Here is a 63,885-nt window from a genome sequence, read left to right on the forward strand (position 1 = left end):
AACCGCGAGTGCATTGTTTTGACTTCATGATGCACAATATTCCAGTAAAAAAAAAAAAAAAAAAAACGCTGAAGGAGCGCTAACAGAGGATGTTGTGCCAGGATTAGGGCTGAACATCGATCTACACACTACATTGATAGCAGCATCAAGGAGACATGGAGCACAGTTTATAAGTGCAGAAAACAGAAGACAACTAATAGAGCAGGAGTAAATTCTCAAACAGAGCCCTTTTTCATTAGAATTGCTTGGACCTTTAAAATAATGGTGTTGTTAGCTGCAAATGAAACCCCATTTTCCCCGGGCAGGTGGATGTGGATAAAAGTGCTTCCTTTTTTTTTCATTATGCGGAGGATGTGTAACAGATTTTTTGAGAAAATATCAGGTATGGACACGTGTGCAGAAACACAACCTTCATATTAATAGGCCATCTGCACACGTTTCACATAACCCAAACTTCTTATGAAAATACTAAACCTCTTTTCTTATTGTTTTTTTTTTTCAGGTTAATTGGGAACTAATCCCTCTGCATATAATATAGTTACTACTAGCACATATATAGAAGCTGGAAAAATGTAAAAACACACTGATGTTAGCGGCATAGAATTTTTTTGCCGTCGGCTAACCAAAAAGCCATTCAAGGGATTCTTTTATTTATTTATTTTTTAAACAAACATGAATTTAATGCTTTTGAAGCTTTCTTGGGGATTGTACTTTAAATTACAAATTTTTATTTGCAGTTTATTCATTTGCAACAATTAGTTGATTACCTTTTTTACCATAGAACAGATAAATTGATGGTAAGACATAAAACAGCCTGTATATTTCTAGAACCTACAAATTACTTTCCTGGAACACATTTCCTGTTTATTTTCTGGGATTTTTAAGGGTTCTTGCAGAACTTATTTTTTACTTTCCTGAAACTTACAGGCTATTTTCAGTAGGCTTTTCCTGGGAAGGCTGGTTGCATTCATGTATCTTAAAGGGTACTGCCAGGATTTGTAGGTTATTTTCTATTAACTGTGGGCATTTTCCAGTGACCTTAAAGTTACTTTAGGTTTCTTAGTTCCTTTCCTGAAACATACAAGTTACTTTAAAGCAGAACTTTATGGCCAAATTGCCATTTTTGCCCTCAGTTCAAAATTTTTTATGTTGTCATTTTTTAAAGAACCACCATTTCATTTTCTAAGTTCAGGTTTTGAAATAACGAAAAACCTAAGGCTTTAGCTAAATGAGGGCTGATACATGTTCTCCCACTGGACGTTGTTATGTGTGGAAAATTATTTAAAAATAAGCACAAATGAGTTTCCAAATGAATGACAAGAAAAATAGGTCTAGAAAATATTGCTGGTATTTTTCCTTTTTTTCAGTTGTGAAATTATTATTTTTTTAAACCTTTTAAAACCAGAATTTGACACTCCATCTATATTTAAAAGCATTTGTTGATTCAGTTTTTAGCCAAAGTTATACTCATTAGGTCTTATAGGCCTGTTTCATGGATGTTTTTAAATTTTATTAGCAGATAATTTTTCTGGACTAGTTGGCAATTTTGCTGGAACTTAAAAAAACGCTTCATGAACCTAGAGGTTTACCAAAACTTACAGACTGATTTCCTGGAAACCTACCAAGGACTTTCCCAAGAGTTACAGTTTATTTTTTTCACAAAAAAAAAACAGGTTATTTTGTTTTTTGTTTTTTTGTCTTTGGTTCTGCATAGGGCAACATTTGTAGGTTTTCGGAGAGTAACCTCGGGGTTCTAATAACGAAATTAAATTGTACGTTACAGCAAAATACAGTCTATGTTAAAGGAAAGTCATACGAGAGTAACATGTAAGTTAGCTAAATTTAACCATAAAGTTTTGCAAAAAAAAACGTGTCATTTCCAAGAAAGGATCCTTTAAGTATTAAGAAAGTACCCACTAAATTTCCAGGAAGTAACATTTAGGTTCCCAGAAAATACTGGTGGCAACCCGTTGAACCAAATGTTTTAAGCAGTGTTTTCTGTTATATTCTTCCATCTGTTAGTAAGTAAGTTGTAAACCTAAAAAGGTATTTAAACTGCAGTGTAAACTCACCTTGAACATTTTGTCACTTACTTTAGACTCTGTTTGAGAACTCAGAGTGTCCTCCATCCTTTTTCTGGAGAACGTACTCATTGCTTTTTCTGACTTCTTGTTTCCTGATTGATATGTAGGTACAAAAGAACAGCGAGAAGAGCAGGCCACACAAAGGTAGAGAATACTAAATACTTCGGATTTAGCGCCTGAACTTACAGAAGACATCACCTAAAAAGTTCCCCCAGCTGAGACGAGCTGATGTGTCCGCCCCAGACAGTGACCCTGAATGCATTGTCTGTTATCTGAGATAGGCTATGGCTTTGGAAGGGGGTGTATCAGAGGAAAACCAAAATCCAAACGTCCGTCCTCCTTTAAAATGTTTTCAAAGGGTCAATTTTCTTTTATTTTTTTCCCCTTCATCTGTCTCACTTCATTTTAGAAAAATAGAAATCAGGAAAAACATTATTATAAAAATAAACCAAAATGTTCGTCCAGATTCTACATCCACATGACAACTTCACAGAAATATGGATTTATATTGCACAGCGAGGGATTTCCTCCAATAGGAAGTAAATCACTGACACGATCTGTAGAAAAAAAAGAAACACATTAAATCGATCCAAAGATGAAAATCCTGGATGTGTTTTATTGTTTTTTTTTTTCTTTCTTTATTTCCACAGAGAGACAGTAGCTCGATTCCCAGTCCCTCCTTCATCCATCAGGAAGGGAAAAAAAAATCCTCCAAAGCTGCTGCAAGGGAAGAGTAAAAATCCCAAAACAGGATGAGTTTTGGTTGAAGGCACAGAGTTCCAAGAACAGGAATGTTGATTCTGACTGGAAGCGCAGCAGATGGTTCCGGTCCCGCAGTCCGATAGATGGTCGGAGGGGCAGGGCTTCGACTCTCTGTGGAGACAAGAAGACACACGGCGATTTAGTTTCTCTTCAAGTTATTCACCATTCCTGCCTCTAAATTCATCCTGAGGTAGTGTTTTAGGTGCAATAATCACTGAACATCACCCTAAACTAACCACACCCACAGCAAAACATGGTGGTGGCAGCATCATGCTGTGGGAATGCTACTCAGTGTCAACAGGAAACAGGCCAGCAATGATAGATGGAGCTCATCACAGGGCAATACTGGAGGAAAATGTTGTTGTAAAAGGTGGAGGTTCACCTTTCAGCAGGATAACCGTCCTAAACGCGCAACCAGAGATACAATGGACTGGCTTAGGCTACGTTCACACTGCAGCCTGAAGTGACCCAATTCCGATTTCTTTGCCCATATGAGACCTGGATCTGATCTTTTCATGACAGTCTGAACGACACAGATCGGATTTTTAATGCGACCCAGGTCGCTTGGATATGTGGTCCTGAATCCGATACGTATCTGATCTTTTCAAATGCGACCTGTGTCTGTACGGCCAGGTCGCATTTATCCGACCTGTACGTCACTGATGCTTGACAAACATCACGGTGGACCTGTGTATGCCAAAGAGGTTGGCTAAAAAAAAAAAAGAGGTTGGCTATTGTGCGGTAACAAACACCTGTTGTAAATACAGCCCCACAGCAACGCATTTACTCGCTGCTATGGCCGCCGAAGATGTGTTTTTACGTGAGAGCGCTAAAGAGATCCGTTCAGACGCACATAAAGGTTGCCTTTGTCATTCGAAAATCATGAATGAAGTCCGTATCAGTAAAGCAGCTTACGCCGCTAAAATTTGGCTCTCTTCCTTTTCGATCTTCTTAAAAAGATTGCGTTGGTAATGTGCTGCTCCGGTTGGAGAATAACGTAAAGAACGCAACATACGCTGCAGCATTACGATTCCTGTTTACTTCCACAAACAATGAGCACGCTTTGCTACGTATGACATCATCGCGTCCTCTACTGCGCATGCGGGACACTGAGGCGTATGAATGCAGTTCACACAAGAGATCACATACAAGTCGCATATATTTGGAAATGTGAACGGACACGCAAAAAAATCCGATTTCACAAAAAAATCGGAATTGAGCATCAAGGCCTGCAGTGTGAACGTAGACTGAGATCAAAGCGAATGGCCTAGTCAAAGTAAGATCTAAATCCAGGTCAGAATCTGTCTCAGTTTTACAGAAAAAAACATTTTGGACGCTCACGATGCAAAGCCGGTAGAAACTTACAAGGTATTTACACAAGACGGCTGAATGTAAAAGCACACCACACTTTTCAGATGTGTACAACACTTTTAAAACCTGAGTCGCGCACTACTTTGTCCCTATTACATGTATTCCAGGTAATACAGATTTCTGTGACATGAAAAAATAGAACATTTCAAGGTGTACGTATACTTTATCAAGCCATTGTGAGCAGAAAACTGACTGCTGACATCTAATCTGCATCTTATGACATGAATAAACAGGCCGGTCTCTTTACTCATGAAATGTGTGAGGTTTCAGCAGATCCCAGCCATCCTGAGGGTGCGAGGTCTCCCCAGGCTGCTCCACCACTTAGGGTCTTTGTGTTCCTCCGCCCCCACCTTAACGCCATCTTCCTCGAAGTTAATCCCCCCCATCAGCGGCAGATGGTCCAGGGAGCATCCATGGCTGTGCCCTCAACAGCTCCTGTAGTTATGAATGATTGCGCGGCCGTGGGCATTAAGTTGGATCAGTGTAATCCATCGTAGCATATGCAGCAGCTAAATCCAGTGGAGAGGAGGACTTTCCTTCTTTGATTTCCCTCCATAAAGAATGTCCAAGAAGGCCAGGAGGTGTTAGCTTGGCTCGCCGCGCCTCTCTGATGCTCATTTATCTTGATACAGATTGCCATCAAGGTGTCCTCCGTCCAAGGCGCCGTCTTATTATCCCACTTAAGACTTTGGTTTTCTTCTATTTAGGTGTTAAAGATGGCGATAGTTTGAGGTTTCCTCCAGCTAAACCCATACAGTTCACTCAGTAATTTATTCCTTTTTTCTGCCCTGATGCTTTGATGCTCTCCTTGGTCTACGCTGATGTTTCCCTTTGACAATGAGAAGATTTCGCTTTGGATCCTGATCTCGAGGTTCCTTCACTAAAGGGTTTTAGACTCTATTCGGTTGCCGTGCCTTCCAACCTCTAAAAGCTCACGAAGCTCTGCAAGAACTCTACAAGAAGCCCCAAGGGATGAAACACAATGAATAACTCAGACAACACAAGGGGAACGAGAAGAATCAGGGGGAACCATCATAGGAGGAAAAACCCTCCATGGAAAGTACCACCGGGAGAAAGCGGAAGTTCCTGATAAGACCAAATCCAAGAGGCCCCAGAAACAATGCAAGAAATCATTGCAGGTTGTACGTAGAACAGTGTGTTATGGCTGTAGGTTTTGGGTCATTTTGCATCTGCATTATTAAACCCAGTCCCATTAATTTGACTGCATTTAGCTGGATTTGAGTAAACAGTACGTCTCTGAACACCTCAGGATTCCTTCGTCTGCTTCTATCCTGTCCAACGTAATCAATAAACCCAGCGCCTCTGGCAGCAATGCTCCGTCAAGCCGTCACACTGCCTCCACCGCATGGCAGATATTAAAGAGCTGAACTCCTAAACCCTTCATCCGCTTTGAATGTGGATACCATCAAAAGGAGTCTGCAAAATATGTTCATGTCAATTAAGTGACTGCAATTGGGATATGTCTCAGTAAAAAGGTGTCAGTAAAAAGTGTCCAAATATGTATGGCCCTAACTATACATAATAATAATAATAAAAATAATAATAATACAAAAATAATATTATAATAATATTATAATAGCGTTATTATTATTACTATTATTTCTTTTTTTAGTATTAGCAGTAGTAGTAGTAGCAACATTATTATTATTATTATTATTATTATTAGTAGTAGTAGTAGTAGTAGTAGTAGTAGTAGTAGAAGTAGTAGTGGTATTATTTTTTTCTAGTGTTAGTTGTAGCAGTAGTAGCAGTATTATTATTACTATTATTATTAGTAGTAGTAGCAGTAGTAGTAGTGGTATTATTATTATTATTATCATTATTATTATTATGCATCTGTGACAGTCAGTTTTATTTTTCATTCTAACTTCAATGAAATGTGTCCTATGCATTCATCCGATCTCTTAGAAAGCAGTGGGGCTGCCACTGTGGGGGCTGAGGGTCTTGCCATTCCCAGGATGCAAACAGACATGCAGACCTACACAATTTAAGGTTAAAGTAATTTATTATAGAGGGTAACAATGTTCTGTCTACATTAAATTACTTTTATTTATTATAAATGGTTGCAATCTTTAGTTCAGATGTCTAACTTTGGTTTAAACTTACATATAGCAGATCATAAATCAGCTGCAGAGGAAAACTCAATCTCTTTGTCCTGAAGCTCGTGTTTGTTTAACTCTCTGGTTGTCCACTAGGGGGAGCTGTAGGATCTCTACACAGTTCTGAGGCCGTGTGGTTTTGTTGACTTCAGTTGCTCTGCTGCCAGGTGGCTCCGTGGTTTCTGATAAACAGATCTTTGAGAGTCAGTGAAGCTCTCTGATCAGGACCGACTCGTTTCTTTGAATGTTTGTGTTGAAACTGTGAGGCCGATGCCGCCTCTACCACACACACTCTCTCTGACCTTTCCAGATGTAATTTTGCATAAAGATGAAGATGGAGTCATTTGGGTGCGCACGCCCCAGTTGTCACATTAAACCCTGGGTGACGTTAAGCTGAACCGTGTTGTGTTTTCTGCAGCTATCTGCAGATTATGTGCATGTTCTTTCTGTGTTGCTGCCTGATTAAAAGCACAGAACGCAGCAGTTGGACGAGATGATTCACTGCTGAGGCCGTGAAACATCGCACTAACCTGCAGGGCTCTTCTTATTTTGTTTTTGTCTCCCTGCTGTTGCTGTCAGCTCACAGAGGACAGGTCTTCTGTTTCTGCTGCCACCTCTGGTTTACTGTCGTCCCTTGGTTCCACGGGGACGGCTTCCCGACACCCGAAACAGCTGAGTTAGCACGGGGCCCTTCCCGACCTTGACCCCCAGTCCTCTGACTCGCACTGTCACGACAATAAGCGTTTCGCTCGGGGGTCGTTTGCAGCCGTCACTTCGGCTCTGCGCGCGGCGTCGTGAAGTCGGGCAGCGAGGCTAATGAGCTGAAAATAAATCATGACAGCAACGACGCACCGAGTCCCAACAGTCACTGTATACATTCAGCTCACTTACAAGAGGATACATGTAAAGCCCATCATGGTAAAGACCAACAGAGCCTCCTAATACAAAATCATCCTCAGGACAACGTCACATGGTGCGCCGTGTTAGCCCAGCACCTTCCTAGATCCACTTTCAGCTGTGGAGGAATTTCAGCCTCCTTTTATTGCAAACGTTGCTCCAGTTAGTTCATTTGCACAACTTTCTTATGGCTCTACCATAGAAATTCGATTAAATTGATGACTAGACTTTGACCAGGCCACTGAGACATCCTGATTCTCCCGTCTCCAGGGTTCTGGATCAATGTCCTAATGATTCGGTTTATGTCAGGCTTTAGCTTTTGGACAAGCGGCCTCACATTTGTAACCTGACTCTCGCCAGATTGATATCGCTCCGCCTAGCTTCACTCACATCCATCTGGGACATCGCCCATAGAGTGACTTCTCTTTTATTGTCCAGCCAATCAGGACGCAGGGCTGGAGTTTCATAGATGTGACGTAGTGGAGAAGTGACCGTGAGACTGTTTTGATTCAGACAATGGCGGCTCGCATCGAGGGATCAAGCGTTAACATTGATGCTGCTATTTCTTCAGTGTTGTCCAATCTACCTAATATTGTTTCATTAAAAGAACATCAGAGAACGGCTCTGAAGGCTTTTGTTGGTGGAAACAATGTTTTCGCCCTTCTCCCGACCGGATTTGGCAAGTTTTGTTTTCCGGGGCGCGTCCGCCGCGGTTAGCGGTTAGCGTGAACCATGTTAGGAGGCCTTTAGTCCTCGACGCGGTCGGCCCGGGATCGACTCCGACCTGCAGCGCTTTGCCGCCTGTCTTCCCCCTCTTCCTGTCAGCTCACTGTCAATAAAACGCGTGCCACTAGAGCTGCAAACACATTAAAAAACAAAAAAAAAGTTTAGTTTTTTCCTGCGTCGCTCTCACAGTGTCACGGGTTAGCTTCAGTTTGAGTGGTTGAAATAGCACGTCGATAAAGATGACAGACAAGTGGCTTATCCAATCATATGCAAGGATTTTTGATAAGGCCCAGCCTTCAAAAAAGGCAATTCCTATGGAGAGGTCCCAGATGGATGTGAGTGAAGCTTGGCGGAGCGACATCCATATGGCTAGAGTCAGGTTATCACATTTGAGCGTGGAAGACAAGCCCAAGTTACCAGCCGCACAGCACCGTGCGTGGCCGTTAGTATGAGGTGCTTTGTGCAGATGTGGTCGGTTTTCTCCAAACATGAAGTTCTATATTATACGGTCAAATCATGACTTTGGTCTGAACACTGTTGTTCTTGAAGCCTTGTGGTTCTTTTTGATGCAGCTGAATGAATAAGTCCTGGTGCCTCTTTTTTAGAGATCCTTCCTTACAAGTTATACTTGTTCGGTCTTGTGCTGATTGACCTGTCAGGACTTTTAACATTTAACCCATTTGGTTTTTATTTGGGTATTCTGAGTTGTCAGTTTTGTCCATAATGTTTTTCCGTACTCAGCTTTCAATTGTTGGTGTTGAGTTTCTTTAGTTCTTTCTGTTGTTCTGCTTTTTGCACAAAAAAATGACAATAAAAAAACACTTTAGTGTTTTTTTAGTGTCATTTTTTTTTTTTTTTTGCTATTAAGATCCTTTAGTCAGTAGGTTTTCCCTTTTTGTTAGTTTCTGTTCCTCAGTTTCACAGTAACTTGGTTCTTATCCACCTTCCAAGTAGCTTACAAGACCGTTTCTTTCATTCCCTGCTGGATCCTCTGCTTTTCCCTTTTCCCCCTTTTCCTCACAGACACAGAAAACTCTGAATTTTTGTTTTTACTTCATTAAAATATTTTGTCTCTCTCCACGTTTCTCCCACCCTCTGCCTTTTGGGTCCTTAACTACACCAAAATGGGGCTGTAACTTGCCAACTGAAGCAACTATGCAAACCGTTGTTGGATTAACGATGTGGATGAGAAAACAGGTTTGACTGATTATGTACATTGCAAAAGTATGTTAACCTTTCAACACTGTCTTTCATTATAGCTGCTAACCTCAAGGTGTTCTTACTCCGAACCACACAATAATGCAACATTGCAAAGAGCAATTATTTTTTTTTTAAAACCAAAGACAATCTGAATCAAAGGCCAAAATATCAGTTTTGGTTTCTTGTGACAAAAGCACTTTCTTCCGCTTGTTTGTGAAGTCCCTACATGACCAGTGGAAAACTGCAAACAGGACTTCCTGTGTTTTTTTACTTCATAATTGTGCATTACTTTATGTTGGTCAATCACATCTAATTTCAATAAAATTTGTGGTTGCAGTGTGACAGAATTTAAAAAAAAAGGCAACATTTATGAGTACTGTTGTAAGTAACGGTAAGGATCGAAGATTTAAAATGTTTTTTCCTGCAGGCCATTCGCTGTCTGAAATCTGTTCAGATCCTTTTATTTTTGTCATATCTGTGTAATGATTTCTAAAACCATTTGGATCAGGCTAAATCCTGGTCCTGCTGGGATTTGTGATGTCTGCTTTTAAGGATGTAATGCTCTGCTCGCTACATGATCCATCAGTGATGCTGAGTGAGACGAGGCTCGCAAAGTTTCCGACCTGTAAAAAAAGCCAACTCGCTTTAAGTTAAGACCCCAGCGATGAACTCTATCAAAGAAAAACATCCACTTCATCTTATCTTATTGGGATTGTCATGATTTTTTTTTACTGACTTCTAATTAATAAATACATTCTTTTTACAGCTAAAAGAAATACAATGATCATGGGAAATGTTTTGATGCCATTTTAACATTACTCCCCCTGATGTATTTGTTGCAGCGTAAATACAGAATATAAACATTAAATTCAGCTTCCAAAGGGAATGAAAATGTTCTCCTGCTCCATAGAATGATGTGATTAATATTTAATTCCTGCAGCAGCGTCAACAGCAGCACCCAAATGCCCAGTACGCCTGGAGACAACGGCGCCCTGGTGCCATCATCCTCATGCCCCTCGGTCCTGATGAAAACTCATAGCGGCATCAAATGGCATGTCTAATTATTGGAGACTAAACTAATTCAAGGTTTTCCTTACAAGCATACATTATCTACTGGGACAACTTAAGCTTTGCTGGAAGGCCTGCAAGAAGGAAACGTTTGTTCTCTAAGAAAACCATGACGCTTAAACTAAAGTTTGCAGGAGAGGACACAGACAATGATCAGTACTGGAGCAGAACAGGACCCTGCAACATGACCTTAATCCAAAATGTGCCATTACATCCACCAAGAAGTGGCTAAAAATGACAAAAAGGCCAGATCTTGATCTCACCGGGATGATTTATAACTGGCTCAACATGCAGTAAAACCCCTCAAACATTTCACAGCTGAAGCCTTCACCAGACCGATGTCAGAGACTGGTTGAGCAAAGAGAATGGACAAAGGAATGGGTGGACAGATGGATGGATGGATGGATAGAATAGGATAGATTAATGGATAAAAGGAAGAGTAGAAAACTGCTTTCATTTAAAAAAAATAATTCAGATATTTATCATACTGATGATGGGATAGATAAAAAAGTCTGTAAATATCTGTTTTCCATACTCAATTTTCTTTTTTTCTGCAGCAGACCTGGAAAATAACTCCCGACTTTTTCAGACTGTGTGGGAACCCATCAGAAGCTCCGGGAGGGCGGTTTAAGCCTGAAAGGAGCTTTTGGTTTGATATTCCTCCAGGCAGCCGTGGAAAAGAGCTTCTTAGTAGGATGCAGTTGTCTTAAGGGAGCTCTGAAAGACCCGTTTGGTTTTAGGTTTATTGCTGTCAATTCAAACCCTTCATCTTCTTACCCTGTGGCATCATTCGTAACCGTCAAAACCAAACGTGTGGCGGCATTCATAAAACCTCTCGCATCGTGTTGGTGTTTGCACAATAAACATCGCAGTCACATGTTGAGCGGATGCACATAAGAAACCAATAATATCTGCTGCTGAAGCTGTACGTGTGCACGTGCGTGACGTACAGTTGCAGGTTAAGACGAGCTCACATTTGGTTTGTAAAATGTTCCTGTTGGCTGAGCAGAAGCGTTCTCCTGTTGTGACAACTTTTCTGCTCCAGTTCATCCTGGTTATTTAACAGTCGGAGATGAATGAGAGAACATTCGGCGCTGCTCACAGCCCACGACTTCACACCCTCGTCCTCTCTGGGAGCGAAGTGTGATGGTGATGAGCTGTCGGGGAGACGGTCTGCTGCTTGCAGAGACGGGCCAATGAATTTATTCAGATTTGTAGCATCAAAACGATCAGATTACAGAGCTTTGCCTTTAAAATCGCATTAATCTGTGCCTGAACGACGCTACAAGAGCTCTGACTGAGGTGGTATATTAGTCACCAAAAAGCTTTATCCTTTTTAAAATTTCTGAAAGATTTCAGTCTGGGCAGAAACCTGCAGACGACTCATCAAACCGACGGCTCTAAGGAAGGTTTACATCATATAATGTCTTTATTTTAATTTCCTCCACAGGATCAATGGATTTACAAGAGGCAAGAATAGCATTATAAAGATTTTTCTATGCAATTATATTAGTTTTATTAGCTGAGTATGGTCACTTAAACATCATGGCAATTAGGGAGTTCTGGCGGACATAAACAGCAGAGTTGTAGTGATACAAAAAGAAAAATGTCTAAAATTACTGAATTATTAGTGGATCTGTACAACATGAGCTTCAGGCTGTGGATTAACTCATCATGTAATCTCCACAGGTTTATACTTAAACATGGTAGTGGCAGTATCGTGACGTGGGAATGTTTTTTTTTTTTTTCATTTTGTCAACTTTTTTTTAAGGAAAATATAAAAACTATGAATCAATTCCTTCCACTTGTGTTGATCTATAACATAAAATCACAGTAAAATCCACTCCACGTTGAGGTTGTACCATGACAAAAAAAAAGGTACTGAGCCCCTTCCACTCAGACAGCCCTAAATAAAATCAAAGTGCAGCTATTTACCTTCAGAGGGAAAATATTGAACAAAATATTGGTCCCTGAGCATGTGATTTAATCTCAATGTAAAAACAGAAGTGATTAATTACACCCCTGTCCTTGACACCCTGGGCGCTGATCCATATTGACAATATCGATAAAAACACAGTTTCAAACCTACCAAGACCTGGCCGCCCATCTAAAGGTTTAGGCTTAGTAAGCCGACCATTACTTAGAGTGGCAGCCAAGAGGCTCCATTGTAATTATGTAGGAGCTGCAGAGAGCTACTAACCTGGCCAGCACTCTTGGTTCTGCAAATTATTAACTGGAACTGCTCCGATGAAATCTATTTGGGTAAAGGAGGGACATTCAGCAGGACTTTCCAAGCTGATTGGGTGAAGCGACTCCTAGTTCCCGCCTACCAAAGGTTGGTTTTAGCCAATCAGTGTATCAAATGAAAATGTCATAAGCAGCAGGCACCATGAGAATGCACAAGAAATGATGCTGCTCAAGACGCACTTCTTTGGATAGTGTCACTCGTGACACACTAACTTCCAAAACAAAGGAAGTTATGTTTGCAGTTTTTTATCAAGCCATGCTGGCGACACAACAAATGTTTTGGTCGGATGGGACCAGAACAACGCCTGAACACACCACCCCCCTCCTGTGAGACACGGTGGGGGCAGCATCATGCTGCTGGGAAGCTTTTCATCAGCAGGCACAGTAAAGCTGGTTAGAGTCCATGCCAGGATGGATGAAGACCCGCCTTTCAGCAGGATGATTAGCCTAAACATACATCCAGAGCTACGGTGGAATGGTTTTAGGGCTAAGCCTATTCATGTTCTAGTCAAAGTCCTGACCTAAATGTAGTTAAGAATCTGTTGCAAAACTTGAAAACTAGTGTTCACCGATGCTCTCACCTCAGTCAAAATGAACCTGAGCTATTTTGCTGTGAAAATAATTGAAGTGTTGTAGATGTGCAGAGCTGGTAGAGACCTCTTTCTGTTCGCACATCAAATAAAATCCTCCGCAAACTAACCTGGAATCAAGCGAAGCCCTTTGATTGGCTGCCGTGAGCATGCGACCACGCCTATTGCACACGAACCACCATCAGCAGCTCCCCTCCACACACACTCCCACAGCATCTATTTATACCCGGGGTGAGACATGCTGAACGTTATTACTGAGTAATTAAATCTGTGTGTTCATGCATGACTTCCGTGGCACATGGAGTCAAACGTGCTGCTGTGTCCCATCAGCTGAGAAAAACTAAAAATAAATGTAAATAAAAGCGGAGGGTGATGTGACGCAGCCGCGCCACCTCGTCTGAGGATAATGAAGCAGGATTTTCCCTCCTTTGGCTCCTAAAATAGCTTCAAAACTCTGCGAAGGGTGACGGGAATCCATTACTGACAGCTGTCATCAGACAAGTTTCACGTGTTTTACACCAGATTTATCTGTCAGGTGAATTTACTGGATAAATGTCCCGATTTACTCTGGCTATGCAATAAGAGATTAAATATAGGACAAAAGATTCAAAAGAGAAAGCAGTAAAGATGATCCTTATCATTGTTATTTCTCAGGAGCATCATGTTTTTCCTCCAAACCATTTCTTATTGTTCTTTTCATGGACTTAATCTGGAACTTGTCTGGATTTGGAGATGCAATCTAGACAATAACTGAACTTTTCAAATGTTGATCAGATGTTTCAACTTCACAGCGGAGGTTGGTCAAGCACCACACCATCTTCAACCAGAAAGTAAATTAATTCAATTAAAGAGGGAGAAAAATCCCAGAACCGTATTGCTCCATCTTAATACAACAGAACTGTTGTAAAAAGTGGACCATCAAGAAATGGGCATTTTGCAAGCAAAAAAACATAATCTGGTTTATTTCACTTTCACACTGCACGATTGAAATTGGACCAACTTCTTAAACACATCTTTCACTTACACTGCCTGCTTTATTGGGATAAATAGATGCTGTCCAACATTAACCAGCTATCCACCATGTTGCTCTGAGACCAATAAATGAGACGAGAACAGAAAGAAACAGGAGAGAAAGATAGCCTGAAGCGTAACCCTCCAGAGGGAGATAATGATGAGATTTAAGTTTTTCAGGTCATATATTTATATTTCTAAGTCATGAGTCATTATATTACCAGAGTTTGCTTGTCAAGATCCTACACAGCTTTCGCAAGAACAGAGACATTTGTTCTCTATCCCTGAACTGCAAGAAGACAAAGGCAGCATGTCCTTGACACATTATCTGGGCAGAAGGTTTTTCTTGTGTGGTGTCTGTTAATAAATGCCTATAAACACTTCCCAGTGCTGCAAAAACTGCTTCTTTGGCCATGGCACTGGGTAAGATTAATCAATGTCCAGCCAACACCAAACTGGTGGCCTGAAGCACCAACCTTAATCCTGAAAAACAGATGTTAGTTTGAACATCTTTCAGTGGATGAAAGGAAACCTTCACTTGTTTCAGGGCATATTTTAATGTCCATATTGGGGACAGATCCAGCATCCTGAATTGTCATACGTAAACTGATGTGTCTGCTGGGTTCCTTGGTCTTCATGGTGCTGTTTGTTCATGAAGAAGAGCTGTATTTATGGCTCATCATTGTCACGCTCTCTCCCCTTTTTGTTCATATTTTTTTGGGACTGCTCGGCTGTTCTCTCTCCATTCTCTGCTCCACTCACCATAATCAGCTTCACCTGCTGCTGCCAATTCACACCACACCGTTTCACCTGGGACTACACCTACTTATACTAGGCTCTCACAACCTTTCTCTGCCAGCACATCTCACTGCCTGCATGAATCTTCCCTGTGTTTGTGCTACACCGCCTACTGGTCCTGTGCTCCTGTGCTCGCCCTGCCCGCACTAAATGGATATTCTGCTCCCTGTATGCACCGCCAGTCTTATTGCGTTTTTTTGTGTGGATCAAGTGCTTGCTCTGCCCTCTCTGGAGATTCATTGGCTGCTACTCTGGTCAAACTTACTTCAAGTCATCATTATCTGGTCAGCCTGTCTCAGTCAACTCTATCACCGGCCGGTCCTGTTATCGCCTGTTTTGGTCCGTCATCACCTGCTTGTTTTACCTGTCATCGTCTCCAAACGCTACAATAAACCCATTTTAAACACAGCACCAAGTCCGGCTTAAATATCGGCTTTTCTGGCTCAGTTGTTACACATCATCATAAAATCCATCATGAACTCTATCGTGTGTCTGAGGATGTGTGAGACAACTTAAAAATAACCACAATTAATAAAAAATACAGCTGAGGGAGAAGTGGACCAAAAATATACCAGCAAATCCACTAAAAACCTACTGACAATTAAAAAATAGAAAGCCCTTGGTCTATTCAAAGCCCAGATCCTGCTCTCCTTTAGATGCTGTGGGGTAACTTTAAATGGGGTGAACAATTCCCACATCGCACAGACAAAAGGGAGGAGTGGGCCAAATTTCCAGAGACCAGTTTTTTTGTTTTGTCTATTATCAGATTGGGTTTGGGCTTCCCCCTTTCCAAGGACATCTCAGATCTCCACTAAGTATGGAGCTCATCCACCCCATCCTGCTCCCTCTGTTGGATGGTGCCTTGACCCGCTGGTGCGTAGGTGGTCCTCTGTGTCCGGGACCGGTTGCTCGGGTGTGCGACGGCTCACTCCTGGCGGCTGCTTCGCCCCTGGGCCTCGGGTCTGGGCCCATGGCTGGATCCGCTACCACTATTGAGCATATTTCTTATGGGTAAACCTTAAATACAGAAACGCACTCGCACAAACACCTACAGGTGATCGGATTCAGGCGCTTGCAGATTCACTTCTATGCAGAAAACCCCTATTATTAGCTTTAGCTGTCACTTTATACATCTCATATTAAATAATACGGTATATTTTTCGGTGGTGTATCAAGGCGTTGTTTGATTGTACCTGTAATACTTTTTGCTTTTCTTTTATTCCTCTCTTTGCAGGTGTAGAAGCAGACTCCGAGGATGCTATCTTGTTCTCTCTTTTCCTCTCCTCTTTTTTGTCTTTCATCTTTTTCCCGTTTAGCATTTCGTCTTTTTCTCTTCTTTTTTTTCTCTTTCGCTTCCCGTTTCTGTGTCCATTGAACATGAAATAGTCCCAGAATAAAATCTAATATAGCTTTTTGCATATATAAATCAAGCGGAGCACTAGGGCAAAAGCAGTATCGTTCACTTGTGAAAGTAAAATCTTTTGGGCTCTCTCTGGCATTAAGACAACGAATTCTTAATGACACATTGCCAGACAGGACGCATTAAAAAAATAACTAAACATTTTATAGTGTGTTGCAATTTATTTAGCATTTATAGGCACATGTTTTTACTCAGGAAGATCTCGGATGTTTCCAGTCTTTTTGTTATTTTCTTCTGCCTTTCTCGTTCTGATTTATTGTGTCTGTTGATGTTTTTTTTTGCCTCTTAGTGGTGTATCCACTGGCTTCCAGTTAGTGTTACAATCCTTCCGACCTGCTCCAGTAACCCCTCGATGAACTGCACTGTCGTTCCAGCAGAGTGCTGTTAGAAATAGAGGTTTACCAGTGGCTTTGAAACTGAATAAAATGTGTTTTATAGGAACAGATGGTCCTTAAATGACGGTCCCTTGTGTTGTTCTTTTTACTTTTTTGGCTCCATTGTTGGTGATAAACAAAGATGGCCTTTTTTACTGCACTCATCGCAGACTGTGAACCAAAATGATAATTTTGTTGTTATTAAGAAACTTGTTCCATGTAGCAACACCTTCATGAATTTCTAAAGCAGCACAACCTGATCAGCAGAGAAAATATGTCTCGCAGAATGTTTAATGTATTGTTTTACAAATCTGCCTATTTTTGCTCTCTGCTCTGTAAAAACAGTAACTCCTGCTAAAGCAGAAATATTTGCAGATCTGCTGACGAAAGTAGAATACAAAGTCTTCAGCAATTTTGTTAAACATTACGGAGCAATTTTTATTAAAGCTATAATATACAAATGAAAGAGCAAGAGTTACATGAGGAGTAGAGAGTAGATTTAGATGCAGCTGAGAGGCTCTGAACATCAGATTTGTTGACAACTAGAAACATATCACATAATGCGAGTGTTAATCCTTTAATCTTTGAATTTAGGAGCCTGAAAACTAACATCAGGTCAAATTTTGAAAGTTTTATAACTCACCTTTTCACCTCCGCTATATTCATGCGACCTCCATATGGGTTATTATGCAATGTTATTATACATTCAATTTTTAGTCATTTATGTTGCTGAGGGGTACAGATTTGTAATGTCCAATGTTTTAAAGTGCTGTGGTTTTTGTACACATGTAAGTACAAAAATATAAAAATATTACCTTTAACTTTCAGTTGGTATAATAAAGAGTCCAGATCACCAGACCAGCAAAGACATGGCATGTTAAAGGGAATTCTGATGCCATTGGTGCAGGCCTTCTATTGTTAATACTAAGGGCAGAATGATTGACCTGGTTTAATCCAAAATATGGGAAACAATTAAGACAAATAATTAAGATTAAGACATTTAGTTCTGACTTTTTCCATAATGATGTATTGCTGTTTGGTTTATTCAAACATTTATTTGTTAATTTTGTGAATATTCAGGCTTTCAGTCGGGGGCGGAACATTTGTTGTGCATGTATGTTCAGGGGAGCCTCGGTTCCTCAGATTCTTACATCTCACTTCCTGTCCTGGTTCTTTTGCATTTAGCTGCTTCATAAAGGTCAGACTACATATAATTATCCCTAAAAAATTATTTAGTGTGTTAACCTAAAATAGCAGACATCTCCATGTTGAGTTCTAAATCAACGAGGAAGCGATAAACTGAGAGTATTGTGTAAGCGTGTCTTAAAATATTTATGTTAGTTATTTTTTTAATTATTCAACTCTGTAAATACAATAAGGCATTACGTAAAATAAGAAAAGGAATCCTTTACTTTTAGACAATGGGGAAATTTGGGCGTGACAGAGGCAGAGACACAGACAGAGAAACACACAGTTTATAGTAGTGAAAAAACAAGCTAATCTAATCTAAGGTTAGCTCTGAAGCAGCAGAGGATTAGCTTTATCAGAAACACTAACATAAAAATAAATGCCCGAGTAAATATTGTGAAATGTTTGATAAGATGAGATATTTTGAATTAAAAAAATATATATATTTAATTTAACAGTAGGAAAAAAGATCAGCCTATTTATAGAACAATATGAAATTATATGAAATGTGCATGATAGTACTGCAGCATTTCGAAGGCATCAAAGTGTGTGCAGGTGTACCTTAGTGTCTGAGAGACTGTAAACAATTGATGATGAAATCAGAACCCATGGTGAACAACGGAGATTATAATGTCTAACAGAGGAGGAACGACCATGCATGAGGTGGGCAATGCTGTCCATCAATTATGATATATTTCAATCCTTTTGTCTCCCACAACCTGTACTGGATCCAGTGGGCATACCAGGACAGAGCTGGCCCTCGTAATGAGCTAATCTAACCGCTTCCTCTCATCTACAGATATGTTGCTACAGACCTCCAACAGACCACAACATAGAAGATGGCTGATGTCACCACAGGGTCAAAGAAGGTCTTCAGGAGCGCCTCCTGCACTCAGCAGGTAGAATCTACTTTGACTCTTCCTGTGAAGAGCATCATGACTCCAGTCCAGTTTATTGTTCAGGTGAAGTACGTCTCAACATATGTTCCATGGAGGTTCACCAGGAAACATCTTCCCATTTAACAGTGCCTATAATGTTAAACTAAACAATATTAATACATTTCTCCAGATGCAAAGCTTTAGCAGTTAGATTTATATCAACACTGGTTTCTGGACATAACATTTGTCTAAAACGTAGTTGTCTCCTTTTGTGATGGAGTGGCACTACCGTCCCCCCACACACACACATCAACTGGAGAGCTTTGATGCAGTTTTGCTAATTAGAAAAGAACATCTTAAGACAAAAAGTAATCATTCAGGGCCGCAGGGATTTTACCACGAGACTCTTCTTCTTCTGTTGTCTTCCTGTGTTGAGTTCTTCCTTCTCTGGCGGATGTCAGAAAAACTTTAAATTGGACAACAGCACCTACTGGAACTTCCATGTTGTGTAACACTCCCCATTGACGATGCATGCACGATGCCCGAAACTGGTGGAACCCACACGTTGGCTCTCAAACGACATACGTGTGGTGGAAAAGGCCCATGTGTATGCGAAAGTCCACCACCAGCTCCTTTGTTTTCCCTGCATTTAATGTGAGGGGGTTCCGTTCGCACCAGTCTCTAAAAGTCTGGATCCACTGTCCGTATTCTGACTTCTGAAGGTGGCAACCTGATGAGCTGATGGAGAAGCCTGCAGTGTAGAGGGTAAACAGAACTAGTACCAGTGCAGTTCCCTGCGGTGCTCCTGTGCTGCAGATCAGCCTGTCAGAGACACAGCCCCGTGTCCTCATATACTGTGGTTAACCAGTGAGCTAATATCCACTGGGACAGGTGGTGGTCCACTCCTGACCGCTCCAGCTTGTACTTCAGGAGTCGTGGTTGGATCATGTTGAACGCACTGGAGAAATCAAAGAACATGATCCCCACAGTGCTCCACCAGAATGCCAGACTGGTAGGCAAACTGCAATGGATGCAGTGAAGACCTCACCAGGGGGCGAAGATGGTTGAGGTCTTGGTTGAGGTCTTTGGGGTCTGTGGTCTTAGGCACTGGCACTGGCACCACACAGGAGGTTTTCCAAAGCCGTGGTACTCTACTCGGCTTTAGGCTGATGTTGAAGATGTGCGCCATGATGCCACACAGCTCACCCACACAACACCTCAGGTCATCTAGACCTGCAGCCCTCCTCACTTGGGTCTTTCGCAGAATGTGTAAAGCACTTTCTAGTCAATTCATGTCAGTTATAATATGATTGATTTTGACTTTGTAAAGTGCCTCGAGATGACGTTTTATGAATTGGCGCTATATAAATAAAATAAAATAATTTGAATTGAATTATATTTTGCTCAACATTGGGTATGGTTGTTTAAATTTAAAGTGGACAATGCACTGTGGTAAAAATCTACCCTGCATGTAAATCAGTTTACACAAAAAATGGAAAATGTGAATTACTAGTTTAAATAGGTTGAATATAAATACTAGTAAAAATTGTGTTGATCACAGAAATTTAAGATAGTCACCAATTAGCAGATTTAGCTCACATATGTGTAATATATTATTAGTATAAATCCAGCTTTTCTGCGAAGGTCTCAGAGGTTTTTTAGATAGCATTAGTAGACAGTCAACATCACAGAGACCAAAGAACCACAGCAGGCAAGTCAGATAGAAAGATCTGGTTCAGTTTAAAGAAGGGTTAGCTTCTACAACAATACCCCAAGCTTTGAACATAACCCAGAGCTCTGGCTGTGCATCTGAAAACGGATGGACCAACTGTAGACATACCAAGACATGGACGTCCACCTAAACTGACAGGCTGGACCAGATTAATCAGGGAAGCAGCCATGAGGTCAATGGTAACAGATCATGTAGAAGAATCTGTTAAAATTTAGGGGTGTACTGATACATAGAACTCACAAGACGAGACGGAACAAGATGGGTGGAGACTTTAATAATACTTTCAACAAATCCCGGTTAAATGTATGCCGGGGGGCCGTCCATCGGCCATTATAGTGATTCTTTTGTGCCTCCTTCACTGTACGAGCAAAATGCATGGGTGATGGTGTCTTATGTTGCAACTTCGTCAGGCGAAGACATGCTGACCGCCACTGGTTAGAGCGTGAAAGATAGCTGTTACCTCAGCGGGAAATATTGGGATGATGTGCTTGAAATAAAGGGCCTGCATTCAAAACCTTATGAGTGGAAGAAAAGCAGTACTGGGTGTCACCTTGAAGACACCTCTATGGTGAAACATCGTGGAGGCGACGGCATGGTGTAACAATGCTTTGTGAGGAGCTGGTTTGGGTTTATGTAAAGGCGGGTGGAGCTAAATTCAGGACAACCCTGTAAAGCAGGGGTGTCAAACTCATTTCTATATAAGGCCACTTTGGCGTCATGAAGTCATTAAAAGGGCCGGTTGCACGTGTATAGACGATACTTTTTAATTTCTAATTTCATTCCAGTTCACATAGAGACACAGCCACAGCTACGATAGAATGGTTCAAACCAGATTCATTTGTTACGGTCTGGTCAAATCCCAAACCTTGTTCCAGCTGCAAATCAGTTGTATAACTTAAATCACATACATTGGCCATCTAATTTAACTCATCTTAAGCCAAAATTTTGGTCTCCTGGTATGAAAAGCTAGTAGAGAGGCGTCCCCAAAGACCTGCAGCTGCAACTGTAGCTAGGGAAGTCTTGGCCATCCTCTCCTAATCTGACAGTATCACATGCAGGGAATGTCGCATTGCTTTCTTTATGTGCCCCTTAAGACCTGATTTTATTCCCAGGAACTGGACCAATTATAGTTTTTTAGTGTAAAAACAGCAAAAATGTGGAGCTATCCAAACCTTAAACAGCCACAGAAGAAGCTGCAATGACCAGAATATTACAAAGATGGTCATAAATATTTGTCACACAGCTCAGAGATCAACAACTAACCACAGAGAGACACAATGTTTTATCAAATTACACAAAATGTGAAAACCCAGATTATAAAACAGTCCGAGGTCAAAGCATGTAAATAAATGATTTCACAAAGAAAAATGAGGACGTGAAAGAGCCAACAAGGACCTAAATATAGCATGTTAGAGCGAATCACTTGCTCCAGCTGCATTAAAGCCAGTAGAAACAGCAACAGTTTGGTCCTGATGTGGCTCCTGTTTGCATACGAGCACCATCACGGACGGGCTCTGTGGGCAGCGGCGGGCTGCACGCTTTGAAGCCGCTGATCCAGAAACGATGACGGCGGCCGCTCATGTGGAAACGCTGCGTTCAGTCTGTCTGCTTAGATAACGCTCCGCTCATGCCTCTTTGTTTGCTTGTTTTCTGCTTATTTGATTCCCCTCTCTCAGCGTGCAGAAGCAGCGTCGTCAAACTGCAGAAACGGATCAAGTTTAAATAAAATCGCACCCGAACCAAGACAGGTCAGAATATCCTCTTAAACCAGTAAATGCGCCCTGTTTTACGCCACAGACACGACTGGTTGTTGCTATATTGAGGATGTTTTGGTTTTACATTTTAAATATATTTGTGACTCGGTCTGATGGCCCATGGCCATTATGACCAGGATGGCTTCACCAGAAATAGTTTTGTGTCCTTGTTAGAAAATAAATATATTGATTGCATAACGGAGCTTTTTTTGGGTTTATCACAGACAATTGTTTGTTCAAAACGTTTTGATTCTCCTTTTAAAAGGAACTGTTAAATTTTTGTTTAATTATTATATTTTCTTGTTACTGTTATGCTTTCATTTATTTAATTTTACTTCTGTTGTTTAAATTTGTTATTATTTGTCTTTTAAGACCGTTGCCATTTTTATAGTTTTTCTCAATTTTCTCTTAAATTTTTGGATTTCCCCATTGCAATTGCAAATATATTTCTATATTTTCTTTTTTATTATTTAATGTTTTTACAATTTGATCACCTTTTTTATTTCTTATTTGTTTTTTTGCATTTTCTTTCTTTTCTTTGCTTTCTTTTCTTTTATTTCTTTTGATTATACATTTTGACCGTTCACTTTTTCTTTTGTCTTTGTCTATATTTCTTAATAATTTTATTTTGATTGTATTGTATATAATTTTATCTAAGTTTTAATATTGTTTTTCATATTTTTAGATAATTTTCCTTTTTTCAATTATCTACATTTTTTTTTTTTTAAATTGCTACTTTATGATTTGGTTTCAATATTACTGATTTGTTCTAGTTTTCCTCCTTTGAAACTCTACCACTTTTACAGATGTTTTTCAATAAAACCAATAAAACTTTTTTCTTACTTCTTCTCACATGCTTCAAAATGAAAGCTGTACAAGGTAGCGCCCCCTGCTGTTTATTTCAGTTCAACCGTAAACACTAACAGTGAACCAAATGATTTCTCTCAGTTTTAGTGCATGTCCAAAATCCGTCAGCATTAATCACCTTGTCAGGAGGTGGCAGCTTTAAAGCGTGTGTGTGCATGTCTGTGTGTGTGTGTGTGTGTGTGTGTGTGTGTGTGTGTGTGTGTGTGTGTGTGTGTGTGTGTGTGTGTGTGTGTGTGGGTGGGTGTTTCGATGAATGTGTCATTTTTAAGTCCATCCCTTCGGCTGCTCTGATAATCCCATTGAAGCAGAGCGAGTCAGGAACAGTGAGAGGGATTAATTAGCCCTCTCAGTGGAGTTTACACAGATTTGACTAATTCTAGCCCTCACAATGATTTCCATTTTAAAGTTAACAGCTCTTCTCCGAGGCCAAACAATCGGCCGTTACATAAGCTCATCCAAGGCCTTATGTCTCCACGTCACAGAGCCGGCAGCTGAAAACTGGGAATCATCAAACACTGATGAGAAGATCGCTTTCTGTTTTACTCTCACGGCTCCAGTTAATAAGCTGCACCACAACTCCACGGTGGGGTTTAGATAAAACTCAGTGCTCCTCTAGATGTATGGAAGGACCTGTTGACCGAAATTGTGTGAAATAAATAATTTTAGAATTACTCTGAAATTAGAGTGCCTTCTCCGGGTTGGGGAGGATGTCTAGACCCGAGTGTCTAGACCCGGATAAGTGGTAGAAAAAGAATAAGAAAAACAAACTCTGACATTAGTATTTTAATTTCTTCCTCTTGACACAAAGTTACTAAACATCACCAAATTAGTTGTTTTCTTTCTTACATTAACACCTTCTCCAAATGTCACCGCCAGTATCTATTTATTCTAAGACAAATTTTTATTTTTGTTCTATGACTGATTCAGATATTTTAAAAAGAAGCATGCAAGTGTACAACAATTTTGTATCATCATTATAACCGCAGAAAGTGATAAAAATTTGTCACAGTTTGTAAAAACAGCCTGTAGTTCTGGATGATACAGTATTACTCTGCTGTGCAAGCTGACAACAGCTAACCCTGTTCTAAATCACTTTTAATTTCTTTATCTTAAAATCACAATAAAATTTTCCCTGAAAAAGTAATATTTACTTAAACAACTATAAATTAACTAATGTTATAGCCACAAACACATTTTAGTGTATTATCATTCTTTAACGAGTAAAGGATATGTGGTTTTTAACGTTTCTTACAAATAAATCTGAAAAGTTTTACATTTTCTGGTGAAGATTCTCAGTCATCCAGATCATGGTCATTCCAAAAAAAGGTAAAAAACAAAGCAACTGGACTTGTTTTCCGTAGTTGAAGACGGTTGCTTTGTTTTTTACCTTTTTTTGGAAAAGTTTTACATGCATTTTTATTCAGGGCTTTTCAGCAGATATTTTGTCGAACCACTTTTTGCTGCGGTTACAGCTGCTTGTCTTTAAGTGCGCACCTCCACCAGCTTTGCACATCTAGAGGCTGATCTTTACCCTTTCTACTTTGCAAAAAGACTCAAACTCGATCAGATTGGATTTCAAGTTTTCCTACAGATTTTTTATTGGGTTTCGGTGTTGACTTTGACAAGGCCATTCTAACACATTTTGATCTACGCAATCTTGAAAAGCCTGAAAAAGTTTCTGAAAAAGTTTCTTCAATTTCTTTGACCATTTTCCAGGTTTGGAAAAGTATGAAAGTAATAAATCTGGATAAAACTAATATCTGTACATCTTCAATTTTGTAAAGGACAAAAAATATTGATACTTGTGATTATATAATTGATTTTTATTAAAATAATATCCTTTAGATTTGATTTACCACATCAACCCTTGTTGTTTTAACATCTTTACACATCAGTGTCTGACTGACTGAATGCACACTCACTTAAAAAAAATTAAAAAAACTAAAGTCACATTTACTTTTTGGATTTTAAATTCAGGTTTAACTGGACCTGTGGTCCTTACACTGGGTCTTGTTAAAAATGCCAAACTACTAAGTAAAACAGATAGTTTTTTGGGGAAATTTTACAATTAACATAAAAATACCAAAGTTCTCTAATTGTGCTTTTAAAAAAATCAGAATGTGTTATATAATATTCCACATCTTATGGTGCAAGATAGAAGAGTTTCAGACTTATAAACAAAGCTGATCTGTGTTGGTTATGATTCCCAACAAACCGTGAGATGGTGCCTTCTTCAGCATCTGTCTAATGTACAGAAAAGATCATAAGGTAAATATGTTGTTCTTAAAATATCTAGAATGTTATAAAAACATTAGAAAAATATCTAGAAATTTGAGTCTGGAAAAGTATCAGATTAAAGAAAAAATTTTCTCATCACCTCTGATCGGCTTCTCCCTGCTGAAGGAGAGCAGCCCCACAGCATGATGCTGCCACCACCATGTTACACCATGGAGTTGGTGTCCTTCCACGGTTCTGCTCAGCTAAGGAGAACCTTTATGTGAAGTGCTGGAGGTAAACGTGAGGAGCTACACGTGTTAGCATTTAGTTCCTATGCTCCGCTTGTCTGGAACAAACTCCCAGAAAACTGTAAAAGTGCTGAAAGCCTGAGTTCCTTTAAATCAAGATCAGATTGCCTTTGACTGTTCTAGTTTACCTGTTTTACTGAAACATCATTAGTTCAAGTTTGTCGTTTATGTTTGCTTTTAGTTTCTATTTTCCCATGTTTTATTTTGTTTCTACATTTTATTCCAACTTGCTTTTATTCTGTTTCTATTTTTCTATTTTAATCATGTAAAGCACTTTGCTTTGTCTTTGCACTGAAATGTGCTATACAGATAAATTTGCCTTGCCTTGCCTTGGTGCTACCAAGAAGGTCCTGGCTTTTGAATCACATCCTGGGGTCTTTCTGCATAGAGTTTGCGTGTTCTCCTCATGTATGAGTGTGTTCTCCCCGGGTACTCCTGCTTCCTCCCAGAGTCCAAACTCTTAACTACAAGGTCAATTGGTTCATCTTAATTGTCTTTAGCTATTAGTGTGTTCATGGTTGTTTTACCCTTGAAGTATTAGGATATATGGAAAATGGTTAGATGGATGAAGGTAAATTTGATGAAAGACTTCATGCGTCCCAATAAAAGTTAACTTGAGTTGCAGGGACTCTGGTCACATTGTTGTGTTTATTTGACTTTTTCAGAAAAGGCATCGCCTGTTTTCTCCTGGTTTCAATGGTAAGGTCTTTGATGATCAGTAAGCAAGAAGCCTGAACATTCATCAGCACCGCTTCTCGTTTATGTAACATGAAAATGCCCGTGAGCCCAAAAGCACACGTGTTTGTGCATGATGGTGACTCAGAGAGTGTGAGGTGAGTTCACACCTGAGCTCCTCCATACAGAAGATTGGTTCCCACAAAACTGGAGGCTTCACGTCCTCCACATGAGCAGCGGAGATTACCGCAAGCAGGAGAGGGGGAGGACTGATGGACAGAAGAGCTGCCATGCCAGGGAGGAGCAGACTTTTCTGAATAAAATGGAAACTGGGAATAAAATGCCAGAAAGCAGGGAAACATTCACTTGTTTCAACAATTCAGTGGGGTCTCAAAGATGCAGCTAAATTTACACCTGAATCATGTAGAGTAAAATCAGATCTAAAGGAGCACGTCAGAGCCTGGTTGTGTGATTTGATGTTAAACTGTGTGTACAGGCTGCACTCTTTATGCTTCGCTGCTCATTTAGTCCATATATACAGTCTGAATTCACCTCCTCATTCAGGACTTTGTGGGTTTTACAGTAAAGGAACAAACCGGGAATGTTATCATGATACTGTCTTTGTTAGCCAGCTGTAAGAGGTCCTCTTCTCATGCCTTGTGTACAAGTGCATCAGAGTAAATTACAATATCATTTCGAAAAGTAATTTGCTCAGTATGCAGATAAACCCATATATTTATATATACTGTAGAATAAGACGCAAGTTTTTCGTCACTCTCTTATATTATATCAGAGAAGCCTTTTCTGCTTTAGGTCAATTAAAAGTAAAAAAAACAAAAAAAAAAAAAAGGTAATTTGCTAAATGCCCTAATAATAGGAGATATGTCTATACAAATTCAAAAGTTTAAGAATGCCTCCTTAGGATTTGATAGGATTGCCTTTTGAACTGTTTAACCTTGGTCGGATGAATTCAGTCTCCTGCGACAAGATTTTTAGGGTTTGCTGTTTTTTCGGCCCATTCCCACTGACAGAACCAACAAACCAACCTGGGTCTATAGGAAATTAATATTTCCCTCTCAATTAAATCATGGGTTAACTGTGATAAATACATTTTTTTTTAACAAATGAGTTGGGTTTTACTATCAATTTTACCAGAGTTGTAGAGACTGCCCCCTCTGGGTTAGGGGTCAATCTCTGCCGCAAGTAGCAACCCTGTGTCACTGAAAAACGTGTAATAGCCACATTGAGCCACAGGGGGAAATATAGTATTTTTACAGTTTGGCTCCTCAATACGTTTCAGTCTTACGTTTTATTTGGTCAATTCATTTACGTTTTCTTGCAACCGGGTCACGTGACTATCAAGTTTCTCCCAGAGAAAAAAGAACATGGCTGCCGTTACATGTTTTTAATGTGGAAAACTCAACATTTAAAGAAAACATCTGTCCCCCCCCCCCCCAAAATCTTTATTAAAAATTATAAGAACTGCAGAGCAATGGTCTGTTCGCAAGTAATCAAGAACCTTAATCAACACACAATTAATTCAATTCAATTCAATTGTATTTATATAGCGCCAATTCATGAAACATGTCATCTCAAGGCACTTTACAAAGTCAAGTTCAATCATATTATACAGATTGGTCAAAAATGTCCTATATAAGGAAACCAGTTGATTGCTTCAAAGTCCTGACAAGCAGCATTCACTCCTGGGGAAGCGTAGAGCTACAGGGAGAGTCGTCTGCATTGTTGATGGCTTTGCAGCAATCCCTCATACTGAGCAAGCATGAAGCGACAGTGGAAAGAAAAAACACCCATTAAAGGGAAGGAAAATGCTCCAGCAGAACCAGAACCAGGCTTAGTATGAATGGTCATCTGCCTCGACCGACTGGGGGTTAGAGAAGACAGAGCAGAGACACAACAAGAGAGACAAGCAAGCACAGAAGCACACATTGATCCAATAATCTGTTCTACATCAGATGGTAATAGCCGGTGATCTGTCAATCGCAACACAAAGTACCAGGGGGTGTATACTGTTACTCAGTTACTCACTTATAGGGGCTTTTTAAGGAGATGCATCTTCTTTCTTGTGCCATAAACACCCTGTTGCATGTAAATCAGAGGTGCTGGTAAACCAAAATATGAAATGCAGCATTATCTAGCAAGTGAGAATCTAAGTTGCATAATTTTGAAAGGACAGAATGTCACATAACTTTAATCCATTTAAAGCTATGGGGGTTCTGTTTCCTATAATAATACAGGTTAGTCAGGTTATGTGAATCAAACATCACTCTATCACTCACGCAGTCAATGATGGGACAATATTACTATCCCTGACACAAAGCAGTCTAAAGGTCATTTGAGGATAGTGTCTACAAGACGGAACAGAGCAGACTGGACATCTTGATGAAGATTAGATCCTTCAGTGTTTGTAGCAAGATGCTGCAGATCTTAACTGACTTCTTTCGATGCGGAGAAGCAGCAGCTCTAGTTTGGTCTCCCTCTGGTTAACAGAGCTGCTCACCCCATCTCTAAGGCTGAGCCCAGGCCACCCTCCAGATGAAGCTCTTGTTGTTTCAGTCCTCATCCAGACCTTATGACCATATGTATGGGTCAGATCGTAGACGGACCGGTAAATGGAGAGCTTTGATTTTTGGCTCAGGTAGGGTGGTTTGTACATCTGATCAAGATGCCCCTGGGTGCCTCACCGTGGGGGTTTTCTGGCCATGTCCCACTGGGGAAGACCCTGGGAAAGACCCAGAACTTGCTGGAGGGACTATATGGGAGAGAGGGATTTATGGGTTTCCCTCTGGACTTGTTGCTCCGCAATCAGATCTCAGATAATCAGAAGACAATGGATGGACGGACGGACGGACAGACGGATGGATGGCTAGAATAAGAAAACACTCTTAAATAGAACCTGTCTGACAGCACGAAGTAGGCGCTGAGATATCTTAAAAAGCAACCCCTCAAAAATTCACAAACAAGTGAGAAATAAAGTTATTGATTTCTGTCAGCCTGGAAAGATGTATAAAGCACAACAGGAGAAAATCTAAAGCCGGAAAGAACCCTCCTAGGACTGGCAAGCCATCCAAAATTAATCTCAAGATTGCATCAACAATTTATCCAAAAGAACCCGCATTTTCCCAAAAATGTATTTAATTTTGATTTAATTGAAAAGGACACAGCATTAGTAGATATCAGGAAGAGGTACAAATGAAAACATTCCTGAGTTAGCATCTTTTTTTCCTTTAGCAGGTTGTAACAAAAACATCTTAATGATCCCCAAGATCTCAGGGAAAGTTTTCTGTTGTTAGAATGATCTTTTTGGGATTAATTGTGTTTAAAGTTATATTAGACATATACTGAGTAGTTATTAAATGTGTTTGAATTGATTACAGATATATCAAGGATCAATAGTTTTTTTGTTACCATCTGTTACCATAATAAAATTAACTGATTATAATAAGGAAATATACAGATTAGCCTGTGTGATAGCAATCATTTTGAAAGTTTCCTGATATTTCATGGAAACCTCCTTTGTATTCAAGATACAATTCTCTTTGCACTGACACAATCTTCTCAGAGCTGAGAAACAGCAGGGATGTATATTCAAGGTCTTCTCACTCCTGTCTGGAGGTCGATTGAAAATAGTTACACACCTGGAGAACAACACTCGCACTTTTCTAGTACATTCCCCTGAATGAATGTGTGCAGATGCTGGCCTGCCCACAGTGTTTGCATAGAGCCAATTAGACGGCGTTGCATGCCTAAGTCCAGCCTAATGTACGGGGCGTTATCAGCCCGTACATTGAAACGGAGCCGATATATCTGCCGTAAAACTAACGCAGCGTTTCTTAAAGGTATATCATACAGCAAGTTAAACATGGGGTTGGTTGTGTGATGGTCTGGAGATGTTTTTTTCCATCTGGACATGGAGGACCTTTCATAATTGATGGAATGGTGAATTTGTCTCTCTACCAGAAAATCCTGAAGGAGACAGTCTGGCCATCAGTTTGTGAGCCTAAATTCAGTTGGGTTATGCAGAAGAACAATGATTGAAGCACACCGACGCGTCCACCTCTGAAGCCAGGGAGATGGACTGGTCTTGTCAAAGTCTAGACCAGGGGTCCTCAATTCCAGTCCATGATGTCTGGTGTCCTGCAACCTTTATTTGTTACTCTGCTTCAACACACCTGAGTCAAATAATGAGGTAATTAGCAAGACTCTGGAGAACTTGACTGCATACTGAGGCAGTTATTCCGCCATTTGATTCAGTTGTGTTGGATCAGGGACACATCTAAGAACTGTAGGACACCCTTACTGGAGGACTGGAATCGAGGACCACTGGTCTAGACAGTAATCTGGTTGAGATGCTGTGGCATAATCTTAACGTGCTGTTCAAACGCAAAATTTTTAGAAGTTAAAAAATTAACTTATGCAAAGCAATATTCCTCCTCAGTGATGTGAAAGACTAAAAGGTAGTTATTGAAACATCTTGATGGCAGTTTTTGCTGCCAAGAGTGGCACAAGGAGTTAATAGTTTTCTTTTTTACATTGGCCAAGTTCTTTTCCCCTTATTTTTAAACGGTCCAATTGAATGTTATTTTTAAAATGCTTGACATAAAAGCAAAAATAGGACAGTCCTTTTTATGGCCCTCGTTAAAAGATTATTCTTTACGAATAATGATCAGATAAGCGAAGCCTGCCTCTGAACCCTTTTTAACAGCCATGTAACCCATTGAGTGATTTCTCTGAACAAACATGATGGAAGCTGAAAGCAGCATTTCCTCTGGAGTCATGGACGGTTCGTACTGTCCAATCTTTGCTCTCTGGCTGCTCTGCCTCTTTTTTCAGGCTGCATTGAAGCCTGCAGCTGAGGACGGGCTCTCTCTGTGTGTGCTCAGATATATTTATATTTTTCTATGAATGTGTGTGTTATGCAACTTCCTCTTTGCTTTGTCTCATGCGCTCGCAGCACTTTGCTGGCCTGTGTAGAGTCAGAGGTCGATGCAGACTCAAGCTCACGTTAATCATCTCTGTGAATTCAAGCCTTTCCTCCATCTTTATATTCAGCTTCTGCTGCCAAAAGCCTCTGTCATGTCCACAGCTGAGCCTCACTGTCACTTATTTTATTTCTGATAGTCATGTTTTAATAGTTCGAATCAGGCTTTGTGTGTGTGTGTGTGTGTGTGTGTGGTTATAGGCTCATAATTACTCACTGATATTTCTTCTGTCATGCAGAGGAGTAGATACTCGTCGGATTAAACGCATTAATGTGGATAAAAATAGCAAAATTATGGCACACCGTTTGAAATGACGTGGACATTATATGTCACATAGCAACTGCTCGGACTGCAGTTTGCTTTAGTCATGGATGCTTTCCAATCGTCTCTCAGCTCTCAGTGAAATGAGATGTCGCTCATACTCACAGCTGCAGATTTTGATTTCTGTGGCCGCAAAAAAAAAAAGTTTTATAATCTCTTTTCACAAGTTTTGGAGGACACAGCTTAAGGTTTGGGCTCAGATCTTGCTGTCGCGTCAAGACTTTTCAAGGTCAGAAAAGTCAATCAGACAACAAAACTTTAAGAGAAAACATTATAGAAGAAAAGTGTAAATGAGGTATTAACTTTTTCCAAAAGAGGCTATTCTCTTAATCTAAACTATTGCCAGAGCTCTGTAAGCAGGAACCCATTTTGATCCATTGGTACAAACATATATTAGTTAGTGAAAAATAGTGGAACGTGTCAGAATGTTTTTTTTTTTTTTTCCAATTTCAGAAAAAACAACAGGAAAAATGACCCAAATGTCTATACAGATATTACAAAGAAGGATTACGTTAAGCACTTTGTAGAAAATTTGGAAACATTACATTAACATTCATTAACATTAAAGCAGCAAAGTGTAACATTTAGCCACTAGGGACGCTAGAACTGTAACTTCCAGGTTTAGCACCCCTGAAGGCCGCCAGCAACACTGCACTGTCACCAAAATTAAACAGTCTCCCTCTGTGTTTTGGAATCTGATAGCAGACCAGTTTGGACCAGCAGAATGAGAAGTCATGGAGTTACTTCTAAAGACAAGACCACATTCACCCCTTTAGATTAAAACCTACATCAGAGTCTGATTAGGTGTCATATCTGTTTTGTTTTGTTGTTACAGTGAGCTCAGACTGCTTTAACTTAGAATGGGTGAGGTCACATGACCTATTCAGTGACAAATCCGACCACTTTAGTGTTTTTGTGTAGGGCAGCCTGTACAGAGCATTGATATGCTCCAAGTGCTTTATATTGACCAGAAAAATCATTAAATTTATCTCATATTAAGCTAATAATTGGGTCAAAACTTACATATTGCTGCTTTAAAGGAGAAGTCCGGTCAAAATCAGAATTCAAACCACTGAAAGTACTTTAAATACAAAACTACTACATACTGTGCAAAAAATTATACGTTTTTTTAATTATGAATAATTTTCATTTAATCATGTTTATGTGGAGGAATCCATCTTGGTCAAGAATAGTACTTTCACCTCCCATTTTTTGACGTCACTCGGCGGACCCGCAGTTGAGCAAGTTTCAATGCTCTGTTTGTCACGGCGCACTATTTTCCAACATGGCGACGACTGGTGCTCTGTACAAGCAGAGAGTGACGAAGTACTTAGTGACAGTGATGAGAGTTCTGTGGAGCTATCATCATCTGATAGCAATATGGATTTTTTTAGAAGAGTTTCTTGACAGAAACCGGACTTTTGACGGAATCCAGCGTACCTATTTCCAGTGCAAACTCAGTCGGGTCCTACAGTATATATGTATACACGCGTGTGTGTGTGTGTGTGTGTGTGTGTGCGCGCGCTCCGCCGCAGCACGGCGCTGCACGCTGCAGCGGAGCGCACACACACACACACACACACACAGCGGAGGAGAGATCGCTGAAGTGACTTAAGTTATATATTTGCCCTCTAGTAAAAAGGGCAGGTGGTCATTATTGTATAAATATTAAAATATAAGAGCGTTCCAGCACATGCTGGGGCGGAGGGATACCACATCACATGCGGTATCCCTCCGCCCCTCTGCTCGGTGACCATCCCCGCAAATTCTAAATAAAAAATTCTAAAATAAAAAATAACTTACCGAAAATCCTCGCTCTCATGTCATGTTCAAAACATTCTTCTTCAAAATGGTCGCTGCATATGACGTGTTTTCTCTCTGACCAGAAGTTAGATGGTAAATCCGTTCTCTTCAAGTTGGCAATTCAGCAACGAGCCCAGTGGCTCATGAATCAGAAAGTTGAAATAAGCAATGTTTTTTCCACTTTTACCAGTTGTGTTGGAACATCCGATGGCCATGCACGTGGGCATTGTTGCTTCAGCAATAGCTCTTGGGAATGTCAGCAGTGAAGTCCTCTGGAAATCCGAAAAAATTATTGATGATCGCAGCTGTGTAGAACGGCTCCTATTGACTTTGCATGGAAAGCGGAGAGAAATGCTGTCGCCGCTTCCGCTTTTCCACGCCCCAGGATGTGATGTCAAACGCCCCTTACTGCCCAAATATGGGCAGTAATGTCAGCCCCCATACACAGTGATTCAGACGACAATTTATGTTTTTATTTTCTTATTGATTAAAGATAAGTTCATTAAATAACCACAAACGTATTAGTTTTAGTTATAGCTAATGATACCCTGATTTTTCCTTGTTGACCGGACTTCCCCTTTAAAATATTTTTCTATAACATTGTTAAAATATAAGTTAAAAAATGTGGCTCCTATGTTTCTCAGCTTTCTTATTACATAAATGACAGAAGTGATATTAAAATGGATATGCTAATAGGAGATACAGATGTCTTTAATCCACTGTGGCAGATTGTAAATATCTGTCACTTCAACTAAATAGTTTGAAAATATAGATTGGAATAAAAAAAAATTTATTGTTACAAAAAGGTATGGGTAGGTTTGAGATCTATTTAACTTCTTAAAGCAGTACCATGTAAGTTTTAACTGAAGTATTAGCTTAATATGAAATATGTTAAATAATTTGTCAGGTCAATAAACAGCCCTTGGGGCGTATCGATGCTCCATGCAGGTTGCCCCTCTCAAAAACTCGCCTATGTAATTTGAGAGAGTCGGATCCGTCTCTGATGGTGACCTAGAGCGCCGCTTTAGGTTTATTGGTTTCTGTCATACTTTGTTTTCAAACTCATTTGTGTAAACTTTGTTCTTCTTCAACATTTAAAGTAACAAGTATTATCGATTAAAAAAAAAAAGTGCTTTGATAGAGGAAGAAATTAAAAAACTATTCCTGCTTCTGCATTAGGGCAGATGTCTCTAACCCTAAATAAACTATTCAGCTATATCAATATCAATATTTTGGCTACAATTTCAACACGTTTTGTAAGATACAGACATAATTTGTCACAACATCATGCAAAATAGCAAGCAGAAGGATGAATTACACATTCTGCAACATACTCTAAGCCCTATAGTGGGTTGTTTTCACCTGCATCAAAATTACTACTAGTTTTTGGGGTACTGTATCTAGCCTTTGAGAATCAGACATTTTGTTCAAATAGTAACTTATATAAAGATAAAGAAATAGAAGCACATTTGACTCTAAATGGGGTATAGGTACTATGCCTCAGTTAGGGACCAATCTGAATAGGTTGTGAAATTACCAGATCAATAATGTTTCCTTGTAAAAGAAACGGTAGAGAATATAGAAAAGATAAAAATCTAGCTAATGAGACAAAAGTATTGCAGCATTTGAGAAAAAATTATCCCAAAGGATTTTTGGCTCAGTGATAATGAATTTTAAACCCTACCGGATTAGCATTCAATGAGAAAACTGAGAAATAAATGAGATTTTAATATTTTTTTTCTGTAACTGAGCCTCTCTGGTTGGATTTTTATTCAGCTGCCAACAGCAGACGGTTGTTTCTAATTTGAATCAGCAGCCAGTTCAACGGATTACACGGCAGCCGGATCTCTGCCAGAAATCCTGCTGACTGGACGCTGTCCAGTCCTCCTGAAAAGTCCTGTTAGATTGGGCTAATTGATAGATCCGGCAGATCATAACCATTTCATCTTAGATATCCAGATGCTTTTGTGGAAAATGTTGTCACACTTTCAAAATATTGAAGAATTCCCATTTTATTGGGAAGTTTTTAAAAGTAATTCTGCTGTACCTAAACCAAACTTTTATTTACTTGGAAACAAACTACAGCAGCTGGTGATCCAAAAGTCTTTGAAAGCAATAAATCAAATATAAGTCGGTTTTTAAAACTTCTTTATATCATTTCATTTTAGACCAAATGTAATTGGAATTATCTACAAACAAGGTGGGAACATCAATAACGATCGATCAAATTATCAGTCAGAACTAGTTGTTTAGAAATTTGTTTCCAAGCGATATGCAGATATGACTAAAGGCTGGTTGGACGTTCTAGTGGAATGGTAACATTGAGTTAAAATACCACAGTGACACAGTTTTTACACAGACGTTTACAACAAAAATGTTTAATAAAGAGAACTTAGATAAGCTTAGTCTGTATATTTTAGCTAACAATGATAGATTGTCAGCTAGATTTAAAAAAATAAAATAAACAGTGCCTTTTATCTTTGAGTGGATCAGTTAAAACATTAAATATTTACAATCTGTACTAATGCATTAAAACAATCTGCATCACCTGCTAAAGTACCAGTTTCAGTTTTGTCACCTAAGACAAGAAAAGATTAAATAGATTTTTCGACTTTCATTTTGAAATTGGTATTTTACAGGAAACCATTGCCCCATAATTTTTAAGTCTTGCATATTACTGATCATGCAGTTGTATATCCTGATGTGCTGTTAAAATGAATAAAACCAACTTGGTGTTCTAGTTATTATGTTGCTGTCTTTATAATGCTGCAATCCTTTATTATTTTGATCTTTGATCCCTGGAAAAAATAATAATACACACACTCTTTAGTAAATAATAGTTTTTAAGTAACTGTCTTTATTGCACAAAATATTAGATAATTTTCCCGTTCTGCTCTTCATAGAGTTTTATAAATGGGTTGATTGTTGAGGCCATCATGTTGGTTGTAACTTGCCAACTATTGTTGATGAATTGTGCTCCATAAGGGGAAATATTAATAAAAGCCTAATTTATCTTTGTTTTAAGCAAGACAAAATCTAGAAGCATTCTTTTAGCCAGCTGTATGGCGGGGGAGGGTTGTATTACTCTGTGGCTCATGCAGCCGTTGAATACTCTGGTCTCTCCGGAAATCTCATCTATGTAACTTGAGAGGTTTCGATCCGGCTCTGAATAGGCCATGGCCATTACTTTATGGCAGTCTGAGCTTCCCTTAAACATGAGAGCTACCCTTACATGCTTCTACTTTTCTCATCCTCGCCTCAAAGTTAGTCATGCCCATGGTTATTATTACAAAATACATATAGTTCACAAACCTGCATGTCAGCTCTTCTCCTTTGTGGAAGTTCCTGCAGCCTTTCATAATCAAATAAGTGAGCCTGTGCTCTGCTCCATCTTCCTTCTCCTCAGCTCCTGAAGCGCCTACCTCTTTTTCCCTCTGGATCTGCCTCATCCTTTCCCTATTTCAATAGGAGACTCTGAGGATAATCTAGATGGGTGAATGTGTCCTTCTCTTTACTAATAACTCTGACTTTTCAGTATGCTGGTCCAAAGTGGTCCGCTCTTAGATTGCAAAACACAGAGGGAGACTGTTTCATTTTGCCAGTGGTCTCAGGGGCGCTAAACCAGGAAGCTAAAGGCCTAGCGCTCCTAGTGGCTAAATGTTACACAGTGCTCCTATAAGGTAATCTAATTCTTTAGCACTATGCTCCCTAAACAAAGCCACACTCTCAGACTTGATCTTCAGCTGAAAAGTTAAGGAGTACCATATTGCAGTGGTAAGGCTCCGCCATTTTTATAATCAATGCCAGAAGTACGCACCGGAAGTATAACGAAATTGCTGACAGAAAAGAAAAAAACGTCCAGCCTTTGTTTATTAGTTTGAGTATTATTTGACTTTTTGCCACAATACGACGCAAACCTGGCTATAGGAGGGTGTTTGACTCAGTCCTCCAGCAAAGATCTGGTAGCTGTGTTGAATTGAGGTTGGATCACATGTACACTGTACAAAAGACTGTTATTTTGCCTGTTTTCAGCTCTTTAGGTAAGCCTGTAGTTTGAAGTGTTTTGTATTTCTTATTTAAATGATAAAAATCACAATAATGATGAAGGATGAAGTGGGAAAGACTAGCGTTGTGAAAATCAGAAAGGTAGGGGGGAGCGAGGTTGAATTCTGAATCACTTGCAGTACTTATATCAAGTATCAACAAACTTAGTGCAGATTACAAATATATATATATATATATGTTCAGAATCCACCAATACAGTATAATCCTGCCCACAGCCGGTGATAGCAACGCGTAGCTTTTGCTATCACATCTGTTATGTCTGAATACAGGATTGTCACGAGTGTCACTATCCAATTAAGCGCACCTTCACCAGATTAACTTGTTGTTATCTCAAGGCGCCTGCTGCTTATGATATTTTCATTTATTACTGTGATTGGCTAAAACCAACAGTTTGGTAGGCTCCATTGAATCTGGTAACAAATTCAATGGAGCAGTCCCAGATTGATAAAGTACAGAACTTAGTGCTACACATGATCAATCTGGCTGGCCAGGTTAAATAAGAGTGTTTGTTCATTGAAAGTTTGTAATCTGCACTAAGTTTGTTAGGGTAATGCGGTCCTGTTCTGAGTATCTGTGGAAGCTACCTGCTGTCCATTTAACATCACTTATTGAGGGCTATAGGCCTGTGTATATGATTCAGTACATGTCCAAAGTTCATATTTCTCCAACAAAAATACCTCAATACAATGTTTGTGTGATGTATACTTTATGTTGACTGAATTACAAGTAGATTTGGTAGTTCATCTATGTGTAATTAGACTGTACATTTTAGGGCTAGCTAATTACCAGGCTTTAGTAATCTTTATTCCTATGTGGAAATTTAAGTTCCATTATAGTGAGAAGAGTTTACATAGACTTGTACTCATACTTGTTTGATTCTCTTGTAGAAAACCACACACATGCTCCATCTATGTTAATGCTCTTGCACAAGTCTAGGTAAAGATAATATCAAAGTGAAATCCTGAACACTCCCTTTTTGTCTCACCTGAACATTTATAATTAATGTCCTGACTTGACACCCTGAAGTAATTGCTAATCCATTTACAAAACAGTTAGTCCTCATTACACGCACCACAAAGGAACCCCACCAGAGTTTGTGTGGAAACGTACACCCCCTCCAAACAGCTAGATATAATTGTTTTAGTCTGGACTGTAGTGCAAACGAGCTGGACCAAGGGAGGAAACTAACCAGAGTTCATTTTAAACGCCTCAGGTGTGAAAAAGGTTTTTGTTTTAGCCCTTATTTCTCCTTTAATGGTCATTTTGCCCCGTTTTGTACCTTTGTAGTTTAGGTTGTTGTGTATATGAGTTTTGGATACGAAATAGAGTCACCTGCTTTGATAACAAGAACAATTAGATTCACTTTATTTAATCTTCTCATAGTTTAATGTAAGGAAGTGTGTTTTTTGACTTCAATAAATGATATCAGAAGACTATCATTCTAAAGATAGTGTAGTAAAAAGTCTTCCAAAAAAATCAAACTTAACTATATCACTTTTTATGGCTCTTCATCTCCATAATTCATCAAACTACTTAACTGCAAAATAAATAAATAAACTTATTTTGTGTTGTGTCTGTAATGAAGTTATTGATAAATGATATTCTATGTGAAAGCCTTTAAATACCCCAAATTACATTCAGTAATGACATAACGTAAGACGCTTGTCTAAATTAAGGGTAATACAGCATAACTTGGTATTTTTAGTTTGTTGTCATGGTTTTAGGTCTTGAAGATACCAATGCAAACTGAAGGCAGAAAGTTGGATAAATACGTTCAGAAATTAAATAGGTCCACAAAAATAGGCAGTTATAATTATCGAAAGGATTAAATTATAAAAATGTCTGATTAAAAAACATATGCAACGAGTGTGGAGTAATTATACCCTGGGAATCTGCCACCCCCATCACCTACTACAGCGCGATTTGGGAAAACATTAAGGACCTGACCTTTAAAGATTCCAAATAAGGACCGCTAAATTTCGTAGGAAAGAAAAACAAGCAAACAAAAAGTGGCCGTGTTGCACCTGATCTTCAAAGATTGTGTCCACAGTGGATAAGAAGTACAAAACAGATTTGGTCCGCCCAATTTAAATGAGTAAATTGTGTCTACTGCTGGCAGTTTGGGATCCAATCGTTTACATAATCACTCCAGACATCCAAGTACGCGCAAACCGTTCTGTACTTCTGCTATTTAACTTCTTCTTAGAAACAATATTAATTAGGCTATTATTAAAAAATAGGGAAAAAGGGCTATTTTGTCTGCAAAACAGAAGAAATTTGTTTTATTTTATATCTTAGTTTAATCAGAAAATATTACAGCTGACATCAGATTTATCCCTGTTTATCATTTTTCTACTGGTTCATGTGTCAGTGATAAAGGCCATGTCAAAGGCGACAGCTGAGCACAGCTTCTCCAGCCCTGTTGACTGAAACCTCCCTCCAGTCTTTGAAGGTAATAATGATAACTATTTTTTTTAATAGTAGATCTGTCCCCCATTGACCGCCAGATATAGGCAACATATTATAAACCAAGGAAGCCCCAACATAGTTTAATATACAGTGCTTCGATCGTCTGCAAACCTGCACGAATAAGCCAGAATGGATGATGGATGGAAGTTACAGTATTGGAATAATGAGAGAGGATGTTATGGATAACTCTTGGACCCACTTTTCTAAAATGACAACCAGCCCAATTAACAGGAACAGTGGAAATGTCCCCGTTTAAAATGTACAGATATTTGTCTGTAATTTCATCCCTTTACGAATGAATACTAGGGCTGAAGTTGCCCAACATGGTAAAATTGTTTTATCCCAGGGTTTAACGCCTTTACAGCCGGAAGTATGTTCTTAGGAGGTGGTTAGCATTCAGCTTTTTTACAATTTACAATAATGCCACAATGTTTAAGATCCGGTTGGATATTTGTCACCTAAGTTTAAATGCATGAAGATTAATGCCACGTGTCCCCACCCGACCCCACCCCACGCATGCGGTCTCGCAGGCGCTGCATCTCTCCGAGGCAGCCATCCTTTTTCTCACTAATATTATTCCACTGTTGTTATTTAAGACAGCCCAAATATGTTCACATGCAGAGAGACTCTCTGTCATGTCATTATACCAATGCCTCCTTTCTGGCCACAAGGGCCGCAGGTAATTTTTGCGTGCGACTTTGCACCTGAGTTTCAAAGGTACTAAATATAGATGCCAAAACAGTGTCCACCATTAGTTTCAGCTTTTATAAAGCAATGGTAAGTATTTAAATCTGCATATCCCCCTCCCACAAATTTGTGCGGTTTGGTCGATAGCATGCGATCTGCATATTCATCAAGGCACACATGCAAAAAAGTTTCCTCCCACTGTTCTGCTCATTATATAGACGCAAATTGCTTGGCTCCTGGTTTGAAGAGCAGCTTTGAACACACTAATTAGTTTGCACCTGTTTTAATGCGAACAAACCTTTTGAAGATCAGGCCCTGAGTTGCAAAATTTCCAGGAGTAGTGTAGATTAAAGAAGTACTCAGAAACACAGCAACTTGGACTCGTTCAGCATGAGGTTAATATGATTGACAGCAACATTACCTGATCCCTCTAATCTAAGCAGCAAGATGGGGCACCTTCTCAACACGTGGGGTTACCCCTATTCTTGTGCCACCCTGGGCAACTGCCACAATAGCCCCTATCAAAACTCTTCACTGAGTCTATACATTTGTTTTTCCACCCTCGTCTCCAATATAAGGTGTCCAAAAAGCATTGAAATTACTTACTTTCGAAGCTTCATTAATTAAATAAGCTGAGATCTAGGAATGACTTCACACTAGACAGAGCTTGTTCTATCTGCAAGTCGGAAAAACATTGGGATTCGCCAATTGTTGTTAGGCTAATTTGTATTCGCAAAAAAAAAAAATTAGAATGATCACAAATAAAGGTGTGTACCATGATTGCTTTAATGCAATACAAAAGAGCAGGACTGCTAATAAATTACTTATTCCTCCAACTCATTACATTTAATATTTGTTCCAGCCATGATATAATATATACAGAAGTCAGAGCTGTTTCACACATTTGCCTTTTTCATTGATTTTTATTTTAAGTGTCCTGTCATGGCAGCTCAGCCTTTCAACGTTGTTGGTCGCGTTATTATGTCAGAGGTAAATTTGTTTTACAAAATAGGAAAAATAAGATTTTCCCCTAATTTCATACCTAACTTAATTAAATTAATGTCAAAATAGCCTATGTGTGGTTCGGGCAGACAATTGGACAGGCAGCAATGATTAGCGTATTATTAGACAAGGAAGAACAAATAAATTGAGTCAGAGCAAATCAGTGGAATTATACCAACAATGACAAAACATAATAATAATAATGAATTATAAAATACTTAGTTTTGACCTTCTTTGTTTTAATTGATTTTATTATGTTTAGACTTTTATTGTTCCTATGCCATATTTATTAAATATTCTTGCTTTTTTTACTGTATGTTTTTTTTCTTTATTGATAAAGTTGGTTGTTATAGTAAAAGGAACCGTAGAAGGGGGTGGAGGCGACCCCACCAAGTTCAGAAGAAGCCACCAACATTTCAAACGTGGACTAAACCCTCCAAAGCACCCACGCAATGCAACCAAAACTGTTCTTGTACCATAAAGACCCAACATCAGACTCCAATCCACCAGAAGAAGTCATACCGATTATTGGAGAGTGCTTCACTGGAAATATAGATATCACAAGATCTGGTCTCACAGCTGATATTAAATAATATCTACGATAAATATATGGAAGTTTGTCTGAAAAGCTCATTTTCAGCTGACAAAATCTGAGTTTATTTAATTTGGAGACAACATCTGTGCTGTTAGTTCAGCTCCTTTCCTTTGAGACTTTCTACTGCCTCTCTTCTGGACTTGAGAGCACTCACATGGGTTTACATGCATAACCAAGCCTACAGACACATTTACAGTTAATTTTAGAGCAAGAGAAAGAGATGTTTAATAAGAAGAACAGGTCCCCATAAGGATAGCAAAGCACAAGGAAGGGGAAAGTCTTTTACATGCTAAACGTTGTCCCAATACTCACATAAAAACAGCTGAAACTATAAATTCTTTACGTTGTTTTACTAAATGAATATACAACTGTCAGTTATAAACATACTAGAGTACAAGTAAGAAGTAGAACGTGGGTTTACTCTGTGATTTCTCATGAAAGGTGACAAAAGATGAAGGCTAACATCTGCAGGACAGGTTTTCATCCTGCAGCTTCCTGATCAGCCGTGAAGCTCAAAGGCAGTTTTCTTTATGCAAAGAAAGGCTGAAAGTGGATGACTTGATGAGTAAACGGGAACATTTATATAATCTAGCCGGATACAGGCAGCGAGGGGACCTGGATCGCTCCCAGAAACTGACAGAAGTGTCCCTGAAAGGTTCATATGGAGGTGGAGGCAGCTGATGGATGATGACAGAAACATGAAAGCTGCCGAGACGATTAAAGACAAATTCAACAGCAGGTTGACATTTTTAGACAGAGCAACAGCCTGGCAGGGAGATTTATTGATTTCATTAAATGAATATGTGTCATATATTTACAAAAATATCCAATAAATTAGAATATTTGTTCCTATCAGGTTAATTTTCAGATTAAAAGTACCTTTTGAAAATAACAACAATTAAGGAGTTACTAAACGTACTTTCCACTAAGCCCATATTTCTTTGTTGAAATGTTTTTTTCTGGCTTGATGTCATATTCTGGTCTTTAATGTCATGTTTGTATTAGTCTTAAGAAGAAAATCCTAATTAGCAGACATAATGGCTTCAAACATCAGTCAGCATGTAATTAACCTATATAATGTGTTTTGCTTTGTGAATGTAGACACTGAAATAAATGAACCTTTCAGTGTTATTCTAATTTATTGAATATGTCTGTTTAAACCCCGATGGATTCAACCAACTCTCACTTCACAGCCTTGATTTAGGTCTCAGTTGACATCTTGCCTGTGTTAAATGAGCTATATGTAATAATGACACTTAGTGGTTAAAATCATACGTAATACCTTTCACGAAGAGCCGCTATTTACTCAACCATGCGTTGTTGCTGTGAAATGTCACTAAATTTTTACTAACACAGGACAGGTATATGATTTTGTATTCTCCTTTACTTCAGGTCTGCTTCTCTCACTGGCTTCCATGTTAGTTTGCAGGTGCTCTTTTGTCAAGATAAAATACTAAATGCTCCGTTCTGGGTTTTGGGAACTCTGGGAACTTTAATATGATTGGCTCAGGAACCAGGAAGTAAACACAGTCTACACTAAAATAATTCTGGACTGTTCCTCTAGGTTTGAAAGGAGAAAAACCTGAATAAGGCATTGTTGATAAAGACAGATTGTTTATAGGGAATGTTACTTCTATCCTGGGTGACAAATGAGAATGATTTAGGCTGATTTTACAGTAAATGTCTTATAGCTCCATTAAGATTGTAGCATGAATTTGGTTCAGCATACTCGGTAAAAGATGCACTTTTGTAAAACTTTCCTTTACGTTCCTGTAAAGCAACCTGGTAGTTTTCTTGGAGTAACCTGTAATTTCCAAGAAAGTAACCTGTAAGTTTTGGTAAAGTATGTTTCCACCTGTAGGACCCAGTAAAGTGTCCTGTACGTTCCCGGCAGCCAGCCTGTGAGTATTGTAATCCAGTTCTTGAAAATAACTTGCAGGTTTTAATAAAGTATGGCCTGCATTTACGTGGTGCCATGTACATTTGCCTTTAGAGCATTAGGGACTGAATAAAATGGACAAATCATCAGTTCATGGTCCAGTTATTTGTTTTAAATATAGTTGACTTGTGATTTGCAGCAGAATCTTGAACAATAAAAGATTTATCTATATCAGAACAGAGTCTGAAGACATCTAGTGAAGATCCAGCCAATCTAGAACATCAACAACACACAAGGTGGAAGCAGGGAAGCCAATGATCCAGCATCTACAGCGATGTTGTTTCTGACAGCTTTGGACATGATCGTACAGAGGAAAGAAAAAACATGACGTCTGGACCGAACCGATTAGAGCCTGGCATGTGTTGTTTTCCTTGCACTTCATCAGTCGGATCTGAACCACACGTTCTTAAGTCACTTTCCAATGTTTCCATCAAAAATAATTTAAAGAAAATCTCCTGCGTGTGAACAATTGAAAAGTCTCCTCTCTAAATGACGGGAATTGTTATTTGATAGCAGTTTGCTTCACTCAATGCTCTATAAATATCCAAAGTGTTCCGGGTTTTAAGACGCTTCTGTCCCAGCTCGGAGCACTTGGAGGTCTCTGAGGATAAAAGTGCAGGAAGCTCCCATCTGCTGCAGGGAAAACGCCGTGACAGCTGACGGCTCGACGGGCCTGCAGACTCCATCTGTCCTCTGCAGCTTCGGACCAAAGTGAAATGGAAAAACAAATCCACTTTCCACCGGTTGTACTTTGTCTTCTTTCTACCAACCTAATAAATAGATGTGTCAAATATTTTTTATTTTCTGATTATAAGATATATCTGTCATAATTATTTGAGGTTTTTGGCGAGATTTATTTGGATTTACAACCTGCCTGACATCGTCTCTGGGCCTTTGTGGCCGCCATCTTGCTCAGGGATTCTGACTGCATCTTTGTGGGTGAAATAGTTCATTCTGTGCCGTGTTAGGATGTTTCAAAGATCAATTTAAAGACAGAATAGCAGAAAGAAAATCTTCCAAGCGGTAAGCATGAGATTACCCGACAAATTAATAGTTATTAGCAGTGTTTTGGTTCTTGTCGTTAACCAGGATGGACCAGCATGCTCATCATTTGCCTGAGCCCAAATAGACATGAGTCATTTCATAAAGTCGCTTGGAAAAGTATTTAACATTATTTTGATGGGATTTCATAGTGAAAAAGTATTTATTTCACATATTTATTTTCTTTTTGTTTTATATCACCAAAAAAAAAACAACATTAATATATAATGAAGATAAGTTGAGTAAATACAAAGTTATTTATTGAGGAAAGAAGGCTATTTTAGACCTGGTCCTATGTGAAAAGTAATCCAACCCTAAACCTAATTACTGATTGTGCCATACTTAGGGTAGACAACTGTCATCACATGTATGTGATAACTGACTACGAGTCTTTAAAATACCCAGGTCTGCTTCACAGAAATGTTGAATCCAGCTACATTAAACGATTTTCAACATGCTAGACAGCAGAATTCAATGTTTCACGAATAATTGCAGGTCGTCCAGGTCCTGAAGCAGCAAAGTGTCCCCAGATGATCACACCACCTCCCCCATGTTTGACTGTTGGTATGCTTTTTTCCAAAATGCTGTGTAAGTTTCACACCGGCTGAACCTTAAAATAAAAGTTGCACGAGTTCACTAAATATGTTCAAGAAAGCCTTGGATATCATAAAATAATATTTTTTTGTTATAATTTTTTTTTTACAAAGGTAAGACGGGTCTTCGTTATGGTTCTCACTGTGGTTGACCATGTTCTCAGCTGAATTCCTTCAGATTGTTTATGATTTCAATAATTTTTCTAAAACCAAACCAGTTTGGTTATCTTCCTCCTTTAAAAAAATGAAACCATCATTTTAAAACTGTACCTTATGTTTACTTAGATTGTCTTTGATATTAAAATATTTTTTCACAGCGCAGTAAACCTACGTAATGCATAATTGAGAAGTGGAAGAAAAAATGGTAAATGGTTTTAAATATTTTTTTAATGAATAAGCATTTACAGCCATACATGTGTTTGAATAAGCTCTGTCCCGAATTGAAAACATGCAGAAATTATAAAAAAATTATTTTCCAGAGAAGGAAGAAAATGGATTTAAATTCACAACCCTGTCAGCACAGGAGAAATGTTAATATAAAAATTATATAGCCTTGACTAGCATATAAACTTCAGCGGCATCGCTTTCTTAATTCATGGGTTTCAATACGAGACGTCCGTCCACCTTCTGCTGGTATAAACAGCTTCAGCTCTTCTAGGAAGGCGGTCCACAAAGTTCTGGAGAGTTTTTGTTCTTCTAGAAGCGCATCCGTGAGGTCAGACACTGATGTTAGACTAGAAGGCCCGGCTCGCAGTCTCTGCTCTAATTTATCCCAGAGGTGTTGAGATCAGGACTCTGTGCAGGCCACACCAAACTCTCTTCTATGTCTCTATGGACAAGCTTTATGCTCTGGTGCAGAGCCATAAAGTGGTTAGATAAGTGGTGCTGCCTTGACCCAGTGCAGGTAGTTGGAGACAGAAAGCCTATGACAGTGCCCCCCCCCCCAAAGCATGAAGCGGTTGCAGGGCTGAAAATCTCCTTCAGTGACAGACTCCTACGTCCTAAATGCATAAAGGAGCGTTAACGCAGCGCCTTTCTTCCAGCTGCTGTCAGACTTTCCAACCAACTCAATAACTGCTTTATATCCCTGCTGATTTTGCACATTTTTCTTATTTTTGTAAAAGGTCTGTTGTTTTTTATGCATAAGTATACATGCAGTTTTTATATATATATATATATATATATATATATATATATATATATTTTGAATTATCCTTCTCAATTGCACACATCTTTAATCTGAGAATGCTATATTTCTAATAACTGCACAGTATTTTTTTTTCTTATGTGGTAAATGTCCCCCTACTCTACTCTCATCCTCATTTTCTTTAAATAATATTTACCTTTGAATCTGCATACTTTCATTTTCCTTTCACTTTGCTGCCGATAGACCTGAATTTTCCCACTGGGACAATAAAGGATATTTCTATCGTATTATATTTATAATGAGTTTAAAAGACACACAGGTGAGGCTGTTGACTGATTTGTTTGAAATGGTTATATTTTAATTTGAGGTACTGGAGAAAACGGAGCTTAGTACAAATGCATGAAAAATGTTATGGGGCACTTTTTAAGAAAATCTAGTTGTTTCGACTTAAATTAGATGGATTGAATGTTTCTTATTATTTTGTTGTGTAAATTGTGTCAAATGTGAATGCCTTAAAAGTCAAAACCCAGTCTCTGTAAGTTGAAAAAGGAAGCCCTTTAATTGTTTTCATGAAAAACTCTTAAAGAGGAAACATCCTCATGTTTGGAGCTGTGTGAATGTTCTTTCTGAGCGTAAATGAGACGGCTGTGTAGGACTAACCTGGTATCAGAGATGACTCCTCCACATGCTCTCTGCTCTGTCGTCTCTTCTTTATTTTCTGTCCATTTTTTTCCCCTTTGTGAAGAAAAGGTTTTTCAGTTTAAATGGATCGGATATGAACAAGGCTGAGGTCCACCCTCAGGGGAAAAAAATAATGTTTTTCAATTCTTCCATTAAACGCGAGGGTCTGCATCTCAAAAATAGACTCTATCCTTCCAAAAAAAAAAAAAAAGAAGAAGAAATAAACACCAAATCCATCCGGATGTGGGGAGTATGTACACATCTGCTTGATGTAAACATCATGACCAAAGTGTAGGAAGAAACAAAATCTTTTATTTTCTCTTTCTCCCACTACATTATGTACACAGAGTGGTTAATCCTTCGCCATGTCCAGTAATTATCCCGAGTCCTGATTGTCCCTGATTATCCCCAGCAGAGGCCTGATGTCCCATTTCCCACTAATTCATCCTGCCGCCCGCAGAGTTCTTGTGGTGGAGGTTCTCCTGCAGGTTTAAAGGGCCGCTCTGCTGCATGCATGCACTGATGGGGGGTGGGATTGAAGTGTGCTTGTTGTGTTTTTCTCAGTTTGAACTGAGTTCGTGGCTCAGACGGAACCAGAGTCGCGCGGCGCTACAGGTCCGTCTCCCGAGTATCCAGGCAGAACGCGTAAAGGGATTTTTTGAAGTCCAAGCTGCTGTTGGCTTTGATGTTGGCCTTCTCCGCCGAGGCGCCGTCTGCCGCGTTCTTCTCCACGTCCTGGGCCTCCTGAGACCTGCTCTCTTTGCGCTTCACCTCTGGGCTCTCCGGCCCACCACTGGGCTCGTCCTTCAGGCTGGACTGGTCCTGGTCCGTCTCCCGGTGGTAGAAGTAGTTGAAGTTGGACACGATGACCGGCACCGGCAGCGCGATGGTCAGCACGCCGGCGATGGCGCACAGGGAGCCCACGATCTTCCCCCCGACCGTTATCGGCCGCATGTCCCCGTAGCCCACTGTGGTCATGGTGACCACGGCCCACCAGAAGGCGTCCGGGATGCTGGAGAAGTGGGACTCCGGCTCGTCCGCCTCTGCGAAGTACACGGCGCTGGAGAAGAGGATGACCCCGATGAAGAGGAAAAAGATGAGCAGGCCCAGCTCCCGCATGCTGGCCTTTAGCGTCTGACCCAGGATCTGCAGCCCCTTGGAGTGCCTGGAGAGCTTGAAGATCCGGAAGACCCGGACCAGACGGATGACCCTGAGGATGGCCAGGGACATGGCCTGCTGGCCGTTCTGGTGCTCTTGGCCCTGCTGCTCCGCCAGCTCCGTGCCCAGCGTGATGAAGTAAGGCATGATGGACATGATGTCGATGATGTTCATGACGGTCTTGGAGAACTCAGACTTGCTGGGGCAGGCGAAGAAGCGCACAAACAGCTCGAAGGTGAACCAGATGACACAGGTGGTCTCCACGATGAAGAAGGGGTCGGTGAAGGTGAGGGAGGGCCGCGGTGCCGTGCTGTTGTCCAGCCGGCTGGTCACCGCCAGCTCCCGCTCGTCACGGAACTCCGGCAGTGTCTCCAGGCAGAAGGTGATGATGGAGATGGTGATGACGATCACGGACACGATGGCGATGCCCCGCGCTGGGCTGGAGCTCTCCGGGTACTCGAAGATGAGCCAGACCTGCTTCTGGAACTCGTTCTGCGGCAGCGGCTTCTCCTCCTCCTTTATGAACCCCTCGTCCTCCCGGAACCTCTCCATGGCCTCCTCTCCCAGCTGGTAGAACCGGATCTCATCCGCGAACACGTCGATGGACACGTTCACGGGTCTGCGGATCTTCCCCCCGGACTGATAGAAGTAAAGTATCCCGTCGAAGCTGGGCCTGTTGCGGTCGAAGAAGTACTCATTCCGCAGCGGGTCGAAGTACTTGATCCTCTTGGTCGGGTCTCCCAGCAGCGTGTCTGGGAACTGGTTAAGGGTGCCCAGCTGGGTCTCGTACCTGAGCCCTGCTATGTTGATGAGAACCCTCTCGTTGCTCTCCGTGTCCATGTCCATGTCCAGCATGTCCTCGTCGAACAGGTGGGGACTGTGGTCCGCGCGTAAAAGCGCATCCATTGCGTTCTCGCTGCAACTCAGAGTGTTGTTCATGTCGTTGATCTTCCAGGGGCTGCGCGGCGGCTGCTGCTGCTGCTGAGGACTCCCCCGGGTGTTCAGCTCCTTACCGAACTCCTCTCCCAGTCCGCTTTGAACGAAGCCCGGCTGAGGGACCTCCAGTACGTTCCGACAGCTCCCCTCGGCATTGCCGCCTCCTCCTCCTCCACCGCCGCCGCTCCCCTTAGCGCCGCCGTTCTCAAAACTCACCAAGGCTATCTCCATTCCGCCGCCATCAACGGTCAACGGGGGAAAAACAGCCCGGACTTGTTGCGCGGCGGCGCAGACATCATCCCCGGCAGGACGGAGACAGTGAGGCGGTGATGGAGACGGCGCTGCGCTCTTGCTCTCTCAGCCGCGGCTCCTCTCTGCGGGAGGCATGTGTTGCTCTGGCTGCTGCTTCAAGAAGCCCAGAAGAAAGTCAACTCTGAACCCGCAGGAGACGAGGAGAAAGAACGAGACCCGGATGAGAGAGTTGGCTGGAATAAATGTTCCTGCGCGGCTAAAGCGCTCAGCCGCCGCTGAAAAGCTCTGTGGATGAAAGGCGATCCGTCCACCCTCCTCTACGCTCTCTCTCTCTCTCTCTCTCTCTCTCTCTCTCTCTCTCTCTCTCTCTCTCTCTCTCTCTCTCTCTCTCTCTCTCTCTCTCTCTCTCTCTCTCTCTCTCTCTCTCTCTCTCTCTCTAGGAGCGACGACGCGCTCCGTTAGCTGCGCGCACTGGCCGTTTGCCTCGGGAAGATATCCCATGTTTCTTCAAAATTAGTTCCCATGTTTCGAAGCGTTTTATTGACAAACCAACACAATGTAGCAGGTAACTGAAATAATTATGGCTCTCTTGATGTTTTTTCCAAGTAAATCTCTGAAAAGTGCGGTGCGCGTTTTTGTCTGGCCCTGCAACCACCTGCCGTCAGAAGCAACCAGATGTTTGTGATTTTACTTCACCAAAAGCCGGTCTGGTGAAGGCCAACGTCATGTAGCATTAGACAGAGAAGCAGCCAAATGACCCCTCCCACCCCCAGTAACTGTGGAGGAGCTGCAGAAATCAGCAGCTCAGGTGGAAGATTTGTTGTTATCAATAAGCCATGTAAGGGGACACTGCATACATGAATATAGTGGGTGACGTCCAAACCAAACATCTGCAAACATCTGCAAAACAAGTTCAAGAACCATTCTCACAATTTCAATTTCCTGCTGTTTTCTCTGTTATGAAAAAAATAAATACATCCACAATTTTTCCTGGCTAATTTAACAAAAGCAAAGCAACAAAAGCTAAATTAACAATATATATTACTCTACAAATAAACCTCAAAGAAGAAATATAAAGCAATCCAAGGTGATTCTTTTATTGGATAAAATTCAAAGTAATAACGTGAAAGAATAAATAGCTTCAACGATGTAGAAGGTGTTCTGGTCAGATTGGATCAAAATGTAACCTACTGGCATACATTAACTGCATGTAAAGAGTATTTATTATGGAAAACAAACATTGCACATTGCCCTGAACACACTATACCAAGCAGGTGGTGGCTGCATCATGCTGTGGGGATGCTTTTCATTTGCAGGGACAGAGAAACTGGTTGGAGATGATAGAAGGATGGATGTGGCTAAACATAGACCAATCCTTGATGAACAGCAATTAGAGACAGAGAAACACTCAAGCATGGGGTCAAGGATCACCTTCAAGTTGGACGAGGACCCAAAATATTCAATCAGACCTGAAATGGAAGGGTTACATCACAACATATTGATATGTTAGAATGGCCTGGTCAAAGTATTGCTAAATCTGAGAATCTTTGGAGAGGCTTGAAAATACACGTATGTTCTCCATACTGTCTGAATTGCTCCTTTAATAAAAAAAAAAAAAAAAAAAAAAATCTCTTATACTAATGATTTTGTATTGGTCATTTTAAAAGTCTGGTAATTTTTTTTTAAAATAAGCTAGAACCCTTACTTCTTTTTGGCTGCATAACGTGACGTTTCACCCATGTTCCAAAGCCCTCTTCTGATTGGCTGATTAGGCTCGTGACGTCTCCTTTCCTGGGAGTTGCTGGTTGCGGGTGAGCAGCTGAGCAGGCCAGGGAAAATGGACAGAAACAGCACACAGAATCAAGATGTTTTAGCCCAGACTCTTCTGAACCAAGCCTGATCTAAAGCTGACAGATTTCTGTTGCAATTAATGATTTATTTCAATATAATGTTCTTTACTTTTGCTCAATTTTTTTTATGTGAAGGTCCGGCACAGCTTTGTTTTGTTTGCCTTCATACCTCAGATGTGCTCAGCAGTACTCTTAATTTTTCACTTTTTTTCATTCATGTCCATTTCAGTGATCCTAAGTGAGAAACCACCAAAACGCACACAAACTGAGGCAGGAACTAGAGCCTTTGACTGTCCTCAGCCAGAACAACAGCTTTGCTGAGAGTCCCCCCTCAGCACAGCTGAAAAATGGACCCTGTAGGGACAAAGTCAGTTCTGTGAGCCTCCAGGAACCCAACTTCCAGACCAGCAAAGCAGGTACTCGCCTGTCCTGTTCTATTGTTGACTATCTGGAAACCCTCTTTGGTTTTTGTTTTTATCTCTGTCCCCCCCCCCCCCCCCCCCCCCCTCCCTTATGCCAAATTAGTTTGCCGTTAGAGCTCAGAATTCCTGGCCGTGAAACCCATAAACCCAGTTTAATGAGCTTTTGTACTCCCGTACTATTTTTTTTTTTATTAATTTTGTTTAAAAAAGTATTTTTGAACTGAATGTTCATTTAGGGCTCCATGTTCTTCCTTTTAATCTTCAGGCATTCAGTCCATGCCTCATACACAAAGTTTGCTCCTAATTGCCAATTAACCTCTTAATTCTTTAAAGGTTTCCTTTGTCTTATAACAGTTCTTTGTAATCATGTTAAGGCTTCTTTTATGCTTTGTTTTGATACCTGTTGTTTTCTTCATTGAATTTCCTCTACAAGTTCAGCAGTATTTTTCCATCTTAATGTTGTTTAGGGTTGAACACAACTTCGGTTTCCTGATTTATGGCAAACAATTCAGATGCAATGAAGTACAAAAGATCACCACAGCTTACGGCTGCCTGTGTTATTGTAACACATCTGAATATATGAATATGGAATAGTATTTGTAACAACAATTAACATTTTTGGTGCATTTTTAAGATACATTTCAAACTTTAAACAAAATACTTCCAGGTTGGTGAGCTCCACATTGTTGACATGGTAAGACAGAAAATGCTCTTAAAACTATCTGTACCTAGCCTTCCTCTGAAGGCATTTAAAACAACTCCCTACATATGCAGGACTGGCTCTCTAAGAAAGTTATCCTGAAAGTGGGCCACAAAATACTAAAAGTGGTCACAGGACCTACAGAAGCCTGTTCATATGAATGTTAATTTTTGTAAAATAAGAAAGCGGCTGTTCTGATGTAACTTTCATGGGAGGTATACAAGGAGGGACACTTTGCTCTTTAAAGGTGTGCACACATCTACAGTCAGGGTATGCAGGTTTATGTTTGTGTGTTTTTTAATAATATCTGTTCTTCTGTTTTGGAGGCATCCCATGCACACACCAGCTACTTTCCTCTAAACCTTTTCAGTGCACGACTTTCCAGTCTAAGCTCAAACAACTGCTTCCCACGTGATGACCTCTCTGGACTCTTTAATTCCAGCCTCCTCGATGCCTTTGTGTCCTCATATGTCTCTGACGAAAAGTTCGGGACCCGGGGCCACACTCTGCTCTCTGTCCCAGTGATTCTTTTCCTGCTTGCTTTGAAAATGACGGACCACCCTTTCTTTTTTTTTTACAGTAAAACAAACTCCTTTCACTCCTCCTCCCTTATGTGAATCACTTTGGAGCTGAGCTCATCAGGATTCACACTCACCAGCCACTTCATGAGGTTTACCTGTTCAGGTGCTTGTGAACACAATAGTGGTTGTGCCTCCTCACAACCACTATTGAGTCTTTTTCTTATGAATAAACCTTTCATACACAAGCACACTCACAAGTGCTAACAGATTCACCTTTGTATATATAAACCCTATGAGTAATTTTGGCCACCACTAAATTCATCTTGTATTAAATAATGCTGCACATTTTTCAGTTATGTTATCATAGGCATTAGTTTTGTGTACCTGTTATAATTTTTTCTGTTTGTTCTGATTTTTATTTCTATATCTCATTCGGCAGGTGTAGTAGCAGACTCCGAGGATGTTGTCTTGTACTCTCTTTTTCTCACCTTTCCTCCCTTTTAACATTTTGCCTCATCTTTCTCTCTTCCTTTCTTTCTCTTTTACCTTTGCGTTTCTGTGTCCTCTGAACGTGAAGAAATCCCAGAATAATAACCAATAAGGTTTTTTGCATACATTTCAAGAAGAGCACTATAGTGAAAGCAGTAAGGCTCCACTTGTGAAAGTAAATCGGTTGGGTTGTCTTTGGCATTTAGGCAACAATTCTTAATGCTACAGTGCCAGACAGGACATGTGAAAAAAAAAAAAAAAAAAAAAAACTTAACTGTGCTCAATTGTCCTCCACAGTAACCGGATCTCAATCCAACAGAGCACCTTTGGGATGTGATGCAATGGCAGACAGATGTGCTGCAACTCCATGATGCCATCGTGACAACATTGGATCAAATTCTTTGTGGGAAGGTTTCTGACACTTTGTTGAATCTATGCCACCAGGAATTAGGGCAGTTATGAAGGCAGAAGGAGGACCAACCCAGTGACAACCAGCTGAAGGTGATGGGAGTTGGAGCGTAGGGTAGAGCTACTGTTCCCCCCCATCAAAAGGAGTCAGCTAAGAGGATTCATCTGATCATGGAAACAGCTTGAGATTCCCAGAGGAGCATTGTTGGGGAGCGAGATGTCTCTGTTTCCTGCTTGGAGCTGCTGCCTCCTTGTCACAACCTCACATGAATAGACAAGATCGACAAAGAATGAATTGGGTCAACTCTTTAAGACGCAACAGTGGTTTCCCTCCAGCTGAAATCTCTGCAATGTGATCAAAAGACATTTTCCAGGAGATATTCTGGGAAAATGTTAATAATACAGAAAAAATATATATTTATCCGGTATGAGATGAGGTTAGTTGGATTCCTCCATCCATCAGCCGCTCTCTCTTTCTTTTGGTCAAAATTCCCTTCTCATGATGACCAGGGGTGTGGGTCAGAACACCGATGTGCTGATAGATCGATTGATAGTTTGTTGCTTGATCTTTGGACCCCACACTCCGGACAGATGGTGTAATCCATCCCCTGATATTGATACCACCCATCCAGGGATATGTCCCCAAAATTAATTTCATGACAGAAACACCACTGGGAATCCAGGAGGACATATTTATAAGATTTTACATTCATAGAATCATCTAAGCCCAACCATATATCTTAGAGCTTGAAACCAACTGTCCCAGCAGTAACTGAGGATTTTGACCCACTCTTCTTTCCTGTCTTGCTTTGGTTCATTGATGTTTGCAGACAGCTCTCTGAAGGCCCCGCCTCAGCCCTTCAATCAGATTGAGGTCTGGACTTTGACTAGGCCAATGCATCATCTCGACCCTTCTCTTTTTCATTGCTGCTGTAGATTTACTGTTGCGTTTGCTAGTAATTGTCCTGTTGATGAGCCCATCATGTCGGTTCACAGCAGAGTTGCCTGAATGACCAAGAGGTTCCTGCAGCTTTAAAATGACCCCAAATCATCATCCCTGAATTTGCCCAAAACGGCCACTCCTGGGAAGATTGGTATCTGTTGCGCCTGTGGGCTACTCTCTGTAGAATGAAGGACTTGCATGCTGCAATTGCTTCTTTCTATAAGATCTTTGCGACCTGACATTGCAGAACAAAACACAACACATCTTCTGCTTTGCAGAGGTGATCAGTTAATCCTCACATTTATGGAAGAAGCCAGGATGTAGTTTCTTCCATTGTTTGCAGTGTCTTTGTTTAATAAAAACAGAACGTGGGTTAGCATTTAACTGAGGCCCACTCTTAATGTGAACTGGATGTCTGAAATGTATTCTTCCTCCTGTAAAGGACACGAGCACGCAGACACACGCTGGCAGCTCGTTCAGTTGTCTCTAAAAGCAGGGAAGGTGACCTATTTAAAAGGTTACTTTCTTCGCCCCCTGGCTGGATTAGAAAACAAAGCACGGGCCCTAAGTTTATCCTGCTCCCTATCTGATGCTGCGGCCTCATCATGATAAGAAATATGTGCATCTTCCCGCCCCTGGATTAAATGCACTCTCCTCAGACTGCCGCAGCCTTGAATAATGAGTCGTCATCATCCATCCATCTCACTGTGTGACTGGCCACTGGCAACGCAGCGATTTCACGCACTGGATACGGCCATTAGGGCGCTTTTACAATAAACTTCATGAAGTTTGTCATGCGGATAACAACGGAGCGGAGCATGTGGAGCTGGCGCTTCATGGCTTTAGGTACAAAATCAGTTTAGAGGAGATGAAAGGAGACGTTGGGACAAGAGAAAAAGCCAAATGACCAAAACAAAGCAGAAGAGCGTCCTTGTGATATGACTCCATGCTTCCAGTTTCAGTCATGGCATTTAAATCCCATGTGGAAAAAAAGATTTGCTGCTTATCAGGAACCTTGAGAAAATATTCCCATAAATGTGAACTAACTGACCGAAAACAAAACTCTGGACATGTTTTATGCAAATGTCAAAGACACACACATCTCTAAGGCAAGACCTCCTCTAGGCAAATCAGATCACAAGCTGGTTTTTCAGAATATAAATCTCTTTTTCAAAGGCAACCTGCAGAAAAGAGAACCGTGAGAAAATGTCACAGGAAGCTGAGGAAGTCCTTAAGGGTTGTTTTGAGGCGACAGACTGGGATGCCCTGTGCCAGCCACATGGAGAGGACATCAATGCCATGACTGCATGACAAGCTTTTGCTTCCACAATCCCCCAAACTGCTGAGCACACTTTTTCCTTCTACCAAACTTTCTATAATATTCTTCCACACAGCCCTTTTTGAACACCCAGCTTTATTAGCATTGATCTTTTTGGCTTCTCTATGTTGGCAGTAGCATAATATCAGTTTTAGTTGGTCTCTCTCTCGCCTGGATCACATCAATATTCAAATTTTCTAATAACGTAAATTTTGGATTTTTCATTTAAATTACTGAAACAAAGTTAGCTTTTCCATGATAGCGTAAATTTTTTTTTTAGAATGATTCAACAAGTCAGGCACCAGCAACCCCCACGACCCCATGAGGGATTAAGCGGATCAGAAAATGGTGGTTTGATGGATTCAACAAGTTTTACACAGAATATTTGAATTAAAAAGATGATCTAAGCTTTGAAATTATTAATCCTTTAGACAGTTTGGTTGTTCCTGGGTTGTTCTAGTGCAGGGGTCTGCAACCTGTGGCTCTTTACACCTTCAGCTTTGGCTCTTAAAAACTTAGACCAAAAATGCAGGGGAAAAAATTGCTAACATTAGGATGCATTTAGTTCTGCAATATATGAGTGTGTGCCTGACTATATAAACTTCTGTGTGGGCAACACCATCCCTGCCAGAACAGTGAGATGCTTCCCCAACAACACACCCTGGATCACCAGTGACCTGAAGGAACAGCTGAATGTGAAAAAAGAGCCTTCAGGAAGGGAGTCAAGGAAATACTTAGGAGTAGACAGAAGAAACTTAAAGTCAAGATAAGAGAAAGCAAGAAGGTGTACAGGAAGAAGCTAGAGAGAGAGCTCCAGCAGAACAATATAGGAGATGTGTGTGGACAGGGACAAAGAAGATCACAGCCTTCAAGCAGAAAAAGGATCAGGCAGATGTCGCCTCATCCATGGACCCTTCAGCTTCTCCATGTTTGTTCTCAGCAGAGGATGGTGCTTCTGCCTTTTCCTCCCCCTTGAACTTTTCTGTCTCTAGGAGTCAAGTGAAGAGGCAGCTGGATAGACTGATATAAGTTCCTTGTTCCAGTACCGAAGAGAACTCACCCTTCAGACCTGTTGCCCTGACATCCCACATCATGAAGGTCCTAGAGAGACTCCTGTAGAGTAAACAGAGCAGCAGCTATCAGGAGCCCCTCTAGTTTGCCTATCGCTATGGAGTTGGAATGGAAGATGCCATCATACACCTGCTTCAACAAACCCACTGTCATTTAGATAAGGCAGACAGCACTGTGAGGATCATGTTCTTTGATTTCTCCAGAACAATCGCCTGGATCTATGACTTGACAAACAGACCACGGTTTGTGAGACTGAAGGGTCGTGTGTCTAACCAGGTAGTCAGCACCCTGGACCAGTCGCCAGTACATCCCGGGGCAACACAGAGACAAACAGGATGCAAGCATGCAGTCGTCTGAGTAATTTAAAGGGACTAGTCCGTCTCACATGCTTGTTTAAGGACGGTGGGAGGTAGCTGGAGAAAACCCCTGCATGTACAGGGATAAACATGCAGAACAGAGTCCAGGACCTTCTGGCTGCAAGGTGACAGTGCTAACAAATATACTACCGGTCAGACCGCATCCAAACCAGGTTTGGTAATTTGCCAATTAAACATCGTAGAGAGGTTTTTCTCAGGCAGACGGGGTTAGATTAGATGCTAAGACTGAAAGTGAGAAATGCTGAAAACAAGGAAACAAAAACCCAAAATCGACCAGTCCAGAATATAAAGCCGGAAAGGTATTTCGATATAGAAAATTAGAGAGAGAACATAAAACTCTTAACACTCCAAATTGCATCTGGTAGAGAAATTAGGGGGGAAAATACTTCTGTTTGTCTTTTTCTCAACTTAAGAAGTGAATCTTAATTATTCCGAAACTAACTTTAATAAAAAAAAAAAACTACAAACCTTCCACTGGACTTCCAGCAACATGGATTCTGTGCCTCTCAGCCCTTCCTCCAGACACTTTTGCAATGATTTGCAAATGAAATTCAAACTTTTCTTTCATCTGAAAAGAGGACTTTGGACCACAGAGCAACAGTCCAGATTCTTCTCCGGAGCCCAGGTAAGACACTTCAAACATTGTTCAGGAGTAGTTTGACACGAGGAATGTAACATTTGTAGCCCACATTAGTTGTTTTAGTGGCTCTTGAAGCTCTGAGTCGAGCAGCAGCCCACACCTGTGAATCTCCCCCAAACTCTTGAAGGATTTTTGCTTCCACAATTCCCCAAACTGAAGTCCCCCAGGACTGTAGTTCTCTCTGCTGAGCATCTTTTTCACCCACACTTTTTCCTTCTACCCAACCTTCTATAATATTCTTCCACACAGCCCTTTTTGAACACCCAGCTTTATTAGAAATGATCTTTTTTTGCTTCTCTATGTTGGCAGTAGCATAATATCAGTTTTAGTTGGTCTCTCTCTCGCCTGGATCACATCAATATTAACATTTTCTAATAACATGAATTTGGGATTTTTTTATTTGCTGTAAGTCATAATTATTTTCAAAATAATCACTCTGTTTGTAATGAATACATTTATAATACAAGTTTTACTTTTTGAATTAAATTACTGAAACAAAGCTATTCCATGATAGCATAATTTGTTTCTTAGAAAGATTCAACAGGTTTTACACAGAATATTTTAATTTAAAAAAGTATCTAAGCTTTGAAATGATTAATCCTTTAGACAGTTTGGTTGTTCCTGGGTTGTTCTAGTGCAGGGGTCTGCAACCTGTGGCTCTTTACACCTTCAGCTTTGGCTCTTAAAAACTTAGACTCAAATGCGGAGGGAGGGGGGGGGGGATTGTTAGCGTTAGGTGCATTTAGTTCTGCAATATATGCATAACATTTCCAGAAAGAAAGAAACTAATAGTGTTTAGAGTATTTTACTATAGATACATTCAGTATCTTTTTGTCAATAGGTTGCAAACGACTTGCTTTTTCATAATTTTGATACCATTTGCTATGAAAATCAAATGTCTAATTGAAGAAAATTCATTGAATCTAAATATAAAAATACTGTTGTTTTAAATAACAAAAACTGTTGATTTTTAATTAAAAAAAATGTAAACAAATTTCATATAGTATACTATAAAAACGTGCTCTTGTTTTCACTTTTGTGGCTCTAAAAAAAATTTGTTTAGCTGGACCGAGGACAAAAATGTCTCTGCGGGTTGTAAAGGTTGCTGACCCCTGTTCTAGTGAGATGTTCATTAGAATAACAGATTGCAATAAATTAGCTGCTTCTAACAGAACACTACAAACATGAACCCCAGTCTGGAAATAAACAAACACCACGAACCAAAGTCAAACTTAGAAAACTTTAATTTTCAGCAAGTTTCAAGCTTTTTCAATGCAATAAAACTAAATGTTTATTTAGTTTAATATGAGAAACTGGCTGTAGGTGAGACTCACAAAATGTCCCAAACATCAGCGGCGAATGTGCGTATGTGTGGGAGACCGAGAGCTGAGGCGAATCCCATCATCTGTGGTGCTTCAGGTCCTGTTGGTAGTTACAGAGGGAGACAGTAACCATAACAACAGGTAACCATTAACGACCGGCGTCCACGACGACTGCAGCTCACAAATTAGCTCTCTAATTACAGAGATGCAGCTCAGATCTGCTGCGGCTGCTGCAGCTGATAACAGAAGGTCCTCCTCAAGTGTTTTCCATCCTGGAACAAACAACAGCAGCTCATCAGCCGCCGACTCCACAGCCGCCTAAATCAGGGGCTTTAGATGTGAATGCGCTGAGATTTCAATACAGGAAACTCGCAATTTTAATCAATAAACTGAAATGATTTTATATTCCGCAATGAGTTATATTATTAGGTGTCTACATTTTTATCAGCAAAAACCCTGATTTGGTTACCCTAGAGAACACAGATGATATGACAAAGAGAACTACATTGCCTTGCAAAAGTATTTACACCCTTTCAGCATTTTTCATGCTTTGTTCCCTCACAACCTGACATTGAAATGACTTGTTTGAGAGTCATTAACAGAACATGCAGACAGCCTTGAAGATGTATTTTTGTGTGTGTGTTATGACGCAAACAACAAACAGAACATAATACGAGAAAACATCAGCGTGCATAACTCTTCATCGACCTTAGAGTCGGTACTTTGTAGAGACATCAAGTGTCATTAGATCACTCACTGTGAGCTCACCACATCTGGCTTCTGGGTTTTTAGCACATTCAAGGCTAAACTGCTCCAGCTCCTATATGTTGGATGGTTTTCACTTCTGAACAACGATCCTTAAGTCTCACCACATTCTCAATTGGATTGAAGTCTGGACTTTGACCAGGCAATTCAAACATACTTAAAGGAAGAGTCGGCAATTTTTTCCCCTGCCTTATGGACTGAACGGCAGGGATTGTTTAGAGACCAGATTGGTTACCTCCTTCTTCTAAATACATAATGTATTGAAAACTTTAACGGTTGGAAGGACCTGCTCAGAAACACCACAAAGAGTGTTACTGAGCACGGTTATCAACTATAGCTTTTAATGTTTCCATTTTAAACCACTGAAGTGTTGCTTTAGCAACATGCCTCGGGTCATTGTCCTGTTGGAGGACGAACCTCCATCCCAGTCTCAGATCACAGGCAGACTGAGACCGGTTCTGCTCCAGAATATCCTTGTATTTAGCACCATCCATCTTTCTTTCGGATGGTGGGAATCCCAGCTCTCTGGAGGGTTCGGCTTATTATGGTCCAATGGACAGATCATCCAGTCTCTGCTGTGAAGCTCTGCAGCTCCTTCAAGGTGCTGCCTCTCTAATTAATGCTCTCCTGGCCTGGTCTGTGAGTTCTGATGGGCAGCCCTCACTTGGTAAGTTTTTTTTTGTGGTACCATGTGCTTTCTACTCAAAGTTGATGGATTGATGGTGCTCCGGGGGAAGATCCAAGATCTGGATATTTATATTATGGGACTTTTGAAGGTAATTGGTTGCAACAGAACTTTTTAGGGGCTTCGTAGCAACAGGGGATGGATGCGTGTGCACATTACAATTTTCATGTATTTTTCTTTTCTTTTTTCACCTTTTTCTCACCCTTAATTGAATGACATGTTCCCCCTTTTCTGTGTGTTATCATTTAAATCAGGGGCAACAAATAGCAACAAACAAGACTTAATTAGGACATAAGTTAATTCTGGTGCTATGCATTGAGAAACCCTTTCCTGCAGCTGAATCAAACACCTGAATCAAACAAATGGTTGATTTGCAGGCTTCTGCAGAACTAGATGGCATGAGAGCTGATTGGATTGGAAATCAGCAAGGAGGCAAAGAATTGTGGTGGACATGACTTCATGCAATGTTATGCCACTGCAAAAAAAATTCAATTTCGAAACATCTTTCACAAGTGTGCCAACATATTTCCCCCCTTCTATAGGTGAGGGATGGATCACTAAATCCGGAGCTGAAGATATGCGATAAGTCCCTCAAAAAACCAAAATGTGTATCCGCTCCCAGACGTTAAACAGGACTGTCGCGGTAAAAAACGTTATATGGGGGTATGTGTGAGGAGGAGACAGTAGGCCTGAGTCAGACTGCAACACCTGCGGGAGCATCCTCCATCACCAAATCTGCGTGTGCCTCACACCGTCATCCGACCCCACGCTCTCTGTCTGGTGTGTGCGTGTGTTTCCGGGCTCTGGGTGGCTGCATGCACTCAGAGACCGATGAGGAATCGTTGCGATGAGTTTAAGAAGTCTTGACAGCAGATGCCTGCATAATAACACACAGAGCGGACATGTGCAAGCAGGAGAATCAAGGACAGCACATCATGCGTGCCAGTCACTTAAAGTAACAGTTTCCTCTACCAGCTTAAAACACAGATTATGGGCAGAAAAGACTGCAGATGCTGTTAAATGGATTTGTAAATCTGAGGAGGGATTTAAAACACCCTCTGCGTGCTCGGATGGGGCCGAGGTGGCGTTGCTAGGTAGAGTCCTGGAAACGGGAGTGTGAGTAAATGTTGATGTGTAGGAGGAGGCCAAGTTCAGCACTAAGCACGCTGCAGAGGCTCGTTAAAATTCAGAGTGAGAATTATAGTTAGGGCTGCTGTGGTCCAGGGAGACACTCTACTTTGGAGAGCTGTCTATCAGGATCCTCTCTATGCATGAGCTTCTGGCCTCCTGACGACTTGGAAGACGGGATTATTTTGAACACCAAGCAGAGGTGGGCGATGCTGCTGCATTTCTGCACCTCTAACGTCTGTTGACTCTGAGAAATAAGGCTGTGGCGTGCTCTGCTGTGTGCTCAGTGCAACCCGCGTGGTATTTACCCGGGTGAGGCTGCAGGCGCTCACCGATGCTGTTTACACTTTCACACCGTTCTTCTCTCAGCTTTGTTCTCATAGGTTCTGCAGAACGAGAGTAAACAAGCTCCATGCAGAAGCTCTGCTTATTTTGTTTGTCTGTTGAATCAAAACATCAACACATACTCAGGATGCAAAAGCGAATTAATTCAGAAATATACAGAGATTGTCCTTTAATGCCCACTGTTGAAATAAATACTACTGTGTAATGCTAATATGTCCTGATGTAGCCAAACGATATGGACCAAATCAGTGATTTTGTTCTCCTGTATCAAAAGCTTGACCAGGGACGGGGGCTGTAAATTAGCATTCTGCTAGAAGCTCTATGCATGCTGCATCAGTTGCCAATCAGTAACAATGTCTTAGTTGTACTGTCCCTGTTAAAGTAAATAAAATTTTATTTAATTAAATGAAGCTAATATGGACCTTCTGTAACATGTTTTTGGGACTTCATTGCGAAGGACCACAACTCTGATAAAGGGATTTGTCAGAGTTTTTGCATGCCTGCAGCTCTCACAGAGATCCCAGTTTTTAACCTCCTTTTTCTAAATACATAATATATTGACTACTTTCAGTATGGAAGGACCATTTTACTATGACAAAAAGTGTTTTTGAACAGGATTTCGCTCTATAGTTTTAAGAGCTCTTTTCAAAGTATTTTTATAAGAAAAATCTGAAAAATACAAGGAAATGAAACGGGTTCAAATCTCGTCACCTCATGGAAGCATGTGTCTCATTTTTAATGCCCTTCTGTTCTGAGTGTATGTTGGGATCAAGGGTGTGGAATTCTGCAGTGTCATGTCCAGGTATGTTTCTTTTCCCAAGATGTTACCCTATTACCCTATCCTTTTTTTTTTACAGATTTGTGTCAACAGCAGTGGTGCGCAGTCTCGTTAATCTGCAAACAGATAATTGTGGTGTCTATAAAC

General features: G+C 40.4%; 1 protein-coding gene across 1 annotated transcript; it reads right to left on the reverse strand.

Moving 5' to 3' along the window:
- Nucleotides 1-777: 777 nt before the first annotated feature.
- LOC105916192 (potassium voltage-gated channel subfamily A member 1) lies at nucleotides 778-50,311 on the reverse strand. Its single transcript, XM_036149026.1, has 2 exons — nucleotides 47,610-50,311; nucleotides 778-2,957 (listed from the first exon to the last, which is right to left on the reverse strand). Exon 1 carries the CDS (start codon nucleotides 49,953-49,955, stop codon nucleotides 48,240-48,242), a length of 1,716 nt encoding a protein of 571 aa, XP_036004919.1. The 5' UTR covers nucleotides 49,956-50,311; the 3' UTR covers nucleotides 778-2,957; nucleotides 47,610-48,239.
- Nucleotides 50,312-63,885: the final 13,574 nt, after the last annotated feature.

Source organism: Fundulus heteroclitus, chromosome 17 (genome assembly GCF_011125445.2).
Source record: "Fundulus heteroclitus isolate FHET01 chromosome 17, MU-UCD_Fhet_4.1, whole genome shotgun sequence".
NCBI classification, from domain to species: domain Eukaryota; kingdom Metazoa; phylum Chordata; class Actinopteri; order Cyprinodontiformes; family Fundulidae; genus Fundulus; species Fundulus heteroclitus.

Coding starts and splice junctions, on each gene's coding strand:
- LOC105916192 (XM_036149026.1), bottom strand. CDS start 49,955: ATGGAGATAGCCTTGGTGAGTTTTGAGAACGGCGGCGCTAAGGGGAGC.